The 72,089-nt window shown below is 46.5% G+C and overlaps 1 long non-coding RNA gene across 1 annotated transcript; it reads right to left on the bottom strand.

The window, feature by feature from the left end:
• Positions 1 to 41,885: 41,885 nt before the first annotated feature.
• LOC138245593 (uncharacterized) lies at positions 41,886 to 70,983 on the bottom strand. Its single transcript, XR_011194147.1, has 2 exons — positions 70,637 to 70,983; positions 41,886 to 44,882 (listed from the first exon to the last, which is right to left on the bottom strand). It is a non-coding gene; the product is annotated as an uncharacterized lncRNA (long non-coding RNA).
• Between the last annotated feature and the right edge of the window lie 1,106 nt (positions 70,984 to 72,089).

Below are 72,089 nucleotides of genomic sequence, written 5' to 3'. Positions count from 1 at the left end.
CTGCCACCTTCCAAAGGTTGGTGAATCAAGTCCTTGCTGGTTTGGAGTCCTTTAGCACAGCTTATCTTGATGATATTGCTGTCTTTAGCTCCACCTGGCAGGATCACCTGGTCCACCTGAAGAAGGTTTTGAAGGCTCTGCAATCTGCAGGCCTCTCTATCAAGGCATCCAAATGCCAGATAGGGCAGGGAACTGTGGTTTACTTGGGCCACCTGGTAGGTGGAGGCCAAGTTCAGCCACTCCAACCCAAGATCCAGACTATTCTGGACTGGGTAGCTCCAAAAACCCAGACTCAAGTCAGGGCATTCCTTGGCTTGACTGGGTACTACAGGAGGTTTGTGAAGGGATATGGATCCATTGTGACAGCCCTCACTGAACTCACCTCCAAGAAAATGCCCAAGAAAGTGAACTGGACTGTAGAATGCCAACAGGCCTTTGACACCCTGAAACAAGCAATGTGCTCAGCACCAGTTCTAAAAGCTCCAGATTATTCTAAGCAGTTCATTGTGCAGACAGATGCCTCTGAACATGGGATAGGGGCAGTTTTGTCCCAAACAAATGATGATGGCCTTGACCAGCCTGTTGCTTTGATTAGCAGGAGGTTACTCCCCAGGGAGCAGCGTTGGAGTGCCATTGAGAGGGAGGCCTTTGCTGTGGTTTGGTCCCTGAAGAAGCTGAGACCATACCTCTTTGGGACTCACTTCCTAGTTCAAACTGACCACAGACCTCTCAAATGGCTGATGCAAATGAAAGGTGAAAATCCTAAACTGTTGAGGTGGTCCATCTCCCTACAGGGAATGGACTTTATAGTGGAACACAGACCTGGGACTGCCCATGCCAATGCAGATGGCCTTTCCAGGTTCTTCCACTTAGAAAATGAAGACTCTCTTGGGAAAGGTTAGTCTCATCCTCTTTCGTTTGGGGGGGGGGTTGTGTAAGGAAATGCCTCCTTGGCATGGTTGCCCCCTGACTTTTTGCCTTTGCTGATGCTATGTTTACAATTGAAAGTGTGCTGAGGCCTGCTAACCAGGCCTCAGCACCAGTGTTCTTTCCCTAACCTGTACTTTTGTATCCACAATTGGCAGACCCTGGCATCTAGATAAGTCCCTTGTAACTGGTACTTCTAGTACCAAGGGCCCTGATGCCAAGGAAGGTCTCTAAGGGCTGCAGCATGTCTTATGCCACCCTGGAGACCTCTCACTCAGCACAGACACACTGCTTGCCAGCTTGTGTGTGCTAGTGAGGACAAAACGAGTAAGTCGACATGGCACTCCCCTCAGGGTGCCATGCCAGCGTCTCACTGCCTATGCAGTATAGGTAAGACACCCCTCTAGCAGGCCTTACAGCCCTAAGGCAGGGTGCACTATACCATAGGTGAGGGTACCAGTGCATGAGCACTGTACCCCTACAGTGTCTAAGCAAAACCTTAGACATTGTAAGTGCAGGGTAGCCATAAGAGTATATGGTCTGGGAGTCTGTTTTACACGAACTCCACAGCACCATAATGGCTACACTGAAAACTGGGAAGTTTGGTATCAAACTTCTCAGCACAATAAATGCACACTGATGCCAGTGTAAATTTTATTGCAAAATACACCCCAGAGGGCACCTTAGAGGTGCCCCCTGAAACTTAACCGACTGTCTGTGTAGGCTGACTAGTTCCAGCAGCCTGCCACACTAGAGACATGTTGCTGGCCCCATGGGGAGAGTGCCTTTGTCACTCTGAGGCCAGTAACAAAGCCTGCACTGGGTGGAGATGCTAACACCTCCCCCAGGCAGGAGCTGTGACACCTGGCGGTGAGCCTCAAAGGCTCACCCCTTTGTCACAGCCCAGCAGGGCACTCCAGCTTAGTGGAGTTGCCCGCCCCCTCCGGCCACGGCCCCCACTTTTGGCGGCAAGGTTGGAGGGAACAAAGAAAGCAACAAGGAGGAGTCACTGGCCAGTCAGGACAGCCCCTAAGGTGTCCTGAGCTGAGGTGACTCTAACTTTTAGAAATCCTCCATCTTGCAGATGGAGGATTCCCCCAATAGGGTTAGGATTGTGACCCCCTCCCCTTGGGAGGAGGCACAAAGAGGGTGTACCCACCCTCAGGGCTAGTAGCCATTGGCTACTAACCCCCCAGACCTAAACACGCCCTTAAATTTAGTATTTAAGGGCTACCCTGAACCCTAGAAAATTAGATTCCTGCAACAACAAGAAGAAGGACTGCCCAGCTGAAAACCCCTGCAGAGGAAGACCAGAAGACAACAACTGCCTTGGCTCCAGAAACTCACCGGCCTGTCTCCTGCCTTCCAAAGAACTCTGCTCCAGCGACGCCTTCCAAAGGGACCAGCGACCTCTGAATCCTCTGAGGACTGCCCTGCTTCGACGACGACAAGAAACTCCCGAGGACAGCGGACCTGCTCCAAAAAGACTGCAACTTTGTTTCAAGAAGCAGCTTTAAAGAACCCTGCAACTCCCCGCAAGAAGCGTGAGACTTGCAACACTGCACCCGGCGACCCCGACTCGGCTGGTGGAGAACCAACACCTCAGGGAGGACCCCCGGACTACTCTACGACTGTGAGTACCAAAACCTGTCCCCCCTGAGCCCCCACAGCACCGCCTGCAGAGGGAATCCCGAGGCTTCCCCTGACCGCGACTCTCTGAAACCTAAGTCCCGACACCTGGAAAAGACCCTGCACCCGCAGCCCCCAGGACCTGAAGGACCGGACTTTCACTGCAGAAGTGACCCCCAGGAGTCCCTCTCCCTTGCCCAAGTGGAGGTTTCCCCGAGGAAGCCCCCCCTTGCCTGCCTGCAGCGCTGAAGAGATCCCTTGATCTCTCATTGACTTACATTGCGAACCCGACGCTTGTTCTAACACTGCACCCGGCCGCCCCCGCGCCGCTGAGGGTGAAATTTCTGTGTGGGCTTGTGTCCCCCCCCGGTGCCCTACAAAACCCCCCTGGTCTGCCCTCCGAAGACGCGGGTACTTACCTGCAAGCAGACCGGAACCGGGGCACCCCCTTCTCTCCATTCTAGCCTATGCGTTTTGGGCACCACTTTGAACTCTGCACCTGACCGGCCCTGAGCTGCTGGTGTGGTAACTTTGGGGTTGCTCTGAACCCCCAACGGTGGGCTACCTTGGACCAAGAACTGAACCCTGTAAGTGTCTTACTTACCTGGTAAAACTAACAAAAACTTACCTCCCCCAGGAACTGTGAAAATTGCACTAAGTGTCCACTTTTGAAATAGCTATTTGTGAATAACTTGAAAAGTATACATGCAATTGAAATGATTCAAAGTTCCTAATGTACTTACCTGCAATACCTTTCAAACAAGATATTACATGTTAAATTTGAACCTGTGGTTCTTAAAATAAACTAAGAAAAGATATTTTTCTATACAAAACCTATTGGCTGGATTTGTCTCTGAGTGTGTGTACCTCATTTATTGTCTATGTGTATGTACAACAAATGCTTAACACTACTCCTTGGATAAGCCTACTGCTCGACCACACTACCACAAAATAGAGCATTAGTATTATCTATTTTTACCACTATTTTACCTCTAAGGGGAACCCTTGGACTCTGTGCATGCTATTCCTTACTTTGAAATAGCACATACAGAGCCAACTTCCTACACATACACCCCAGAGGGCACCTTAGAGGTGCCCCCTGAAACCTAAACCGACTATCCGTGTAGGCTGACTAGTTCTAGCAGCCTGCCACACACCAGACATGTTGCTGGCCACATGGGGAGAGTGCCTTTGTCACTCTGTGGCTAGTAACAAAGCCTGTACTGGGTGGAGATGCTTATCACCTCCCCCTGCAGGAACTGTAACACCTGGCGGTGAGCCTCAAAGGCTCACCCCCTTTGTTACAGCACCACAGGGCACTCCAGCTAGTGGAGTTGCCCACCCCCTCCGGCCACGGCCCCACTTTTGGAGGCAAGGCCGGAGGAGATAATGAGAATAACAAGGAGGAGTCACTGGCCAGTCAGGACAGCCCCTAAGGTGTCCTGAGCTGAGGTGACTCTAACTTTTAGAAATCCTCCATCTTGCAGATGGAGGATTCCCCCAATAGGATTAGGGATGTGCCCCCTCCCCTCAGGGAGGAGGCACAAAGAGGGTGTAGACACCCTCAGGGCTAGTAGCCATTGGCTACTAACCCCCCAGACTTAAACACAACCCCTAAATTCAGTATTTAGGGGCTCCCCAGAACCTAGGAACTCAGATTCCTGCAAACTAAGAAGAAGAGGACTGCTAAGCTGAAAAACCCTGCAGAGAAGACGGAGACACCAACTGCTTTGGCCCCAGCTCTACCGGCCTGTCTCCCCCTTCTAAAGACACTGCTCCAGCGACGCTCTCCCCAGGGACCAGCGACCAGCGACCTCTGAATCCTCAGAGGACTGCCCTGCTCTAGAAGGACCAAGAACTCCTGAGGACAGCGGCTGTGTTCACCCAAGGCTGCAACTTTGTAACAAAGGAGCAACTTTAAAACAACTTGCGTTTCCCGCCAGAAGCGTGAGACTTGCTACTCTACACCCGACGCACTCGGCTCGACTTGTGGAGAACAAACACTTCAGGGAGGACTCCCCGGCGACTGCAAGACCGTGAGTAGCCAGAGTTGCACCCCCTGAGCCCCCACAGCGACGCCTGCAGAGGGAATCCCGAGGCTCCCCCTGACCGCGACTGCCTGCTCCTCAGATCCCGACGCCTGGTAAAGACTCTGCACCCGCAGCCCCCAGGACCTGAAGGATCCGAACTCCAGTGCAGGAGTGACCCCGAGGAGGCCCTCTCACTTGCCCAGGTGGTGGCTTCCCCGAGGAGCCCCCCCCTTGCCTGCATGCATCACTGAAGAGACCCCTTGGTCTCCCATTGATTTTAGTTACCAACCCGACACTTGTTTGCACACTGCACCCGGCCGCCCCGCGCTGCTGAGGGTGTACTTTCTGTGAGGACTGGTGTCCCCCCGCCCCCGGTGCCCTACAAAACCCCCCTGGTCTGCCCTCCGAAGACGCAGTTACTTACCTGCTGGCATACTTGAACCGGGGCACCCCCTTCTCCATTGAAGCCTATGTGTTTTGGGCACCACTTTGACCTCTGCACCTGACCGGCCCTGAGCTGCTGGTGTGGTAACTTTGGGGTTGCTCTGAACCCCCAACGGTGGGCTACCTTGGATCAAACTTGAACCCCGTAGGTGGTTTACTTACCTGCAAAAACTAACAAACTCTTACTCCCCCCAGGAACTGTTGAAAATTGCACTGTCTAGTTTTAAAATAGCTATATGTGATTAATGTAAAGATTGTATATGCTATTTTGATTATTCAAAGTTCCTAAAGTACCTACCTGCAATACCTTTCATTTAAAGTATTACATGTAAGATTTGAACCTGTGGTTCTTAAAATAAACTAAGAAAATATATTTTTCTATACAAAAACCTATTGGCCTGGAATCGTCTGAGTGTGTGTTCCTCATGTATTGCTTGTGTATGAACAACAAATGCTTAACACTACTCCTTTGATAAGCCTACTGCTCGATCACACTACCACAAAATAGAGCATTAGTATTATCTCTTTTTGACACTATCTTACCTCTAAGGGGAACCCTTGGACTCTGTGCATACTATTCCTTACTTTGAAATAGTGCATACAGAGCCAACTTCCTACACACATCTTTCTTGTAAAGGGCTGGAGGGCAAGAGCCAGTGCTTTATTAACTGATTGCTGTATGGAGTTATGTGAGCCAAGGGACAGGAATACCCTCCAAAGAGCTAGACATCCTGTTTAATATAAGGGGTAGGAGGAAGGGGAGTACCAAGTACAACAGGATGAGAGACCCAATGAAATCAAGCAGACAAGCATTAGATGCTAACCAGAACCCCTTCCCAGCTCCTCAGGCAACCCTGTATTTTAAACATACGTGCTCTACCTGACTCTGCAGAGTACAGCGTATCTGGAGGTACACAGTCTCAGGAATATGGAAATAACCACAAAAAGCCCTGCTTCTTGGTAGGAAGAACTGGCTATGTACTTGCTGACTGACCCTAGGGCAGCTTCACTTTTAGCGAGCTATGAGCGAGTGGCGTCTTTCCAAGCCAGTGACTGCTTTGGTCAAGGAACCTTCATGAACACACAACCGCGTTTTAGCAATTGTGAGGAATTGTCATTGAAAGAGGACTGCAGAAATAAGTTCCCAACAGCCCAAGGGACGCGTATCATGCAACACTTAACAGAGCAGTAAGCGAGGTTACAGATTTTCAAACTGCTGGGAGGGAGAAACAAATTAAGTGAAGGATCGGCAATAAATCCCACCCTAAAAGGTCACAACATAGAAATATGATTTCTTATGGGAAATGTCAAAATTTCAGCAAAATTGAGAAGCATAATCTGAGCTTAGTCTGGTACTGACTGTGTTGACGATAGAGTATTAAATAAAAAGTCATCTTCAGTCAGTTCAGTGTGCAGCTGCTCTGGACACCACCTGTGTGTAAGCAGTACTGTCTTAAGGTGGTGAAGGTCTTGCAGGGTAACAGTCGGGACTATTATCTGATACAGGCACATCATAAAGATCCCATGCATCTGGGTCATCTTGGCTCATCCCTGTGTGCGTTGGAGACTGCATCATAGGTGGGGTTGTAATTGGTGATGGTTGCGGTGAGTGTTGTGGTGATGGTGGCGGAGTTACTTGTTTTGCCACCTTTGCCTGTGGTTGTTCTTTATCTTAAAAAGCAAGTTTCCTTTTCATCCTTATAGGAGGGAGAGTTCTAATTTTCCCTGTATCTTTTTGAATATGGAGCCTTCTCTGTGTATAATCTGGCTCCCCTGCTTCTAGCTCTTGGCCGAATTTATGGCCTTGCATTTGTGCTGAAAGGCCTTGTTACTCGGTGTAGGAGCTTGTTTTCGGCTCCGAAGCCGGATGTTTCGGTATTGAAACCTTTTCCGCAGTATTTTTCGGCTCCAACGCCACTTTTTTGAGTTTCGGTGTTCCGATCGCTTGGTGCCGACTCATCTCGGTGCTGGTATCTCGATGTCGAGATTGCTCGGAACTAGGGTCCCGGTGCTGAGTATGTTCTGTGCCGGTATCTCGACCGGAGCCGGATGACTTCGACACATGTGTGCCCTTTTTCGGTGCCGATGGACGGTCACCGACTTTACGGGTTAAGCCATGGCCTGCCGGCGGTGGCGTCCCCTGGGCCTTCATGATTTTTACGTGAGTTTTGGCTGGGGCTGTTTTACTCACGGTTTTCGGCATCTACTCTGTTTCGGACTCGTCCGAGTCAGAGTCAGCGATGGAGAAAGTTTCTTCTTCCTCGATGTCGTGGTGTCCTGACGGCGCCGACGCCAATTGAAGCCTTCGTGCTCTCCGGTCTCTTAGCGTTTTCTTCGCCCGAAACGCCAGACAGGCCTCCCAGGTATCCTCTTTGTGTTCGGGAGACAAACACAAATTACAGACCAAATGTTGATCTGTGTAAGGATACTTGTTGTTGTGGCATTTGGGGCAGAAGCGGAATGGGGTCCGTTCCATTAGCCTTGAAGACGCACGTGGTCGGGCCAACCAGGCCCCGCCGGGGAATCGAAGCCCCGAAGGGCCACCAGCACTTTTTCTTGATTCAGTGTCGATCTGTGTTAACTAACCCGATACTGAACGCAAACAATACCGTCGAATTTTCCGATATCTAACTAAGTTTCCGAACCGAAACACGGAGCAAAGAGGAACACGTCCGAACCCGATGGCGGAAAGAAAACAATCTAAGATGGAGTCGACGCCCATGCGCAATGGAGCCGAAAGGGGAGGAGTCCCTCGTTCTCGTGACTCGAAAAGACTTCTTCGAAGGAAAACAACTTGTAACACTCCGAGCCCAACACTAGATGGCGGGATATGCACAGCATGTGTATCTGCAGCTACACATGCCATCGAACACAGAAATACAAATGGAGGGACACTGCCCAGTCCATAATGTCCGTGCACCACCGGGCCATATCACATAGGCAAAGGCCCCACTTGACTCTACCTCAATACGGAAAGAACACTGCTGGGACATCAGATTGAAAATACACAGGCACCTCAGGGGGAAGGTGGGGCACTCAGACAGAAGATGGTACAACGCCACTGCTCCTCGAGGGGGCAACATGCCCTCTGCAATGTCAAGGCCACAGTCACAATTGGGTGATTTGCCCACTGCTTGGTCCTGGGGAGTGCAAAGCCACAGTCTCTCTAGTGGGTGGTTGGCCAACTGGTTCTGGAGGGGGCTTTGTGCCCAGTGTGCTTCATCCTGGCAAGGAGTGGATGCCTTCTTCCACTGGTTCTGGAGGGGGCTTTGTGCCTAGTGTGCTTTATCCTGGAAAGGAGGGGGTGAGTGGATGCCTTCTTCCACTGGTTGTGGAGGGGGCTTTGTGCCCAGTGATGCAGTACTTGGGGAGTGCAAGGTCACAGTCCCTCACCTGGGGGTCAGACCCACGAGATTTGCAGTGGGCAGGATGCATGACACTCCATGGAGGCAGGACTACAGTCCATCTGCCGGCAGCTGCACAATGATGGTTGTGCCGGTGGCGGTGCTGGCAGTGGTGGAGGAGGCTACAGCCCTTCCCCTGCAGCTTCGGATGGCTGCCCACTGGGGCTGCTGATGCTGGCAGTGGTGCAGGTGGCGGTGCTGGCAGTGGTGGGGGGAGGCTCCAGCCCTTCCCCTGGAACCTCGGACAACTGAAGAGCCATGGTTGGTGTTGTGTGCAGTCTTGGGTATTGACTATTTCAGTTCTACCTCAGCCCATGCTGAGGACTCCAGGTCATTTCCAAGCAAAGAGTCTACTGGGATATTTGAGGAGACCACCACCTGTTTCAGGCCATTGACCCCTCCCAACTCTACAGTTACCATAGCCATGGGATGTACTTTAGTCTGATTGTCAGCGTTGGTGACTGGATAAGTTTGTCCAGCCAGGTATTGACCAGGGGAAACCAGTTACTCTGTCACCATGGTGACACTGGCACCTGTATCCCTCAGGCCTTCTACACTTGTCCCGTTAATTAAGAGCTGCTGCCTGTATTTTTGCATGTTAGGAGGCCAGGCAGCCAGTGTGGCTAAATCCACCCCACCCTCAGAGACTAATGTAGCTTCCGTGTGACACCTGATTTGCTCTGTGCACACTGTTGATCCCACTTGGAGACTAGCCATTCCAGTGTTAGCTGGAGTGGAGTTAGAAGTGGTACTTTTCTTGGGACAGGCCTTGTCTCCAGTTTGGTGTCCAGGCTGATTACAGCTACGACACCAGGCCTTTTTGGGATCAAAGTTTTTACCCTTGTACCCAAAATTGGATTGTGAAGAGGCTCTGGGCCCACCCTCCTGTGCAGGTTTTTGGGGGCCTGTAGAAGACTCTACTATTTCTGTTTTTGGATGTCTCAACACTCTTCCCCTGGAGAGTCTTTGTGACCCCTTTCTTTTGGTCACCCCCTGTGGAAGTCTTGGTCACCCTAGTCTTGACCCAATGGTCCGCCTTCTTTCCCAATTCTTGGGGAGAAATTGGTCCTAGGTCTACCAGATGCTGATGCAGTTTATCATTTGAACAATTACTTAACAGGTGTTCTTTCACAAATAAATTGTACAGCCCATCATAATCATTTACACCACTGCCTTGAATCCAACCATCCAGTGTTTTCACTGAGTAGTCCACAAAATCAACCCAGGTCTGGCTCGAGGATTTTTGAGCCCCCCTGAATCTAATTCTATACTCCTCAGTGGAGAATCCAAAGCCCTCAATCAGGGTACCCTTCATGAGGTCATAAGATTCTGCATCTTTTCCATAGAGTGTGAGGAGTCTATCCCTACACTTTCCAGTGAACATTTCCCAAAGGAGAGCACCCCAGTGAGATCTGTTTACTTTTCTGGTTGCACAAGCCCTCTCAAAAGCTGTGAACCATTTGGTGATGTCATCACCATCTTCATATTTAGTTACAATCCCTTTAGGGATTTTCAACATGTCAGGAGAATCTCTGACCCTATTTATGTTGCTGCCACCATGGATGGGACCAAAACCCATCTCTTGTCTTTCCCTTTCTATGGCTAGGAGCTGTCTCTCTAAAGCCAATATTTTGGCCATCCTGGCTAGCAGGAGGTCATCTTCACTGAGGCTATCCTCAGTGAGTAGAGAGGTGCTGGACCCTCCTGTGAGGGAAGCAGCATCTCTGACTATCACAGTTGGAGTCAGGGTTTGAGGGACCCTGTTCTCCTTAAGTAGGACTGGAGGGGGGAATTCTCCTCCAAGTCACTAGCTTCATCCTCTGGGAGGTCATCCTCAGAGGGGTTGGCTTTCTCAAACTCTGGCAGCAGCTCCTGGAGCTGTATTTTGGAAGGTCTTAGGCCAACTGGTATTTTCTTTATTTTACAGAGAGACCTTAGCTCCCTCATCTTAAGATGGAGGTAAGGGGTGATGTCGAGTTCCATCACATTCTTTTCTGTATTAGACATTATGGGGGTCATTCCAACCCTGGCGGTCGGTGTTAAAGCGGCGGCTAACCCGCCAACAGGCTGGTGGTTAAAAAAAATGGAATTCTGACCCTGGCGGAAACCGCCAACATAGACCGCCACTTTAACACTCCGACCGCCACGGCGGGACCAACAGACAGGCGGGAGACAATGTACCGCCCACCCTATCACAACCCACCAATCCGCCACCTTTTCCGGGGCGGTAGCCCCGCCGATAAAACCACGGCGGAAACAGACATTTCAAACGGAAAACGCTCACCTCCATACACCCCACGAGGAATCTGGACAGCATGGAACCCGAATTACACATCCTACCAGCTATTGTATTCCTGCTCCTCTACCAGGAGCACGAACGTCGGCGCAGAAGACAACAGTGAGTACTGCACCTACGACACAGGGGAGGGGGGAGGAGAAAATATTACGGGGACACACATACGCGACACACCCACACCCACACCCACCCCCACCCCCACCCCCACCCACTACAACACACACATCAATGCATAGCAATACATCACTGTTACAACCCCCAAACCCCCCTGAAAGAATGCAAAGACAAAAGGAAATGATCATAAACAGTCGAAAATATTGTATTATTGGCTTATAAAAATATCACACATTTAAAACTAATATATACATAAATATTAAAAGTCCGATAATTTTAGCTGTCATTGTCCGTGGACCACTGGGCCCAAATCACATGGGCAAGACCCACACAAGATACCTGACACCAACGGAGAGAACACTGCAGGGGCATCAGATAGAAAAACTACAGGCACCTCAGGGGGAAGGGAAGGGGGGGGGCACCTCAGCCACATGAGTACACGACGCCAGATCCACGAGGGGCCTCCATGGCCACTGTCCCATCCTGGGGAGTGCAAAGCCACAGTATCTCAAGTCCAGACAGTGGGTGGGTTGCCCACTGTACCATCCTGGGGAGTGCAAAGCCACAGTCTCTCAAGTCTCTACAGTGGGTGGGTTGCCCACTGTACCATCCTGGGGAGTGCAAAGCCACAGTCTCTCAAGTCTCTACAGTGGGTGGGTTGCCCACTGTCATATCCTGGGGAGTGCAAAGCCACAGTCTCTCAAGTCTCTACAGTGGGTGGGTTGCCCACTGTACCATCCTGGGGAGTGCAAAGCCACAGTCTCTCAAGTCTCTACAGTGGGTGGGTTGCCCACTGTACCATCCTGGGGAGTGCAAAGCCACAGTCTCTCAAGTGGATGACAGTGTCCACTGGTTCTGGAGGGGGACTGGTGCCCAGAGTGCTTCGTGCAGCCCTGCCCGACACAGATGCGGCACTGCCCCTTCCGCCAATGGGCCAGCGGTGCTTGAGACGGCGGTGCCCAGTTCAGCGGTGCTTGGGTGAAAGGGCCCAGTTCAGCGGTGCTTGAGACGGCGGTGCCCAGTTCAGCGGTGCTTGAGACGGCGGTGGCCTGTTCAGCGGTGCTTGTTTGAAAGGGCCCAGTTCAGCGGTGCTTGAGACGGCGGTGCCCTGTTCAGCGGTGCTTGAGTGAAAGGCCCCTGTTCAGCGGTGCTTGAGTGAAAGGCCCCAGTTCAGCGGTGCTTGAGACGGCGGTGCCCAGTTCAGCGGTGCTTGAGATGGCGGTGCCCTGTTCAGCGGTGCTTGAGATGGCGGTGCCCTGTTCAGCGGTGCTTGAGATGGCGGTGCCCTGTTCAGCGGTGCTTGATTGAAAGGGCCCAGTTCAGCGGTGCTTGAGACGGCGGTGCCCAGTTCAGCGGTGCTTGAGACGGCGGTGCCCAGTTCAGCGGTGCTTGAGATGGCGGTGCCCTGTTCAGCTGTGCTTGTTTGAAAGGGCCCAGTTCAGCGGTGCTTGAGATGGCGGTGCCCTGTTCAGCGGTGCTTGTTTGAAAGGGCCCAGTTCAGTGGTGCTTGAGACGGCGGTGCCCTGTTCAGCGGTGCTTGAGTGAAAGGGCCCAGTTCAGCGGTGCTTGAGACGGCGGTGCCCAGTTCAGCGGTGCTTGAGACGGGGCTGCCCTGTTCAGCGGTGCTTGAGTGAAAGGGCCCAGTTCAGCGGTGCTTGAGACGGCGGTGCCCTGGTCATCGGTGCTTGATTGAAAGGGCCCAGTTCAGCGGTGCTTGAGTGAAAGGGCCCAGTTCAGCGGTGCTTGAGTGAAAGGGCCCAGTTCAGCGGTGCTTGAGATGAGTGTCCAGTGCAGCGGTTCCGGCCCAGGCATGGGTGTCACTCGCCACCTGACATGTGGCTGGCGGGGCCTTCCTGCCCATCTGTCCGTTGGCTTGCGGGGCCCTCCTGGGCTTCCGTACCGGTTCTCTGGGTGTCCTCTTGCACACCTGGGAGGGGGCTGGTGGGGCACTCCTGGGCAGCTGGCCTGCTGCCGGACTTGTCGGGCGTGCTGTCCTTCCCACCCTTCCCTGGTCATCTGTGGCCCTTTCCCACCTTTGGCGGTGTGCCAGGTGGCACCCCACTTCCAGACGGAGCCAGGGTAGGGATTTTGGTCCCTGGTGTCTGTGGCCTCTCGCGCCGGGCACTGCTAATTTTTGGGTGCTTTTCCGGGGGTGGGCTGGCCGTGCCTTGGCTCCTAGCCGGAGTAGTTGCCCTTGAGGGTGGGGGACTCCACAGTCCTTGGACAACAGTCCTGATAGGTCCTGGTTTGGTGGTGGCTGAGGTTCTGATTGCAGTCTTATGAGATGGACGGGGTGGGGGAGTTGTAGGAAAGAGGTCAATTTTGGAAAAGAAAAGCAATTTGGAAAGAGAGGGACGGGTTGGTGTAGTGGGTATGGGAGTGGAGGAAGAGGATGTGGTTGTAGGAGTGTGAAGTCTGGTGTCTTTGGGTGCAGGTGCTTGCGCTCGAGGCTGTCGTGAGGTGGATGGCTGTTGGGTAGGTGGCTGCTTGCGTTTGTGTGATTTGGAAGAGGGGGTGACAGACACACTGGGAGAGGACACAGGGGACGTGTAAATGGTAGTGGGGGTGGTGACTGCACGTGTGCGGAGTGTTCAGGTGGGTGTGCTGGTGATGGACGTAGTGGCTGAAGATGTTGTGCATGCAAGTGTGAGTGGAGACGTCACAGGGAGGGAGGAGGGAGACACAGTGGAGGCAGTGGCTGTTGGTGTGTCTGCATGTGGATGTTGCTTGTGTGATGTGTGGTGCTTATGTCTGGATGAGCTTCCCTTGGGTGTTGAGGTGTGTGCAGGCTGGTCTGATGGTGTGTCTGGGATAGGCAGAGGTACTGGGGATTGGGTCTGGGTGGAGGAAGTTGGAGGGGGGAGGCTAGAGATAGGGACAATTGCTGCCGTCAGTGCTGAGGCCAGAGCATTGAACGATCGCTGATGGGCAGCCTGACCCGAATGAATGCCCTCCAGGTATGCATTACTCCGGTGCACCTCCCTTTCTACACCCTGGATGGCATTCAAAAGGGTAGACTGCCCAATAATGATGGTCCTCAGGAGGTCAATGACCTCCTCACTGAGGGCAGCAGGGGTGACCGGGGCAGGGCCTGAGGTGCCTGGGGCGAAGGAGATGCCCACCTTCCTGGGTGAGTGGGCACGGGGCAAACGCTGAGGGGCTGCTGGGAGGGCGGTGCTGGTGCGCTGGGTGGCGGCTGTACTTGTTGTTGCGGGGGGCACGGATGTTGCCGCCACCACAAGGGAGCTCCCTTCAGAGGACGAGTCGATGCCACTGACATCAGCACGGATCCCCGCGTTGGAGCTCCCCTCACCCTCTGTCCCACTGGTGTACTCAGAGTCCGTTGCATGGCCCTCCAGGGCCATGTGGGATGCAGCTCCCTCGTGCTCCGATGCCACTTTTCCTCCGCCTGATGATGCTGATGCACACATGAACAGGAAGACCACAAAAAAGGGTGGGGGGGGAGAAATAAAGACATGTTGAGTGCATGGATTACCGCTACCGTTGGTGGACAAGACAGACACAGAAGCCCCCTGCACTACGCCGCACACTTGGGGTCCACTACTCAATCAGTGGGACATGGCCTACAAGCCTATGGACGACAACTGCACACATAGATGACACAGGGCCATGGATACCTGAACTTGGCACCCTACAGAGGTCGGGGGTGGGGGCACAGGGCCATGCCTTACGGAGGGCCCTAGCCTACAGAAATCGCCCTGGCCTAGGGAGACCCACAGCCCTCCTCCCCCACCCAGACATCTCCACTCCGCGCAAAGTCACCAGAATGAGAGTGTACTCATCCCCTTGTGTCTGCTGTGATGTCCTCACGCGCCCATCCACATCGGGGTAGGCCACCGCCAGGATCCGGGACATCAGGGGGGTCAATTGACGACTGGCACCCCTCCTACGTTGGGAGGCCATCCCCAGCAGAGCCTCTGCCGTCTTCCTGCTCCCGCGGCGGATGTCCTCCCACCTCTTCCGGCAGTGGGTGCCTTGTCTGTTGTGGACCCCCAGGGTCCGGACGTCCTTGGCGATGGCACGCCAAATCGCGATTTTCTGGTGGGCGCTGACCTATGTGACATGTACAGGGAGAGAAAAATTGTTATCACCTTCTGCATGCTCGATGTGAGTGGCCCCCCATCCCCACCCTTGCCATGTGGCACATGCTCTCATCTGTCGTCTGATGCATGCTTCAGTCGCTCCCCTCCCCACCATCTTTCATCCACCGACTCAACCCAGGCATTGCCCACAAAGCATGCTCCCAGTGTACTTACCTGTTGGTCTGGAGGACCGTAGAGTAGCGCATACTGGAGGAGGACCCCATCCACGAGTTTCTCCAATTCTTCAGAAGTGAAGGCAGGGGCCCTTTCCCCAGTCGCAGCAGCCATTGTCTCTTCCAGACCGAGGTCACAGCAGCACTTGCAGTGTAGGTCCTCTCCTGTGGAAGATCAGGTATCGAGTGATTGAGTTGATAGAAAATGGCGGTCACGCCCGCGGCGGTGCGTACCGCGACCGCCGGCGCACATCATCATTGGCTCCTGAAACCCATAGGTTTCAATGTTAACCAATGCGGCTTTGCGCCGCGGTCTTCAACCGCCTACCGCCACGGTGTGCCACGCCAGCGCATTGACCTCACATCCCATTGTCACACTTCACCCGTCAGGCAGCCGCCATTTCAAGGGCCCACATGGCTTAATTTCTACTGCATCACACATACCTAGGCCTTTCCTCAACACTCATACAAACCATTCAATGCATAGTGAATCATGTTGTGTGCAAGCTGTGGGAACGTACCTGTTGGTTGATTGACTCTGTGCTCGCTGTTGTCCTTCCTAGGCACCGTCCGCTGGGCAATGCGAGGAGATGGAGGAATCTTCCCGTGTACAGACCGCTGGTGGACCTGTCGACAATGGAGGAACGACATGTCATTCTGACATACAGGCTTGACCGAGCCACTATACATGAACTGTGTGCCCAGCTGGAGGCAGACCTGATGTCACCCATCCGCCAACCCACAGGGATCCCCCCTCTAGTCCAGGTGCTGTCAGTACTCCATTTCTTAGCAAGTGGGTCATTTCAAACAACAGTGGCCATATCATCAGGGATGTCTCAACCTATGTTTTCCAAGGTGTTGTCCAGAGTGTTGTCTGCCCTGATCAAACACATGCAGAGTTACATCGTTTTCCCTGAGGTGGGGGATTTTCCTACAGTGAAGGGTGATTTCTATGCCTTTGGACATATCCCCAACATCATAGGTGCCATTGATGGGACCCATGTGGCTTTGGTACCCCCCAGCAGGAGTGAACAGGTGTACAGGAACAGGAAAAGTTATCATTCGATGAATGTACAGATGGTCTGTTTGGCAGACCAGTACATCTCCCATGTTAATGCCAAGTTCCCTGGCTCTGTGCATGACGCCTACATCCTGCGGACTAGCAGCATCCCGTATGTGATGGGTCAACTCCAGAGGCACCGGGTGTGGCTATTAGGGGACTCTGGTTACCCCAACCTGTCCTGGCTACTGACCCCAGTGAGGAATCCCAGGACCAGGGCAGAGGAACGCTACAATGAGGCCCATGGGCGGACTAGGAGGGTGATCGAACGCACCTTTGGCCTCCTGAAGGCCAGGTTCAGGTGCCTCCATATGACAGGTGGATCCCTAATGTACTCACCAAAGAAGGTGTGCCAGACCATCGTGGCCTGCTCTATGCTTCACAACCTGGCTTTGTGCCGCCAGGTGCCTTTTCTGCAGGAGGATGGTCCAGATGGTGGTGTTGTAGCAGCTGTGGAGCCTGTGGAGAGTGAAGAAGAGGAAGCCGAAGAGGACGACATAGACAACAGGAACACAGTAATAGAGCAATACTTTCAGTGACACACAGGTAAGAGTACACACCGGCATATTACATTTACTTAAAGACTCCTACCTCTCTACTGTCTGACTTTTTCCCCCCGTGTATGGTAACTGTGTTGTGACTTTCCCTTCCGTTTTCAGAGCTGTGGGCCCCACTGCGTGACATCTGCTTAGTTTCCCCATGGACTACAGCTGTGTGACAGCGGTTTGTTGGCATCACAATGTGAATATACATTTTGGCACTGTCATGTCTAATACATTTGTTAAAATCACAGACAGACTCCAGATTGTTTATGTACAATAAGTGTGTTTATTCAAGTGCTCTAATTTGGATGGGTGGTTGCAAATCGGTGAGGGGTGATGGTGGAGGATTGTCCATGGCAGAGTCCAGACTATCAGGTTCACAGGTGCATTGTCCAAATGCCTGTGGGAAGTGGAGCAGGGGCAGTTTAAGGTTGGACAGGGTGACAATGTGGGACAGTGGGATGACAATCAGGGCGGTATCCTTTGCTGGCGGGGGTCTTGACATGTTACTCTGTCTTCTTCCTGGATCTCAGGGCCCGCTTGCGGGGTGGTTTTCCTTCTGCAGGGGGTGGGGTTCTGGTGGCCTGTTGGTCTTGTGTCGGGGCCTCCTGTCCACTAGCGCCGGCGGAGGTAGTAGCCAGTTCTTGGTCCATGCTAGTGACAGGGGCCCTTTGAGGTGCCACAGTGTTCCGCAATGTGGTGATTAACTCATTCAGGGCCACTACGATGGTACCCATGGCGGAACTGATGTTTCTGAGTTCCTCCCTGAACCCCATATACTGTTGCTCCTGCAGAAGCTGGATTTCCTGAAACCTGGCCAGGACCGTCGCCATCGTCTCCTGGGAGCGGTGGTATGCTCCCATGATGGAGGAGAGGGCCTCGTGGAGAGTGGGTTCCCTTGGCCTGTCCCCCCCCCGTCGCACAGCAGCCCTCCCAGTTCCCCTGTTTCCCTGGGCCTCCGTCCCCTGGACCGTGTGCCCACTACCACTGCCCCCAGGTCCCTGTTGTTGTTGGGGTGGTGGGTGAACCTGGGTTCCCTGTAGTGGTGGACACACCGCTGATTGACGTGTCCTGGGGACAGAGGTATGGGCCCACTGGGTGGGTGCTGTGCTGGTGTTCCCAGAGGGGGGAAGGTCTGCTGTGGCCTGTGACTGTCTGAGGGGAACCGACTGTCCCGAGGTCCCTGATGGACCGGGCTGGTCATCAAGATCCAGGGAGACAGAGCTGCTGTCATCACTGTGGGCCTCTTCTGGGGGTGGAGTGGACATTTGTGGACCCTCCTGCGCGGTGACCTGGCGTTCGGGTCCTGCAGGGGTATAAAAGTATTGTTATTGCTTCTGTGTGTGCCAATGGTGTGCAATGGGTGGGTGCCCGTGTACCCCAGTGCTGGCATTCCTTTGTGGGGGCTGTGGTGACGGTGTTTTGGGGGGGGGGGTGATGGGTATGTGCATTGGGCATGCTTTGGTGATGGGTGTCCATGCTTTGGGGCCGCATGCAGGGCTAAGTTTTGGGATGGGTGGGTTGTGATGGTGAGATATTTGCAAGGGGTAGTTGTGATGGGGGTGAGGGTGGGGGTATGAGTTGGCATGCAGGTGGGGTGGGGGGATGAAGTAGTGAAGATGAGACTTACCAGAGTCCATTCCTCCACCGACTCCTGCGAGGCCCTCAGGATGTAGGATGTTCAAGACTTGCTCCTCCCATGTTGTAAATTCGGGGGGAGGAGGTGGGGGTCCGCCGCCAGTCCGCTGTACCGCGATGTTGTGCCTTGATACCATGGAACGCACCTTCCCCCGTAGGTCGTTCCACCTCTTCCTGATGTCGTCCCGATTTCTTGGGTGCTGTCCCACAGCGTTGACCCTGTCGACTATTCTGCTCCATAGCTCCATCTTCCTGGCAATGGTGGTGTGCTGCACCTGTGTCCCGAACAGCTGGGGCTCTACTCGTACGATTTCCTCCACCATGACCCTGAGTTCATCATCTGAGAACCTGGGGTGTCTTTGAGGTGCCATGGGGTGGTGTGGATGATGTGTGGGGTGTAGTGTGTAGTGATAGGTGGGGTGCTATTTAGTGGTGTGTTGTGTGAGGTGCGTGGAAGTTCTGTGGGTATTGGTATTGTGTGCCTGTGGATGCTTGGTACTTGACTGTGGTGTCTCTCTCTGGCCTTCGTTCGGAATTTTTGGTCGTAGGGGTTTGTGGGTGATGTGGGTGTGTGTTTTATATTGTATTGGGTGTGTGGGAGTGGTGTGTGTGTATGTGTATCAGGTGTGTGTATTTCGATTTGTCCAATGTGGTAGTGTTTTGTACGAGTATGTGTATTTCGACCGCGGCGGTGTGTACCGCCAATAGAATACCACGGTTGAAAGACCGCCGCGTGGATTCGTGGGTCGTAATGGCATGGGCGTATTTCTGTTGGCGTGACGGTGGAGGTTTGGTCATCGCCAGTTTATCGCTGACCTTTGGTGTGGCGGACTTTTGTGGATGGCGGTATTTTGGTGGTTTGCCTAGTGTGGGTCAGAATGACCGTGGCAGTTTTCCGCGACCGCGGCGGTGTTATGGCGGTCTTCTGTCTGGCGGTAAGCCAATGACCCCCTATGTTTCTAAAAGTTGGAATACTTTTTAAGAATCTAAATCTATCTCTAGAACTTAATTCAAACTTTCACAAAACTTTTAAACTCTAAAAGAAATGCTAACAGGGACTAACACAAGGCCCTAGCAGGACTTTTAAAAATTTAGAAAAATAGCTCAAATTGCAAAAATCAGTTTCTAATGACAATTTTTGGAATTTAGTTGTGTGATCAGGTATTGGCTGAGTAGTCCAGCAAATACAAAGTCTTGTACCCCACCGCTGATCCACCAATGTAGGAAGTTGGCTCTGTATGCACTATTTCAAAGTAAGGAATAGTATGCACAGAGTCCAAGGGTTCCCCTTAGAGGTAAGATAGTGGCAAAAAGAGATAATACTAATGCTCTATTTTGTGGTAGTGTGGTCGAGCAGTAGGCTTATCAAAGGAGTAGTGTTAAGCATTTGTTGTACATACACAAGCAATACATGAGGAACACACACTCAAAGAGAATTCCAGGCCAATAGGTTTTTGTATAGAAAAATATATTTTCTTAGTTTATTTTAAGAACCACAGGTTCAAATTTTACATGTAATACTTTAAATGAAAGGTATTGCAGGTAGGTACTTTAGGAACTTTGAATAATCAAAATAGCATATACACTCTTTACATAAATCACATATAGCTATTTTAAATCTAGACAGTGCAATTTTCAACAGATCCTGGGGGGAGTAAGAGTTTGTTGCAGGTAAGTAAACCACCTACGGGGTTCAAGTTTGGGTCCAAGGTAGCCCACCGTTGGGGGTTCAGAGCAACCCCAAAGTTACCACACCAGCAGCTCAGGGCCAGTCAGGTGCAGAGGTCAAAGTGGTGCCCAAAACACATAGGCTTCAATGGAGAAGGGGGTGCCCCGGTTCCAGTCTGCCAGCAGGTAAGTACCCGCGTCTTCGGAGGGCAGACTAGGGGGGTTTTGTAGGGCACCGAGGGGGACACCAGTCCACACAGAAAGTACACCCTCAGCAGCGCGGGCGGTCGGGTGCAGTGTGCAAACAAGCGTCGGGTTGGTAATTGAAATCAATGGGAGACCAAGGGGTCTCTTCAGCGATGCAGGCAGGCAAGGGGGGGGCTCCTCGGGGTAGCCACCACCTGGGCAAGGGAGAGGGCCTCCTGGGGGTCACTCCTGCACTGGAGTTCGGATCCTTCAGGTCCTGGGGGCTGCGGGTGCAGAGTCTTCATCAGGCGCCTGGATCTGAGGGGCAGGCAGTCGCAGTCAGGGGGAGCCTCGGGATTCCCTCTGCAGGCGTCGCTGTGGGGGCTCAGCGGGGGCAACTCTGGCTATTCACGGTCTCGCAGTCGCCGGGGAGTCCTCCCTGAAGTGTTTGTTCTCCACAAGTCGAGCCGGGGGCGTCGGGTGCAGAGTAGCAAGTCTCACGCTTCCGGCGGGAAACGCAAGTTGTTTTAAAGTTGCTCCTTTGTTACAAAGTTGCAGCCTTGGGTGAACAGAGCCGCTGTCCTCAGGAGTTCTTGGTCCTTCTAGAGCAGGGCAGTCCTCTAAGGATTCATAGGTCGCTGGTCCCTGGGGAGAGCGTCGCTGGAGCAGTGTCTTTAGAAGGGGGGAGACAGGCCGGTAGAGCTGGGGCCAAAGCAGTTGGTGTCTCCGTCTTCTCTGCAGGGTTTTTCAGCTTAGCAGTCCTCTTCTTCTTAGGTTGCAGGAATCTGAGTTCCTAGGTTCTGGGGAGCCCCTAAATACTGAATTTAGGGGTGTGTTTAGGTCTGGGGGGTTAGTAGCCAATGGCTACTAGCCCTGAGGGTGGCTACACCCTCTTTGTGCCTCCTCCCTGAGGGGAGGGGGCACATCCCTAATCCTATTGGGGGAATCCTCCATCTGCAAGATGGAGGATTTCTAAAAGTTAGAGTCACCTCAGCTCAGGACACCTTAGGGGCTGTCCTGACTGGCCAGTGACTCCTCCTTGTTATTCTCATTATCTCCTCCGGCCTTGCCGCCAAAAGTGGGGCCGTGGCCAGAGGGGGTGGGCAACTCCACTAGCTGGAGTGCCCTGTGGTGCTGTAACAAAGGGGGTGAGCCTTTGAGGCTCACCGCCAGGTGTTACAGTTCCTGCAGGGGGAGGTGATAAGCATATCCACCCAGTACAGGCTTTGTTACTAGCCACAGAGTGACAAAGGCACTCTCCCCAGGTGGCCAGCAACATGTCTGGTGTGTGGCAGGCTGCTAGAACTAGTCAGCCTACACGGATAGTCGGTTTAGGTTTCAGGGGGCACCGCTAAGGTGCCCTCTGGGGTGTATGTTACAATAAAATGTACACTGGCATCAGTGTGCATTTATTGTGCTGAGAAGTTTGATACCAAACTTCACAGTTTTCAGTGTAGCCATTATGGTGCTGTGGAGTTTGTGCATGACAGACTCCCAGACCATATACTCTTATGGCTACCCTGCACTTACAATGTGTAAGGTTTTGCTTAGACACTGCAGGGGCACAGTGCTCATGCACTGGTGCCCTCACATATGGTATAGTGAACCCTGCCTTAGGGCTGTAAGGCCTGCTAGAGGGGTGACCTATCTATACTGCATAGGCAGTGTGAGGCTGACATGGCACCCTGAGGGGAGTGCCATGCCGACTTACTCGTTTTGTCCTCACCAGCACACAAGCTGGCAAGCAGTGTGTCTGTGCTGAGTGAGGGGTCCCCAGGGTGGCATAAGACATGCTGCATCCCTTAGAGACCTTCCCTGGAATCAGGGCCCTTGGTACCAGGGGTACCAGTTACAAGGGACTTACCAGGATGCCAGGGTGTGCCAATTGTGGAACCAAAAGTACAGGTTAGGGAAAGAACACTGGTGCTGGGGGCTGGTTAGCAGGCCTCAGCACACTTTCAAATCAAAACTTAGCATCAGCAAAGGCAAAAAGACAGGGGGTAACCATGCCAAGGAGGCATTTCCTTACAGTGTGTTCCTGTTGTGGCACCACCATGTCTCCCACAGAGCGCTTGCACAAGGGCTTTGACAAAGACGCTGATTATGTGTGGAGTGCCCATGCCCTTCCCTTTATAGTAAGGTGGCGGAGACCCCAGAGGTCGACCTGAATACGAACACCTTTTTGAAGAGGTTCTCAAAGGACCTGAAGAAGGGTATCAACAGGCCCTGGAGGTCTTGCCAAGCCTGATGACTGGATATCTCTGGATCTCTGTTGAAGAGCCTCGAAATGAATATAGATGAAAAAGAATTAGGTATCCCAGTTGACCCCGACACCTTTGCGGGCTGGGTCCAGGGGGCTATATGCCAGTTGGGTAACACCATTTGTGTGGTTTACACCAAACAGAGAAAATACATCTTGATGTGCATTGACCTGCAATTAATTGAGCTGCCCTCTTCTAAGGTGTGTCCTCTAGCCTGTTTGGCGACACATTCGGTAAAGATCTAGTGAAATTAGTCAGTAAGCTCACAGCTGTTGATAATGCCCTATCATCAATGAAAATCATGTTTCAGACTACACGGGCTAGGCACTATTAGGGACAATTGCTTTGCATATCCTTCTTTCACGGTCCCCCATGAGTCTTTGGCAGTTGCCGGCAAGGAGACTAGGAAGATGTAGGCAGAGGCTTCTCCTTCCAGGCAAGGTCAATCTACCACAGAGGCACATTTGGCAGGGGAAGCTCCCATGCTGTAAGCCAGTTTGGATCTCACGCTTCCATTACAGTAGAGGAATTCTTAGTTTAGAGGTTGTTTTGGGGGTCAGGTTGCGTTCTTTCTACATAACTGGTCACAGATAACTCAGGATGCTTGGGTCCTGCAGACAATAAAGGGATGCAAAATAGAATTTTACGGTTCTCCTGCCTAACAGTTTTTTTTCCAGACAACTATATTTTTCCCTTGCAGAAAGGACCTTTATATAGAGATTCAAGGCCTGCTGCACAAAGTGGCGATCCTTCCAGCGTTCCACCACCGGAGGGGGTTCTGCAACGCCATTTTCCTTGTACCCAAGCAAGGCAGCATCACAGATTAGAAGGGAGTTCAATGGTAGGGCACATTATCATCATTTAAAGATGGAGGGTATCCATCTTCTCAGAGACATCTTCAGAGAAAAATATTGGCTGTCTCGTCTGGATCTAAAAGATGCCTACTTGACTTTCCCTATCTCCCTCCCCACAGGTGTTTACTTCAGTTCCAGTGGCCTGACCAGTGGTGTGAGTATTTAGTTCAGCCTTGGGCCTATCCTCTACCATTTGATGTTTCACCAAGCTGATGAAACTGGTAGAAGAGACTTTGAAGGCTCGGGCACACGTCTCATTATCTATTTATACAATGTCATCATCATGGCTCAGGGCAAGTCTCTCCTTCTGACCCATTTGTCCTGGACTCTCCAACTCCTTCAACAATTGTGGGTCTCTCCTCAACAACAAAACATCCATGTTGACCCCATTTCAGTCTTTGGAGTTCCAGGCCTTCAGCATTGGTTCAGTGACAGTGTAGCTATTGTTGCCGACCCAGTAAATCTGAGAGGTGAAGCGAGCGATGAGGAGGATTTTGACCAATTACCCGGTATCCTTGATGGAAGTGGCCAGAGTGGTGGGCCTTCTGACTTTGTCCATTTAGCAATTTTCACAGGCTCACTCCATTACAGAGAGCTTTAATGATTCAGGATCAGGTACTTTCCAAAAGGGGTCTCCTATACAGACAAGGTGTCTTATCCAGGTGACTGACTGACACCTGATCTGTTCGATGTAAGCCAATAAGGACGCTCAATGAAGGACCGCACGCCAATTATGAACACAATTTAGCTTTACTAGAATTTCAGGTAAATGTATGCATTTGGCACATCAACGAAGTAGGATTAAAATAGCAATAAAGAGCATCTATTTAAATATGAGCACACTACTAAGAGCAGCTATTTATATATGAGAAAAGAGTTCATTGACAGATATAAGCTTTGATTAACTGTATACGAAATGCGTATTTCAATTACTGTAGCAAGCTCACACTACGATGTTGAGGAAGCAAAATATAAACAAACTGAATACTTCAGATTATAAACACAGTGCAAGCATAATAATCAATCATAATAGTAGAGCAGAGAAACAAAGGCCTTTCATCCCTGGGTGGAACTTAGCTTAGTCCACGAAATGCTGGGAAGCCCTCTACCACCCGCTTGGACCTCTCTCCCCCTCGAGCGTCACGGTCTCTGAACAGCAAAACAGGGAGCCAGCGCTGTGGGCGTGGCGATGGCAGCTTTCACAACCCCATCTGCGAGCTTCAATCCCCTCACCCGCACTTCAGTGCTTAAATAACCTGAAGCTTGGATTCTATCCCTTTCTAGCTATGTTATCAGGACATGTCTCTTGGCTGCTCTGCCATTCCCTAGCCATTGTTTTCATTCCATCTTTTTCCTGTACTCTCATTCTTAAGGTTGAGACGACCTCCGTCTTTCTCTCCTACACATCCTGTTTCTTACACATGCAGCTGCAAATAATTTTATCTATGGAACGTTGGAAAACAAGCTTGAAAACAACATCGTGGATTTTTCCACGTTGTTCAGGTTTCAGCAGGCATCACGCTCATCTACACTGTTCAAGCTAATTAACCCTTCGCATCACAATGTCTTCCGCACCTTTCCCTATACTGATCACAAGGTTATTTTGTTCCAGAAGACCAAGGATGAAATGTCCTTGTGGTTACAACATATTAAGGCATGGAACGGCAGGGCAATATTTGGTTCCCAGCCAGAGATGATTACACAGTCGGATGCCAGCTGGTGGGATTGGTGAGTGAGGATTGGCCTGATCACCACAGGAGGCTCTTGTTTTGTAGAGGAATTGACTCTTCATAGCAACTGCATAGTTATTAGTGGGCTCTTTCTCCACCAAAACCTTGTCCCTCAAAGAATTTGAGTTGCTGCATTCTTCTTTAGATGGACAATGTTTTGGCAGTCTGTTACATCACCAAGTTTGGTGGAATAAAGTTGAGGTTGTTGGTAGATATTGCTAAGGATAGTTGGCATTACTGCCTCCAGCACAAGATTTCTGTGGCTGCAGAATATCTGCAGTCGGTTCAATATAATAATGGAATGAATCTCAAGATTTTTTAGCAATGTCAGCGATTGGAGTTACATCCTTATCTCTTTCAGTATCTGCATGATCTTTGGGGCCCATGTCAGATAGATCTCTTTGCCTCTTGATTCAATCAATCAATCAGTTAATCAATCAATAGATTTGTAGAGCTCTACACTCGTGAGAGTATCCTGGAGCTGGTAGGGTCCTTTTTGATTAGCTAAATAGCCGGGTCTTCTGGGACTTTCAGAATTCTAGAAGAGATGGGGAGGTCTGTAGATGAAAGAGTAGCTCATTCCATGTCTTCTCTGCTAGGTAGGAGAAGGAGCAGCCTCTACATCTGCTACATCGGATGCAGGGTTCAGGGTTAGAGAAAGACACTCAAAGCGGACGTGTCTGGTGGACTGATGGACGTTCAGGTGGTGGTCAGAGAGGACGGGTCCACATTTGTGTAGGGCCTTATTTACATTGGCCAGGTGCTTTGAACTGGCATATTTTCTGTACAGGTAGCCAGTGGAGTTCCGTTAAGTAGGGGGATGATGTGGGTTCATCTAGGGAGATCCAGGATGAGTCCGGCCTCAGCGTTCTGTATCGTCTATAGTTATCAGAAGAGGTGAGCTACGATCCTTGCGTAAAAAGCGGCACTGTAGTCCAGTCAGCTGGAGCTGAGGGCCTGGGTGATGGTGCTTCCGGAGCTTCGGGATAGCCATTTGAATATTTTGCAAAGTATGCAGTGGATGAAGAAGCAGGAGTATGAGACGGAGTTGACCAGAGTCATCATGGTTAGCTTGTTGTCCAGAATGATGCCTATGTTCTTAGCGTGGTCAGTGGGGGTGGGGTAAGACTAGGTCTGAGTTCTGGAGGCCACCATGATGCGTCCCATGGGGAGCTGTCATGCAGTTATGATAGTTGCTTTTGGTGTGTTCAGAGAGAGAGAGGATGAGGTGCGTGTCATCGACATAGGATATGACGTTGAGTCCGAAGATTTTGCCGATGCTACCTAGAGGTGTCATATAAGTGTTGAAGAGGGTGGGGCTGAGCAAGGATCCTAGGGGTACTCTTCAGATGACTTCCTTGGGTTCAGAGGTGAAGGGGGGAAAGTGGACTTTTTGCGTTCTTCTGGTGAGGCAATCCATCTGAGGGTGGCTCCACGGATGCCTATGTTGTGCAGCCTTGTGATGAGTGTTTGTTGGGAGGCCACAGTGAAAGCTGCACAGAGGTCTAGGAGGATCAGAGCAGCAGTCTCTTCTTGGTCGACTAGGGCTCGGATGATGTCTGTAGCTGCGATGAGTGTGTCTTGGCGCTGTGGTTGCTGCAGAATCTTGATTGGAAGGAGTCAAGTAGGAGGCTCCGTTCCAAATGTGAGGAGAGTTGTTGGTTGATGGCTTTTTCTAATACTTTGTCTGGGAATGGGAGCAGGAGATCGGTCAGTAGTTGTTGAGTTTGCTGGGGTCTGCCAATGGTTTCTTTAGTAGGGCGTTGACTACTGCATGTTTCCAGTCCTCGCGGAAGGTGACTATGGCAACTGAGGTGTTGAACAAGGTGGCGAGTGAGTGGCTGATTCTGGCTTCACCTAGGTTGAAGATGAGGCAAAGGCATGGGTCGGTTGGGACTCCTGAGTGAACGATGGAGGCAGTGCCCTGTGGGATGAGCTGTTGCTGATCTTGTAGAAGAAGTTTGCAAGGTAGTTGCAGAGTTCCTGTGAGGGGGTAATGTTGTTTGTTGCAGCCAAGGGGTTGGAGAATTCTTTGACGATGTTGAAGAGTTCTTTGCTGCTGTTGGAGCTTGATTTGATACTTGAGGCTAAGGCCTTTTTCTTAGCTTCTCTCAACTGTCTGTGGTAAAGGTTGAGGGCTGTCTTATAGGCGGTCTTGTCATTCATGTCCTTGCTAGTGCGCCATCTCCTTTCCAGTTTTTATAGTGTAGTTTAGCGGTTCTGAAGTCTTCATTGTACCAGCTAGTGTGCTTGGTGGACCTTCTGTGGGTGTTGGTTCTGATAGGAGTGACGCTGTCAGCACAGTTGGTGATCCAATTGTTGAAGTTTCTGAAGATCTGGTCTATGTTGTTGGAGGAGATGGGGTGGGTGGTGTTGAGGGTGTTCATCTATGTGTTCTTTGAGACTTTGCTCCAGCTGCAGTGAAGGGGGGGGCAGACTGGGGACAGAGGTTTGTGAGCTGATGATGTTGAAGTGGACTATGGAAGGGTCAGTCCAGGTGAGTTCCATGGGGTCGTGGATGAGTTGGGTGAGTCTGATGTTCATTCTGTCAAGGAGATTGGTAGTGTTTATGTCATTGTGGTCGTCAAGATGGAAGTTGAGGTCGCAGAGGAAAATGTATGGAGTCTATGGTGAGGGGGGCAATGAAGTTGGAAAAGAAGTTGCAGACGGCAGGACGTGGTCCTGGAGGACAGTAGACGAGGTTGCCCTGATGGTGGTTTTGCTGTCTATTTGGAGTTGGAAGTTGAAGTATTACATGGTTGGGGTGATGTCATAATTTGTGGTGGTGCATTGGATGGATTCCTTGTGCAAGATGGTGATCCCTCTGCCAGGCTTGTTGCGGTGGGTAATCGTGTTTCCTTCGGGTATTATAATGGTGACGTCGGGTGCGGAAGTAGGGTGGAGCCAGGTCTCAGTGAGGAAGAGGATGTCAGGTGTGAGGGTGGAGACGAAGTCCCAAATTTCAGTGGTGTGTTTGCATAGTGATCATGTAAGTGGTTGGGTGCATGCAAGTTGGTTGTTTTGTTCAGGTGGTGGTTGTGGTATGTTCGGGGTGGGAATGGTTGGTGGGCTTGTGTGAGTGCTGTGGCAGGTGAAGTAACAAGGGGTGCAGGTGAAAGGTTCCAATGTGGAGCCTGGGTCTGTGCAGTGGCAGTATTTATTGTGGCATTCGGGGTCGAGGGTGTAGAGCTCGGTGATGGTGTATCTTCAAGGTGCAGTAGGGTGAGGAGTCATGGTGTTGGGTGCAATCCGGGTGCAGAAGGGCTTGCCTTTGGTGCACCTTCAGCACGCCGGCAGTGCATCTACTGCGCAGTTGCTTGGTGACCTGCATTAAGTTGGTCATGGAGTGGGTGGGGGGTCAGTTTGTGGGAAGAACAGTGAGTGGGAAAACCTGGCCGGGAATACGTGGGCAGTGGCTGTGTCACTGGATCAGGCTGAAATAAGTAGGACCTAGTGGCCATAGGCAAGTAGCAGGCTAGGTGTTCAGGTCCCTACTGAACTCAACAAACTCAACAGACTCAACAAACAGTAGATTCACTTCACCTGTGGCCCAGATATGTTGGCACTAGCGACAGATGCGTTCCTTCTAGACTGGAGAGAGGGCCTCCTGTATGCCTTTTTACCATTCATGATGATACAGAGGTTAGCCGCTCAGGGCAGAAAGCAAATCTGGTTCTTATGACTCCGGTTTGAAGGGCACAACCTTGGTTTCTTAATCTGATGGAGTTGGCCTGCAGTCCACCTGATTTATCTTCCATTTTTTCCAGAGGTTCTGAAGGACCCAGTGGGGGAACCTTTATCCTCTAGTTCTGGAAGGGTCTCTGCACCTCATGGCGTGATGAGTTTTAGGGGCCTTTGGCACCTGTCTGGCCTACTGCAACAAACTGAATTCTTCATTCATCACTCATGGTCCTCTACAGCCCTTAATCTATAAGCTTTGGCCTGGACAGATGTGTATGTTCATATGACAATGTATGGATCCCTTGGGGGCTGACTTGCACCTTGTAATTCATTTTCTGTCTTCTCTGGCCTATCAGTCGGTGAACAACTTCTGATCTGCTATTTTGCCAGGCCACTTACCAGTGGATGGTAAATCTGTGGGTGAGCACCCGAAGGTAAGTGAGCTTATGAGAGAAAGTTGGTTGGCCTACCCACCTCAATCTCATTATTCCTGTTCGTGAGATGGGGACACAGTGGTGAAATATCTTCAGAGTTGGCTAGATAATTATGATCTTCACAGAAACAGCTTTTGACAAAGCTCACCATGCTCTTATGTTTGGTTTCATGTGGGCTAGTTTTGGATGTGAGGGCACTGGACTTTATGGGTAGGTTTTCACTGAAGGGGTTTCTTTTCTGACTATTATACATACAAGGACCTTTTTTTTTTTTAATGTATTGCTTATCCAAGTTTTCCTGATAAGTCAAACTGATGTGGTGTACAATGTTTGAAACCTTATAAGGAGTGCACAAGGCAGTTTAGGCAGGATTCTTAAGGTCAGTTATTGATTGCTCTGCAAAAGTCCTTTGCCCCGGTCACATTGGCTACTCTAGCATGATAGGTCAGGTGGCATATGGCGGAATCTGGAATTAATGTCAGTGTATTTGGGGTGCATTCAGTCAAGGGTGCCATGCTGTCCAAGATGTTTGTACTCAGCTCTTAATTGGAGGATACTATGAAGGCTGCTGATGAGTCCTCTAATTCTACTTTCATGAAGTTTTCCTATAAACTAGGTGTGGGTGATGAGCTCAGCTCCGCTGGCGGAGCTAATGGAGTATTTGGCAAAGTGGAGCGTGGAGCGTGGAGCGTGGAGCGCGGAGCTCAGCCAAAAACTCTGCTAGCTCTGCCAGCGGACCAGAGCTCACAGCGTACACACTGCAGCCCAGTTATGGGCCACACAGTGCAAGTGCAGACAGCCTGCGCTTGCGCTGTGTGGCCCATAACTGGGCTGCAGTGCGCTGTCTCGTTCCCAGCCGGCGATGGAGCTGGTGCCAGCAGGAGGATCAATCAGGCTTCCCTTCGCCAACAGCCAGGAGCAGGGGGCAGAGAGAGACAGAGAGCCAGGCCGCTGGGAACGAGGACCCAGATAAGTCCTTGTTTTTATTTTTTATTTTTTCTGCTGTGCAAACTGGTGCACAAGAGGCCTGAAACGGCAGTTCAATTGCCCAGGGCTATTTAAGTTCAACTGGTGGCTGCATGGCGACATACTGACTGCTTTGTGTTTGCCCCAGTCACTCCCTGACCTTCGTTTACTGGACATACAATCTCCGGGGCCCCCTGTGTGCACTGACTGGCGGACGGCCTGGCTCAGTGGAGGTCTGTTATGTCATTGTGTCCCCACTAACCAACTGAGGGGGCTGATCCTCTGTTCCTCATGGACTATCTGGTCCCTACTTGCAGTGCTCATTCTCCTGGTGCCACAATCTGAGCTATTGTGCTTCAGGACCCCCCCCCCCCCCCCCAGAGGCACAGGACTGGTGTGTCACATCCCCACCCCCCAGGAATACTCATCATAGAGAATTACTACTGTTAAACCATGGATGTGGCCATAGTGGTCTTTCGCAGCACCAATCATTTATGTACTTTAGGGCATGAGGAAGGACAAACAGGCCGAAATCATCCTCCTTCCAAACCCACATAGATAAATTCACAACTTCAACTGGACCCCAAAGGGGAGACACGATGGAGACCTCAGCTCCCGCTGGGGGAGACACTGATAAGATCTTATGGGCCATCCAGTCCTCTCAGGCGGCGGTTGATAATAAGATCGGTGAGGTGAGAGTAGATATGGCCCTACTACAGTTGGATCTCAAGAACACTGCGCATTTCACTGAGGCGTGGGGGGGGGGGGGGCGCGCATATCATTGGTGGAAGACTAAGTTGAGGATCCTAAAATCAAGGTGTACCACCTCCTAAATCATACTCCTGAGTTACAACAGCATGCGGAAGGGGCTGAAAATCTATCAAGACCCAGCAACGTACGCTTCATGGGACTCCTGGAGGAAGCCGAGGGCTCTAGACTTGTTGACTTTGTGAAAACATGGCTTGAATCGTGGATGCCCCTCAGTGGTCTATCCACCTGGTTCACCATTGAGCAAGCCCATTGAGCGCTCTCTACCAAACCTCCACCTGGTGCACATTTCAGGGCATTGATTCCTTAACTTTCGAGACTGTTATAACATTTCGTGAGAGGCCCGTGACCAAGTTGAGATTCCATTTTCAAGATTTGAAGATTCTGATCATCCCAGTCTACTCTCAAAAAGTTCAAGCCAAGCGGCACTCCCATGAACAAGTGAAACAAAAACTGAGTGCACTGCATTTAAAATACATAATTATTTTTCCCCGGCGTAACTCAAGGTTCTACATGCCGGCAAAGCCCACTTCTTTCACATGCCGGAAGTAGCATGGGAGTGGGTGATGGAGGAGCGACTACTATGAGGATGTGCCACTGCGCCGCCCTCCTCCCATTGGGCCCTGGCCTGTTAATCTGGGGCAGTTGCGGCCGGCCTGGGCGCTCCAGTGACAGCTCTTGCCGCAGGCGGCGCAAGATTCGACCCGCCTCACGATCCCTCTTCGTGGGGTGTCCTTCCTCACCACCTGGCAGTGGGAAGATGCCTGTCACGAACCGCCGCACCAGAGTCAGACGCCCCAAACAGGGGGAGCGAGATTGAGTCAAACTCCGCCAATTTAACTGATCCCATGGGTCTGAGGCGGAGTCTGGACGGGTCCACCATCACAGAATGTATGAGATCCGACTTCCTACAGGGGCCCACCACTCCATCCACATTGTTTTCTTTTCCTTTCCTTTGGGTTTAGTTGGAATTTGCTCAGGGAAGACAGATGCTTCTTTAATTGGGGGGGAGTGTTGGGAGGGGGATTTGGTGGGTATAAGGAAATGCCTCCTTGGCATGGTTACCCCCTGACTTTTTGCCTTTGCTGATGCTAAGTTTTGATTTGAAAGTGTGCTGAGGCCTGCTAACCAGGCCCCAGCACCAGTGTTCTTTCCCTAACCTGTACTTTTGTTTCCACAATTGGCACACCCTGGCATCCAGGTAAGTCCCTTGTAACTGGTACCCCTGGTACCAAGGGCTCTGATGCCAGGGAAGGTCTCTAAGGGATGCAGCATGTCTTATGCCACCCTGGGGACCCCTCACTCAGCACAGACACACTGCTTGCCAGCTTGTGTGTGCTAGTGAGGACAAAACGACTAAGTCGACATGGCACTCCCCTCAGGGTGCCATGCCAACCTCACACTGCCTATGCAGTATAGATAAGTCACCCCTCTAGCAGGCCTTACAGCCCTAAGGCATATACCATAGGTGAGGGCACCAGTGCATGAGCACTGTGCCCCTTCAGTGTCTAAGCAAAACCTTAGACATTGTAAGTGCAGGGTAGCCATAAGAGTATATGGTCTGGGAGTCTGTCATGCACGAACTCCACAGCACCATAATGGCTACACTGAATACTGTGAAGTTTGGTATCAAACTTCTCAGCACAATAAATGCACACTGATGCCAGTGTACATTTTATTGTAACATACACCCCAGAGGGCACCTTAGAGGTGCCCCCTGAAACCTTAACTGACTATCCGTGTAGGCTGACTAGTTTTAGCAGCCTGCCACACACCAGACATGTTGCTGGCCACATGGGTAGAGTGCCTTTGTCACTCTGTGGCTAGTAACAAAGCCTGTACTGGGTGGAGGTGCTTCACACCTCCCCCTGCAGGAACTGTAACACCTGGCGGTGAGCCTCAAAGGCTCACCCCCTTTGTTACAGCACCACAGGGCACTCCAGCTAGTGGAGTTGCCCACCCCCTCCGGCCACGGCCCCACTTTTGGCGGCAAGGCCGGAGGAGATAATGAGAATAACAAGGAGGAGTCACTGGCCAGTCAGGACAGCCCCTAAGGTGTCCTGAGCTGAGGTGACTCTAACTTTTAGAAATCCTCCATCTTGCAGATGGAGGATTCCCCCAATAGGATTAGGGATGTGCCCCCTCCCCTCAGGGAGGAGGCACAAAGAGGGTGTAGCCACCCTCAGGGCTAGTAGCCATTGGCTACTAACCCCCCAGACTTAAACACACCCCTAAATTCAGTATTTAGGGGCTCCCCAGAACCTAGGAACTCAGATTCCTGCAACCTAAGAAGAAGAGGACTGCTAAGCTGAAAAACCCTGCAGAGAAGACGGAAACACCAACTGCTTTGGCCCCAGCTCTACTGGCCTGTCTCCCCCCTTCTAAAGCACAAACATTAGTACACTGTTCCAAACATACAGAGGGTCCTCGCAGGCGAACCAAATTTTTCAGGAGCAAAACCCTCATGCATCACAATGGATGACTGGCATCATCATTGGGAAGCTCCTCGTCAGGCTGGTGCTGCAATGCCTGGCGGGCTCCCCAAAAGGGGTGCTCTTAACCACTTTGCTGAAATGGCAGCCGGATCCAGCGACGCTTCATCAGGACAAAAAAGTCCTCCAAAGACCCTCTTTGGAGGACTCCCGCCGGTGGGTAGGTGCATTGACCTACTTTTGAAGAAACAGATAATTTCAGTTTCTGATACTGGCGAGTGATCCTTTCGAGCTCTATCCTGACATTAGGATGGGTGACCTTGTTGAGTTAAGACATAGGACTAAGTAAGTGACTTTTGTTCCTTCCATATTTTGTTGATTAGAAAACATTGGAGAAGGCTTTTTTGTCCTGATGAAGCGTCGCTGGATCCGGCTGGACCTTTTAGACGCGAAACATGTAGACTTTTGTTCGTGAGGAACTATAATTAGTGTTTACCTCTCTATTTTTTAAAGGGAGTAGGTGAACATAATTAATCATGTTACTCCCTATTTTTGTTTTTAATCTTGGTTGCCATCACATTTATTACTGATTAAAACTATGATATTTTCCTTGTTGATGGTAAACTAATTTTAACATTTCATTCTCTCCAATTTTTGCTCAGTAACCCAAAATTGGGTACTCTATTGACTATTATTTGAATTGTTGCAGCTACCATTTGAGCAAAGTGGTTAAGAGCACCCCTTTTGGGGAGCCCGCCAGGCATTGCAGCACCAGCCTGACGAGGAGCTTCCCAATGATGATGCCAGTCATCCATTGTGATGCATGAGGGTTTTGCTCCTGAAAAATTTGGTTCGCCTGCGAGGACCCTCTGTATGTTTGGAACAGTGTACTAATTTTTGTGCTATGGTTCTATTGGGAGGCTGTACACTGGACCATTAATCTCCCGGTCCCTTCTCGATTATTTGTGTTCCCCCCTTCTAAAGACACTGCTCCAGCAACGCTCTCCCCAGGGACCAGCGACCTCTGAATCCTCAGAGGACTGCCCTGCTCTAGAAGGACCAAGAACTCCTGAGGACAGCGGCTCTGTTCACCCAAGGCTGCAACTTTGTAACAAAGGAGCAACTTTAAAACAACTTGCGTTTCCCGCCGGAAGCGTGAGACTTGCTACTCTGCACCCGACGCGCCGGCTCGACTTGTGGAGAACAAACACTACAGGGAGGACTCCCCGGCGACTGCGAGACCGTGAATAGCCAGAGTTGCCCCCCCTGAGCCCCCACAGCGACGCCTGCAGAGGGAATCCCGAGGCTCCCCCTGACCGCGACTGCCTGCTCCTCAGATCCCGACGCCTGGTAAAGACTCTGCACCCGCAGCCCCCAGGACCTGAAGGATCCGAACTCCAGTGCAGGAGTGACCCCCAGGAGGCCCTCTCCCTTGCCCAGGTGGTGGCTACCCCGAGGAGCCCCCCCCCCCTTGCCTGCCTGCATCGCTGAAGACACCCCTTGGTCTCCCATAGATTTCAATTACCAACCCGACGCTTGTTTGCACACTGCACCCGGCCGCCCCGCGCTGCTGAGGGTGTACTTTCTGTGTGTACTGGTGTCCCCCCCGGTGCCCTACAAAACCCCCCTGGTCTGCCCTCCGAAGACGCGGTTACTTACCTGCTGGCAGACTGGAACCGGGGCACCCCCGTCTCCATTGAAGCCTGTGTTTTGGGCACCACTTTGACCTCTGCACCTGACCGGCCCTGAGCTGCTGGTGTGGTAACTTTGGGGTTGCTCTGAACCCCCAACGGTGGGCTACCTTGGACCTAAACTTGAACCCCGTAGGTGGTTTACTTACCTGCAAAAACTAACAAACTCTTACTCCCCCCAGGAACTGTTGAAAATTGCAGTGTCTAGTTTTAAAATAGCTATATGTGATTTATGTAAAGAGTGTATATGCTATTTTGATTATTCAAAGTTCCTAAAGTACCTACCTGCAATACCTTTCATTTAAAGTATTACATGTAAAATTTGAACCTGTGGTTCTTAAAATAAACTAAGAAAATATATTTTTCTATACAAAAACCTATTGGCCTGGAATTGTCTTTGAGTGTGTTTTTCTCATGTATTGCTTGTGTATGAACAACAAATGCTTAACACTACTCCTTTGATAAGCCTACTGCTCGATCACACTACCACAAAATAGAGCATTAGTATTATCTCTTTTTGCCACTATCTTACCTCTAAGGGGAACCCTTGGACTCTGTGCATACTATTCCTTACTTTGAAATATTGCATACAGAGCCAACTTCCTAGACACATCTTTCTTGTAAAGGGCTGGAGAGCAAGAGCCAGTGCTTTATTAACTGATTGCTGTATGGAGTTATGTAAGCCAAGGGACAGGAATACCCTCCAAAGAGCTAGACATCCTGTTTAATATAAGGGGTAGGAGGAAGGGGAGTACCAAGTACAACAGGATGAGAGACCCAATGAAATCAAGCAGACTAGCATTAGATGCTAACCAGAACCCCTTCCCAGCTCCTCAGGAAACCCAGTATTCCAAACATACGTGCTCTACCTGACTCTGCAGAGTACAGCATATCTGAAGGTACACAGTCTCAGGAATATGGAAATAACCACAAAAAGCCCTGTTTCTTGGTAGGAAGAACTGGCTATGTACTTGCTGACTGACCCTAGGGCAGCTTCACTTTTAGCGAGCTATGAGCGAGTGGCGTCTTTCCAAGCCAGTGACTGCTTTGGTCAAGGAAGCTTCATGAACACACAGCTGTGTTTTAGCAATTGCGAGGAATTGTCATTGAAAGAGGACTGCAGAAATAAGTTCCCAACAGCCCAAGGGACGCGTATCATGCAACACTTAACAGAGCAGTAAGCGAGGTTACAGATTTTCAAACTGCTGGGAGGGAGAAACAAATTAAGTGAAGGATCAGCAATAAATCCCGCCCTAAAAGGTCACAACATAGAAATATGATTTCTTATGGGTGAAACCTGTGTAGAATCCCATATGAAATAACTAAAGGCACAACAGAAGAGCACAACAGTCAATGCATCATATGAGAACCCTCAAAGTATAAATAAGTCAAAACCATAACATATCAAGAGACAGAGAAAGTGACTTAACTTGGCTGCTGAAGCAAAGAAGGAGGAGTTCAGGAACCTCAAGTTAATAAAATGAGATGTGTACTCTGATTGGTGGTTGTTTTTATGGGAAATGTCAAAATTTCAGAAAAATTGAGAAGCATAATCTGAGTTTACGGTGCTGACATAGAATCTGAATCCTAGAATTCACAGAAATGTAGATTTGCAAGGAGATACTTGACAGTGCCTTTATCCCATTTGCTGACAAAAGACCAGGAGGATACAATGTATTCTAAGTAGAAACATGAATTATACATCACATATGTGGTCATTGATAGAACCAGGATCCTAAAAGTCACCACCTTGCAGCAGGATGGCTATAAACTTGACTTGTAAGTGATCTGTGTAATTCACCTTGATTGCTTAGTTGTATGTTGACTGGTCTTGGTTCCTCACTGCACCCTTTCGATGGGAAAAAAGAGAAATACCAATATAGCTATACAGATTGCAAAACCAATGATTGTTAATGCAATCCAAACAATATTCTAAGGGTTTCTAGTGGGTATTTATGTTTGGAAAGGAATGTCCTCCGCATGGAGAATGGGTATGAGCCTGATGGCACATAAAACTGGTTTCTGCTCTATTTGTTATGCCCTTGTGTCTTCTCACCAGAGATAGCCATGAATCTACTAGCATAGTGAAAATGTAACTAACGTCACTTCCTGTGACTCAGCAGCCACAGCAGATTCTAGGTCTCCATAAATATTTCTGCACAGAATGTTGACAATATAACTCCTCTACCTCCCTTAAAACACTTAAATTCCAATCACCCAAAATCCAAGTAGTTTGATATTAAATGAATTTGATAAGAGCAATGAGAAAACCAGGATTATCCATCTCCAATACACCACCTCCAGGCCTGAAGGAATACATGGACTGAGCCCTCAGCCTCAAACTCTGGCTACTCCAGGTTCTCAGGATACTTCTGTACATGTTTATGACCAGTTAGCCCCAATTAAAGATAGCTAGTCATTAATCTACACAAGTCGTCCAAAACCACCAGCTGTCCACCAAGAATTTCATTGGCTTACCTTCCACACAAGGGAGGATCTACTCAATTATGTGTGTGCCAAAATCTCCCGCTGCCATTGTCCTCAGCCAGCATCTACCTCTCCCACCAACAAGTGGAAAACAGTTCAAATAACTTGTGAATACCAAGAGTTCTAGCCATCTCGTTAAAGGCCAGAGACAAGAACAACATATAGCATATAAATCCTCCAAACAATCTTAACTTAGGTTCTCAAATACCATATATTTCAAATCTACTACAGTTGCCCTACAACAACTAATGAGATCCAGCATAAATTGTTGTCAGGTACTAGATCCATCTGTCAGTCACTTAATTGGTGATGGCTCTCTGATGTAAAACACTTCCTCTTATCCCATTAAGAACTCTTAGTCTCAACCTTCCTCATATACCAAAGACTCAGATGACCAAAGTACCCTAATATTCAGCCTCCATGACATCTACAGCTATGTTTAAAACAATTCTGAAGAAAGCCAGAGACATAAAGAAGAAACAAGTGCAGAAAGTAGTCAGTGGATCCTAAATAAGGAACGCATCTGCTTTTCTGTAGTTCCTGATCTAATCTAGGAACCAGCTATGCACCAGCAAGAGATGAGGGTACCCTTTATGAAATGTCTCTCTGTTCTCACCTTGTTCGTTGCCAGTTCTTCACTCAAAGTAAACTGACATGACTCTTTCCAGATTTCACCAACATCTTAGCAGCAAGACTTTTCCTCTCTCAGCACTGCTAATAATGCCCTCTTATACACCTATGTTGATGAATCTCAAAACACGGTCCTATAGAGGGGTTAGGACTGAATAGATGATCGAGCAGCACTAGGCTCTAGATCAAACTATCAGGATTTGTACAGAAATATCCAAGTCGAGTAATGAAGATGCTGCTCATCGGCTGAGTAGCACAGGGAGAGTGGGAGGATCAAAACTGGGGATGGGAGGGATATTGGTGGGAACCAGGGGGAGGGCTAGACCAAGTGCCCAAGGAAGGGAGGCTGAAAGCAAACACTAATAAAAAAGAGCAGTAGCCAGAGTTCAAAATAGGTCTTTAAACTCCACAAGCCACTATTGGTTCACATGCTACCAATTTTACATCTAATATTATAAAAATACTTACTCTCAATGTAAAAAGCATCAACCCTAGTGTTAGAGCATCTGAACTTCTTTGGTTTCTTATCTCTAATTTATAAGGGGACGCGTTAGAGGTTCGATGGACCTTTTGTCTATGCTTAGAGTAAATCCCACTACAAGTTACTGATTCAATACCAACCATCAAACAATATCAACCAGCCACATTAATAATCTTTGGAGTCAGTAATCTTACACACCTTGATCCCTTTGGCCAAGAATAAACACACCTTTATGTAAAAGTTAGAATGCTTATTTCCCTATATTAACAATGCTAATATCACGTAACTTAGTCTCAAAATCAAATGGTATACATGCAAAAACAACACTGGTTGACCAAACCTAAAGATTCTCAGTTTTACCAAAGCATGAATTACTACACACACCAGAATTACTGTACAAATCAATAGCAAGAACAACTGCGCAATAGAAATCACATACATTTAGGTTCAGCAGCTGAGTAACATCAATTATTTATTAATAGCAACTTAATAGCATTTTAGGATTTCCTCTACTAACCTTCTGATTAGAATAGCATGTTTGGGCTTCATGAAAAACAATTTTGTCAACATAAATTTGGAAAAACATCTAGCTATGGCTCAATCAAAATAGTGGTTGATACTTAGAAACAAAAGACAAAACACAACAAGAACAAGAACGTTTTGTTATACCTTTCCTCAGTATGGATCGGCAAGCTGTGATTATCTTCGGCAATTGGACACCGGTTCGGTCAGCATCAGCTACGGGCCATGAAAGGGAATGGTTCAGAACCAGGGGCTCTAAGCTATTTGAACCATTCACAAAGCAATGTCTAAATGATCAGCATCAGAAGTTTAAGTAATAAAGTTAAAGATAGAAATAAAGTCCTCAGGAACTGTTCAGCTCCTCAGACAGAATAAATAAGCTCTTCTCAGGAGGATGTCAAAGTGGGAAAAAACCTGTCTCTCCTCCGTGCTGTTGGGCTAACTTAAAATCCTCTAAAACTCTTCCCACGTCGCCATTGGTCAAAGAATCGTACGTTCACTTTTAGCCTAATGGAATTAGAACTTAAAATCTAAGATTTAACTGAACTCTTTCACATGTCGATGATTGGCTCCTGTCGTCAGGTTTGTCATTTTACAATTTTGTATCACTCCGTTCTCCAGTCAGTGCATCCATTGTTAGCTCCTGGGAACATCGCTTTCTCACACACTAAACTTTACAAAGTAACAATAACTAATTCAGCATATTCTAGCAAGCAGTTTCTCAAGAGAACGTTAAACATCTATTAGCGTTTGGTCAACACAGTGAAACAATACAAGAATTAATTTCTCTAAACAGCCATTTTATGTGAATTAATTTAAACAGTGCAACTTAACATGAGGCTGTGCAACTAGGCCCAAGCCCGCGCTAATTTAAGACCTACAATTAATAAAGCAAATACCTAATACATGATCATTAATATAACACACTACTACAGTAATCTAAACGTGAGCACGTCGCTTCATATTAATAAGGACTTCGTGAGTACTGCTGGTCACTCAAGTAGGCATATTTTCCAAGTCGTATATTATTTTCTACATTAAGTCAAAATGCTATGCAGAGTCATAATTTATAAATACATTCATATTTTTTAGTAAGAATTCAGCGTTCGCAATCCCTCCTCTGATGACTAAAAATTTCATCACACTTACATCTTCCCACACAAATTTTTATTCAATTAAAATTTGCTCTCCTTAAAGTTTTTATTATTTCTTTCCCTTTCGCATTTTCCCTATTTTTCATCTTTTTCATTTTAATTACAAGCTACAATTTACATGTTCCCCATGCTCCAATTAAGCAAAGTACAATAATCAATATCCCTTGTATTATTTTCAATATTATCCCTTTCCCTAGATTGCCAAGCCAATTTCCCACGGAAGCAAATCCTTTGCCAACCTTTTCCCAAACTCCTGGTTCTTTCAATTCTTTCATATCAGCACTTTCATTAGTCAGATTGTTAATCAATCTTTTAATGTCTTTACTATTATCAGGAATATATAAACAACAATGTTTTGAGTTCAGCGTATTGTAAACTCCGCCATCCTTCGCTAAAAGAATGTTTAATGCAAGGCCCTTCTGAAGAGTCACAGATCTTAACACAGCCATTTCTGTATCCATCAGGATCATGGCGCCTGAAAAATGTGTCAACGTGTTATCCACACTAGTAGACAACTTTTTAATCTTTATAGAATTTACGATAACTCCTACTGAAGGAATTATTGCTCCAAATATATCTCCAACTATACTAAAGGAGACTCTCTCTTTTGTCTAACGTCATGTAATTCAGTCATTTTCGTTAACATATTAAAGTCCTTAAGTTGAAATATCTTTGGGAAAACTATCCCGAATTAACGTGCCATACCATCCTCTTGGAAGACGGTAATATGCATTTGGTCCAAAGATGTAGTAAACTCCTGGAATTGCAGGATCCTGTCCATTCAACATGAACGTCCATTTACTCTGAAACAAAAACACATGTCTACATTCACTCGTTCCCACAAACAATGTATCAGTCCTAGATTTAGGCCTATATACACTAAGCTTTCCTACGTGTTGTGCATCTAACGCTAACCTTCCTTGTGTCTTTATTTCACTAAATGCATAATCATTTCAAATGTGTCAGAGTTACCAGATCCTCGGGGTCTGCGCACGTTCCCAACATGTCCACCACAAGACAGCTCCAATACTCTGATTAGAATGTCACAGAGTCTAAGAGAGTCCAAGAGTTGAAAAGGGGATTAGGTAGGGAACAGCTGGGAAGGAGACCTGTAGGAAGCAAAAGGTTAAAACACACAATATCAAGGTTATATCATATTAATCTTTACTAGACTATGATTCTAAGCATTGTCATACTGTAACCATGGATAACTGAAGCATGACTAAATAACTAGGCCTCAAGATGTCTGGTTACCTGGGAAGGAATCAAGAATGATTAATACAACTTCTCAATGAACTTATTAATGAAATGTTACACATTGACTAGGAATCTAAGAACCCTCTAGAATTATGTTTTCAAAATCAAACATGGTCTTTTTGCATGAGGACAAGAAAATAATCTGAACGTTTTTTTTCTGGAACACAATAGGAGTTGTATTAAGGGACCTAGAATGCACATATAATGTAACATCTAGAATTTTAACATTTAGTTTTAAACGCAGAAACCTGAATCGCGCACATTACTGATTTCAACCAGAGTATGCAAATACTATGAAATAATCACGCACACTGCAAACGATCTGAAACATCAAGTTTTAATTGCAGGAGTGAATTGCGCGTCTTGCCAATTCGAATGTCACCTTGTAAATGCCAAGAAATGGTTGCGCACAATGAGTATCAAGAGTGAAAACTCAAGGAATGAATTGTGCGTCTTGCCGATTCAAATGTCACCATGTAAATGCCAAGAAATGCTTGCGCACAATGCGTATCATGAGTTAAAGGCAAGGAAAATGAATCGCACATCTTGCGTATTCGAACACCACCATGTAAATGCCAAGAAATGCTTGCGCACAATGCGTATCAAGAATTAAATGCAAGGAAAATGAATTGCGCGTCTTGCCTCTTCGAGCGCCACCATGTAAATGCCAAGAAATGGTTGCGCACAATGAGTATCAAGGGTTGAATACGAGGAATGAATTGCGCGTCTTGCCGATTCGAATGCCACCATGTAACTGCCAAGAAATGGTAGTGCATAATGAATATCAAGAGTTAAACACGAGGAATGAATCGCGCATCTTGCCGATTCAAATGCCACCATGTAACTGCCAAGAAATGGTAGCGCACAATGAATATCAAGAGTTAAACATGAGGAATGAATCGCACGTCTTGCCGATTCGAATGCCACCATGTAACTGCCAAGAAATGGCAGCGCACAATGAATATCAAGAGTTAAACACGAGGAATGAATCGCGCTTCTTGCCGATTCGAATATCAACATGTAAAGGCCAGAAAAACCAAGAGCACATTCACACGCACAAGGTAAAATCTCTCAGCATGAAAATTAGGCCCAAGAACTCGAAAGCCTTCGAAAACGGGATCGGGGTCCCAGCCTGACATCCGTCTTACCACCCTGATCAAGGAACACCAATGTAATGAAGGGCAAAGGCCTAGAAGATCAAAGTAGGCCTCCGGAACAGGAGCTCAGGAAGTTGCTGCTGCTCTGCACCGGGACCTCTGAATAGTGAGCACGTGGAGCTGAGCTGGCTCCTTTATATATAGTCTGGCCCAGCCCACAAACCACACCCAGTCATGCTGCAGAGAAAGCTTCTAGAAAGCCCTGGAAAAGGACCACACCCTGACACACTGAAAGCCTGCAGCAGTACATTGTAAATGAACAGTATTTATAAGCACCTTGAATATAAGTCTTCAGGATTAAACTCTGCAATGCAAAAGGTTAAACAACAGCATATCAGCATAATGCATGAATTACATTATCTCATTAGTGCTGAGTTTTTGCATTCCAGTCGCCCTTAGAGCTCGCACTACCCTGATGTTGACAACATGTCCTTTTCTCTAAGCCCTTTTCTAATTTCTCCTTTAATACTTTTCTCCTATCATCTGTCTGAGCGAAGAAGCTCTTTTCTATAGGTGCAGGCAAGTATGTCAAGTTGTTGGGGTGCACGTATGTGGTGTCAAATGTCAATGTCGGCTCGAAGAATCCTTTCACTAATTCTATGGCATTTTCCTTAGCTACTCTACTCAAATACTTAATTATAGGGACAAATGAAAATACAACATCATAAATGGAATAGAAATACTGAATATACTCCTGGTTATAGAATCTTGTAGTAACATACTACAACTTATTCCATAAGTAAGGGGCAAAATATGATAAGTAACTCCTTTCTAGACTGATGAAGGAATCTGCGTGCAGACATAACAATCTCTCGCATCCATCGTCTCAACATACTCACTCAATAAGCGATAGAAAACGTTCGAAGAAAGTTCTCCTTTGGTGCTATCTTCACACAAATATTTATCATCTAGTCTAAACGTCTCTACTTCTATGAGTGTAGTAGTTGTCTCTAAAGCTGAGGTATGGTTGGCTTTATTCTTATCAAGAACCGTCATACCCACAATCAACACCAGGCATAATATCATGCATACTATCGCCAAACCAGTACTCATGTATTTACAGCACCTATTCTTCCTACCCTACTGGCTAAGGTTCCCAGGTTACATTATCTGTAAAGAATCAGAAAGTAGAAGAGAGAATTATAACTATGCAGCAAAAATCAAAAACAAAAATCTTCAATTTTCTATAGCAATTATTTACAGCTTTCAGTCTTTCTTCCAGGATCCTTTTTCAAAATCGGTAATTTGTCAAAATTGGTTTAGCAGCACGTCAAACCAGGTTATCAAAAAGTATTTTCAGGTTATTTTCACAAGTCTCTGGACCTTGGCAGTTTACAATTCTCAACTGTTCAGTTCATTGATTTCCTTCAAGTGCCAAAATATTGACTTGGAATATCTTGATCAAAACAAAAAGACAAAAATTCACTCTGCCAATCGTTTGTTGCATACACCATTCAGGACCAGCGTACCTCTGATTCGTAATTCTCTTCCTTTTCAATTTGAGATATCCATTTAATTCTCCATTGCTCAAATCTTCTCTCCTTGTCGTGTCTACTTCTTCCTCAATTGTTGTCACTGTAATTGCTTCTTTTCTCTTTGCTTGAGACTTCGGCCTCATCTCCTTTCAGTGGACCTTTCATTAATGCTCTCTTCAGTTTTGGGCTTGTAATTTCTCTTTGTTTTGCAGGATTTTCTCTTGATGTACCTGCAACTGGTTCAGAAGGAGTCAGATCACATCAGCTTCGATCTGCCTCAACTCTTTTACCCTCAGGATCTGTTGTTTGCTCTGTTTGTCTTTCAAGGCTGTCTGCTTCTGGGAGAGCCCTCCTCTGACTAGACCCTCTAGCTGCCTCAGTTGAGGTTGGTTCTCTTTCAGTTTCCTGTGGGTCTTCTCCTTCGTCTCTCACAGGAGTGGCTGAACCACTTTCAGTTTGCTCAGATTCAGTTTCAGACTCTCCTTCCACCCTCTCCAGTTCTGGAGTTGGTCTGGACGTTGTTGGTACTCTCAACATTGTCCAACAGACACACCACTTTCCTTATATTGCTTGCGTTGATCCAGTTCGGAACTCCTGCTCTTCCAATGTGGCTCAAACTGAACATAGTCTTCTTACCCAAGTTCATCTGCTGACAGATGACACAGCAGTGGCAAATTTCTTTGGCAACCTGTCAAAATTTTGGATTGAAATAATATTGTTTAAAAATTCGAATCATTGCATCCCTCCCAACATGTACTTGACAATGATAATATCTAGCTATTTGAGTCAACAAGCTATTTGGCAAAACCAACTGTCCCTCTTCTGAAACCCACAGTTCATCCTCACGTTGAACACATTTCAATTTTCCCCAATTTCGTTTCTCTTCCCTATGGGCATTGACCAGCAACGCTCTCAATTCTTCCAAGGTATCTATAACATGTAATGCATACCTTGGACACATCTCGTCTTCATCAGATAGCAATTCCCCTTTATCTTGGAATGATATGCAGTTCAATGGGCAAAACCTTGCAACTTGATCAGCATATCCATTTCCCATAGACACAAAATCTTGTAATTTCAGGTGTCACTGCATTTCACCTTGGCAATCTTTTCAGGCATTTGAATAGCTTGCAACAATTCATGAATTCTCTCACCATTTCTGACTGGTGAACCAGGAGAGGTCAGGAAACCTCTCTTTGACCACGACTGGCCAAAATCATGGACTGTTCCAAATCCATACTGGATGTCTGTATAGATGGTAACTTTAAGCTGTTCAGAAACATGGCATGCTCAAGTAAGGGCTACCAGTTCCGCCACCTGTGCAGAATATACTCCTCGAAGCCAAGACGCTTCAAGTTTACCAGAAGTTGTGCACACTGCATATCCTGCTCTCAGTGTTCCCATAGTGTCTCTTAAACAGGAACCATCTACAAAAATAACAGTCATTTTCCTCCAATTGGGTATCTCTAATATCAGGTATCAGTTTTGTGCACAGATCAGTTACTTTGAAATAATCATGTTCAACTTCTTACAATTTGTCAATTTCAACATTCTCTTTCAGGAGTAAGGTTGCTGGGTTAAGTACTGTACACATTTCAATGACACATTTGGGGACCCCAGGATGCTCGTCTCGTAGCGAGTCAGCCTGGCATCAGTAAGGTACTGCGTTTTGGTTTGTGTGAGTAAAACTTCAGTGGAGTGAAAGACCATTACTGTTAAAAGGTGTCCCATCACAATGTCCTCACTCTGAGTGAGTCTCAGTCCAACCGCAGCCTGGTGAAGCTGCTGCAACTGTGTTCAAGGTAGCTGAAATATATGCTACTGGGCGGTTAACTCCACCATAGACCTTAGTCAGGACACACAATGAACATGCAATCACACTCATGACAAAACAACGTAAAGGGTTTTGTGTAGTCAGGGATTCCCAAAGCTGGGGCTTTGCACAGACTTTCTCTCAACTCAGAAAATGCTTTCTTACAGGCTTGGTCTAACACTAAGGGGTCAGTAACTTCTTTGTGAGTCAGATTCTGCAATGGCTTTGAAATGAGTGAAAAGTTGTGAATCCACTGGCGACAATAGCTTACCGTTCCCAAAAACATCCTGACATCTCTCTGTGTGGCTGGGTGACTCATCTGTAATATGACTATGACCCGTTCTCTGGATATTTTCCTAGATCCTTTCTCAATTAGGTGACCTAAATAATTTACCTCTTTTTGACAGTACTGTAATGTTGCTGGGGACACTTCATGACCATTCCTCTCTAAATGATTCAGTAAGGCAATCGTATCATACTTGCATTCTTCTTTTGTTTTGGATGCAATCAACAAATCGTCAATGTATTGCACCAATGTCAACTGGAAAGGCATTTCCAATGACTCCAAGTTCTTCTTCAAGATCTGATTGAAAATGGAAGGTGACTTTGAAAACCCTTGAGGAATTCTATACCAACCCTAGACTCGATCCCAAAATTTGAAACAAAAAAGAAATTGACTATTCTCATGAAGAGGTACAGAAAAGAATGCTTGTGACAGGTCTATTACAGTGAACCATTCAGCATCGCATCGGATTTGGAACAAACTCACTGCTGGATTTGGCACTACGGGACAAAATTTAATCACAATGTCATTCACCTTCCTCAAATCCTGAACAATTCACAATTTCGCAATCCCATTGTCAGTGAATTACATGGACTGCTCAACACTTCTTTCAGAACTCCTTGGTTTACAAACTCTGCAATCGTGGGTGCAATCCCTTCAATTGTGTTCTGTGTCATGTGATATTGAGGAATCTGGGGAAAAAATGCATTTGGCTTGACTGGGACCCTAACTGGCTCAACGCTTTTTTTTAGACCATTGTCTTTTCCCGTAAAATCCCACACTTTCATTTTAACTGTTTCCTGTAAGTCAGAAGGAAGATCTCCCACTGTGAAAACTGTAAAGAAGTTAATCAAAGGGTACTCCTCATTCACTGTGTCACAATCTGTTTAGGGAGTTGGGTCATCTTCGTCATCACTGTTTGTTTGAATCTCGATTCCGTCATTTGAGCAAGTAATCGCACATCTTGTTTTACACAAGTCCCTTCTTAGTAAGGATACTGGACTCGAGTCACAAACTACGAATTTGTATAATCCTTTAAAGTTGGCAATTTTTACCTGAACTGGTTCTGTAATCGAGTTTGTCAAATATTGATTCACGACTACTACAGTCTGGACTGTTTTCCCTGAAAGGGGCAAGTTTGGAACTTCTGCAGTTCTTACCATAGAGCGTGTAGCTCCTGTGTCAACCAAAAATGAAACCTTGTGACCCATTACCTTTCCCTTCACGCACGGACCTTTCTGATCTACTTCTAGCGAAGCTGCTAAAACACATTCCTCTTCATCCGAACTCTTGCTCACCTGATCATCCGAACTCTCGCTCACCTGATCATCGTTTATTCCATCCTCACTGTGTAACGGGAATTGGTGCACTGTGTTATTACTTTAATTAAATCTTTGACATGTGACCTGCTGAGGAAGCACCAGGAATGCTGCTGCTCCATTGTGGTTTGAGGTATTTGAATTTGCTGTCTTACCATTTGAACATCAGGTTGCAGTTGCTGTGACTGGGGCATCTGCAAACGTGCCATTTGCATCTGTTGCATGGGCTGAAAACCTTGCATTTGATTCACATTACTTTGGAAATTTTTATTGTGACCTCTCATTCTCAGTCCTCTCATATTTTGAAAGGAATTGATATCACTCGTTTGCTGAACAACAGCTTCCTGTACTAACGTCAGACACTCCCATTTCCAATGTCTGAGCCCTCTGCAAGCGTGACATTGCAGCACATTCTTCATTTCTTGCACATCTTTCTGAACCACCACAGTATTCAGATCAGGACTAAGATTCACATTTCCAGTTTCTCCACAACCTCTATCTCTTGCTTGATTCTAAAACACCACGTTTTCCTAATGCTGCTGTTGTGGAAAACTTCCCTGCATTCCTGCTTGTGCTGCTTTAATCTGCATCACCATTGCATTTTCTTTCAACTTTCTCTGCTTCCACCCGATCTTGTCCCTACAGTATTTTGCATTCTGCAACACCTCATCAATCGGCTTTGCTTGCCAGAAAATCTAATATCTCTTAATCTTCTGGTTAATTTTAGGTCTCAATCATTCAACAAATCTGAACGCAAAATGAATCATGTCTTTCGGCTCAATTGTCTCTATACCGCTGTAATGTTTAAACGCCTGCAACAATCTCCCGTAATATGCATGTATTGACTCTTTCGCTTCCTGGGCTGTCCTGTCTATTCTCTGCCAGTCGATATTCTTGGGCGAAATTCTAATTTTCAAAAATTCAGTCACCTTATAGTAGTATTTCTTTTACGTCAGGGATGATGCACCTGTTTCTAGATCTCTCTGAGATTCTCTTGTCGGCCAATCTACGCTCCTCTTGCACTCAACCCAGAAATCTGCTGGAACTACTATCTCTAACAGGGTCTTCAAATCCTCCCACAGGCATTTTGCGAGTTTCACAAACCTGTCTGTCTGCTGATACCATTCTACTGGCTTCTATCTCAACCTGGGATAATCATTTGTGGATGACAGAATGTCACTTCTGCTCCAAGGGACATGGACAAAATTCCCTTGTGGAATCTCTCTCATTGGTAGTATTTTCACTGGGTCCTCGACCTGCTGCACATTTGAAGTAAGATTTGCAGAATCCCTTTTCTTCTTATCTCTTTTCTTCACCCATCTGCCGTCCCACTTGTCTAATGCTCCCAATGTATGAATGCTCTGAATTAATTCCCTAGGGTGGATTTTCAATCCTGGGATTCTCATGTTTTCAAAGTCCTTTGAATCAAAATCTAATCTGTAACTCCTCTTTAAGTGCTTTGTTTTCTCAATCTCTATGTCATATTTCTCTGCTAGGTCTGCACATTTCTGATGTACAATTCCTGCTTTGTTAGAAATCAGTTTGCACAAGTAAAGCAACTCATCTTCTTTGAACGTGTCAATTCTGTCTAACCCCATTGTTCCCTCAATAAGGTCTTCTGCCTCTATCCTAAGCCTGGTCAAATTCATGGCACTACCTCTGCTAGGATCCCCTTGTGTGCTACTCAACTTCTGTAACCATTCAGTTAAGTGCTGACCTGTCAAACCTTGTAATGTAGCATTGCTGTGACTTACACCTAGCACTTGCTGTAATGTTAGGTTTGGAGTTTCTGGTGTCACCATGCTTGGATTTGGACCTATTTATGATCTCACCTCATTATTTGAAGGAGTCCTAAAAGGACTTAAATCAATTAACTGACCTGTTCCATCAAATGTTGGTCTCAGGGGAGTTGTCATTCTGCATTTGCATTGTATCTCCCCCTTTCTACTCCCAGATTCAGAGATTTCTGCTCACTGTTCTCGTTATTTCCCTGGACAAACAATGGTATGACCGGACCTAGGGTAACTGGTACTGACACTGCATCTGGACTTGGTCTGACGTTTGGCTCTCGTGGGTGCACTATTCCTGTACTTTAATTTGTCAAGGTAAACATTTCTGTCTGTGATCTTGTCATGGAGGTGTATCGTGAAATTGTCTGTGACTTAATCGGGGACATCAAGTTCAGGGTGGACTCTATCAGGACCTATGTAGACTTCTGGTAGACTTGTTCTTTCAATACTATCAAGTTCATTGCAGTATCTACAATGGGTACATCTGGGTAAATTCTGGGAACATTCATCTGTGTCATAGGCGTTTGAATTTCCAAGTAACTGGAACACTATGACTAACCTGTATCTGGTTCTGGGTCGATTCAACTGATATCAGGACTGTTATATCTATACTGGTGTTTGAGCTTTTCTCATGTGTTGTATATGGCAGGGACAATTTCTCAATAACTGTAAAATGAATTCATCATCATCTGATTCTTCGTGGGTCAATGACTTTCCAGATCCTGCAGATTTCTGCTCTTTGTCCTTAGAAGGATATGAATCCCTCTTTTTAGTGCTCTTTCTAGCTTCGGTCTCACCTCTTGTATAATTGCAGGAAACAACTTAATTCCCTGTAAAGTCTCAGTTCTCCAAAATTTCTGATCACGATCCCATCTAGCCTCTGCTAGTGTCTTTTCAGCTTTTCTCATTCTCCTCTCAAATTTCAATTGCTGTTGCTGTCTAGACACTAGCTCCTAAATTGCTAAAGCTTCGAACTGTGCTGGTCTCAGAGGAGGTTTCAAATCATACAGTACTCTCCTCAAATTCTCTAGCTCCTCAAATTAAATGTTCCATAGGCAAAAAACGCTAAGCTCCCATCTTTCTCCGTCACTTTGCACCACTGTTTCAGCCAAAGACATGGAGCAGAACCCTGCTCTTTGAATACAACATAGGCGGATGTACCTTCTAGTGGTGTAATTTCTCCTATACTCATTGGAACATATGTATCTCCCCTTAGAGAACTCTTTAAAGCTTTGAAAAATTTAATCTCTCTGACTTTTATGCTACTTTCAATCAAATCAGGAAGTGACTTTCAATCCCGAAATCCTTTTCGACAAACTTCTCAACCGATTGCGCTTCATGGTAGTCCGCCAATCCGTGCGCGACCCTTCTCGCTAACCGACCTATCCCAGCACGGTTTTCATGAAGTCACACTCACATGTACAGTGGCTGACAAAGTCTTACAGCTTGTCCTCCTCAGCTCGGACTCATACAACTAATGCTAAATTATTGCGAGCACTAAACAAAATCAAAATCCAATTTGTCCCTTTACTGCAGGTAAGGTAGCACAATCACTTCAGAAACCAGAGATTCTTTACTGATGACCTTTTCACGTTAGAGGTTCGATGGACTTTTTGACTGCGCTTAGAGTAAATCCCACTATAGGACTAAATTTCAATATCAATCAATACAGTTTGGAGTCAGCATTTCCACGCACCATGACCCCTTTGGCCTTGAATAACCACAACTTTATGTAAAAATGAAAATCTTTATTTTCATTTATTAACAATGCTAATATCAACAAACTTAGCCTCAAAATCAAATGGTATACAAACAGAAACAACACTGGTTGAAAAAATCTTCGAAAGAATCTCAATTTAACTAGTACATGTATTGTTACGCACTCTAGAATTACAGTACATATCACTAACAAGCATAACTTCGCAACAGAAATCGCACCCATCTAGATTCAGCAACTAAGTATCATCAATCATTTATTTATAGCAACTTATTAGCATTTTAGGATTTCCTTTACTAACCTTCTCATTAGAATAGCATGTTTGGGCTTCATGCAAAACAATTTAGCCAACACAAATTTGGAAAAACATCCAGCTATGGCTCTATCAAAATTAGCGGTTGGTACCTAGAACAAAAGACAAATTACGTCAAACACAATAACATTTGATTAATACCTCTCCCCGGTATCGATCAGCAATCTGTGATTATCTTCATCAATTGGACATTGGTTCGGTCAGCATCAGCATTGGGCCATGAAAGTGAATGACTCAGAACTAGGGAGGTATCTGAATCATAGGGAAAGCAATGTCTAAGGGATCAGCTTTCAGTATCAGAAGTTTAAGCAAAAAAGTCAAAGAAAGAAATAAAGTCCTCAGGAACTGTTCAGCTCCTCAGACAGAAAAAACAAGCTCCTCTCAGGAGGATGTCAAAGTGGGGAAAAGCCTGTCTCTCCTCCATGCAGTCGGACTAAGTTACAATCCTCTAAAACTCTTCCAACGTCGCTATTGGTCAAAGAATCGTACGTTCACTTTTAGCCCAATGAAAGTAGAACTTCAAATCTAAGATATAACTAAACTGTCTTTCACATGTCGATAATTGGCTTCTGTTCTCCTGTTCCCGGCGTCAGGTTTGTCATTTTACAATTTTGTATCACTTCGTTCTCCAGTCAGTGCATCCATTGTTAGCTCCTGGGAACATCGCTTTCTCACACACTAAACTTTACAAAGTAACAATAACTAATACAGAATATTCTAGCAAGCAGTTTCTCATGAGAACGTTAAACATCTGTTAGCGTTTTTTCAACGCAGTGAAACAATACAAGTATTAATTTGTCTAAACATCCATTTTATGTGAATTATTTACAGTGCAGCTTAACATGAGGCTGTGCAACTAGGCCCAAGACCTCAGTAATTTAAGGCCTACAATTAATAAAGCAAATACATAATACATGATCATTAATATAACATATTACTTCATTAATCTAAACATGAGCACGTCATTTCATATTAATAAGCAATTAATAGGGACACTTCATGTTTACTGTCGGCCACTCCAGTAGGCACTCCAGTAGGCACATTTTCCAAGTTGTGCATTATTTTCTATAATAAGTCAAAATTCTATGCAGATTCATAATTCAGAATACTTGAATATTTTTTAGTAAGAATTCAGCTTCCACACTTGAAGGGAAAGTACCAGATCATCAGTCACGCCCTTGAGCATATGAATGCATTGTAAATGTTCAAGACTGATTAACGTTCATTAGCCTTTTGAAGCTTCCTGGCCTATGGGGGAATCATCTGTTCTACCATGTGTGACCTAGTGTGTGTATAACCCAGTTGTCTCCAATGAGTAGCTCGTGATCTACCAGTAGCTCTCCAGGTCCCTGTGAGTAGCTCTCCTGTGTGCAGCTCAGCCTACTACATAAGCATTTGCTTTGTTGAATTACCATATAAATGGCAAAATTTAAATTCATATATTCAAAAACAGATGTGCGTATTTTCAGTACTCATAATGTGTTGTTTGGAGAAAAATTGTTAAATTTTCAATTTGAGTTGGAGAGATGTGTCATTCACATTACTACCTTGGTGCCAGGAGTATTGCAGCTATGGTTGTTATGTATTACCTAATTAGAGGTATTCCAATTGTTAACTTTTTTTTTATTTTACTGCTGACAACCCTTCCTAATGAACTGATGTGATCACTGCTGACAATCTTGGATGGGGTGGTCACTACATCATCACTAATATTAGTAGCTCAGGATGATTTTCATTGACATAAGTAGGTCTTCTTACTGAAAAGGTTGGAGACCCCTGGTATAACCTAAGATTTTGCATAATTTGCCTAGAAGCCCTTTCACCTCTTTGCCCTTACTTTGTGACTCCACTTGGCATTAGATCTACAATATATTGAATAGTAACACATAGCAGAGATCTTTGGGGGATGTTTCAGAATGATAATGAAAGTAACACCTTGCGACATCTGCCATCTCAGCAAAACTCCAGGCTTAGTGGGATATTTTAGGTGGCATTGCCTTACCAAACACAAAGCATGGTAAAGACGTTTGTCCAGCTCCAAAGACCATTCTTAAGGTCCAAATCCTACCTATTTTACTAAGTAATACAGTTTCCTTCTGATCTTTTTTAGAATGTGGGGCTTATTTCACCTTGTACTCCAGTTTACCTTCCTCTGTTCTAAAAGTTGGAGGAGTTGTCAGTTGAGCCTCAGTGTGGCACCATTTTAGCAGAAAAACATGAAACACTGGGTGAATTTGCATGCTGGTGGGCAGCTTCACAGCCACTGAGTTTATCACATCTGTGAGAGGGAAAGCTTAGAGAAATCTTTGTTTCAATTTCCTATCCACCAGAATTCACAAATACTTATTTTAGGTTTGCAAACCTTATCTCCAGTTTTGTATACTGGTTGTTTTGAGCAACTGTTATTGGCAAACCACTTGGCTCATTCATATGTATGTTGGTTTCCTTTTGGGTGTTACTAAGGTTGTTATAGTGTTCCTGAATGGATGGTAGGGATTAGGCTTTGATCCATTCAAATGGGAGAATGTTGAGTTGATAATCATTTAAACATGAGAAGGGGGAGAAACCAAGAGTCGAGTGTTACGTGTTATTGTACACTGATTCTGCCATCCAGAGATACTCGCGCCAATTATCCCCTTGCTGGCTCCTTATTACTCTGGGATTTGCGTGTAATCTTACTATATGCTGAGTGAATGGTCGAGCTAATTTAGGACCTGATGATGGCATCTCTGTGGGGATAAAGTGCCCCTTCTTTGTGAAGTGGTCTTACCATCACTTGGTGGCAACTCTACTACAATACCCATTGAATTTGTATGCTATGGGTTTGAGGGAACAGGAATAGAATGAATTAGAACAAGAGCTTTTTTGTAGTCTTTTTTTACTTGAGCACATGGTGCAGGCGCTGAAATACTTCTCTAAATCTGCTTTCACCCCAGCCACCAAAAGAGCAGCTGGATTTTAGCTAAGAATTTTTGAATTCCAACAATGTCTGTTAGACTTGAGTCATGTGACCACTGTATTACTTGCAATTGTAGGTCCTTAGACAAAATATACAGGGCATCCTGGGCTGGCCTTAGCACTGGTGGCGCCCTGTGTGACAATGTTTGCATGCACCTTCACAAAGAGCACCTCTGCCGCAGATTCCCTCACTGTCACCATTTAACAGTGCTTCTCAAGTCTCCATAGTTTTATAGCACCACTCATACCACTGAAGGGTGTTGGAGCACTATAAATTGCACCCACATTACACAGAGACAATCAATCATAGGGTTGTAAATCAGCATATAAGAAATGTTACATAAGACAGAGGACTACAAGGTGTAGGAGTGACATGTCATCCATACTGGTTGGCTGTATAGTTTAAGATTACTTAGTCTGGAGAAGATCAAACTCAGAATTTAAAATGTGATGCCACGGTTGGGGGTTCTATTTAATAATAAGAATTGATTTATAATCAAATCAACCCTTTTTGGTTCAGGTTCTTTGCAGCAGGCACATTAACCCTCTGCGCTACATTAAAATGTCCACTAGAGAAAACTCTGATCTCTCTCCAGGCAGAACATTATTCACCAGAGTTATCTTGGCATATTTATTGTTGCATGAAACTTGTTGGGGGAAAGGAACACCACAGCAGATCCTCTTAAAACCATAATATACCTGCAAACGCAGCACCCCCACCCGGACAACACCCGGTGCGGTGGCACTGGCCACACCACCCTAGAGCAGGCCCTGAGGGCATCTCTTTGAAAAAGAGGCCCTCCTTTTTCAGACTGAGTTAGATCCTTATTTAACCAATCTTGGGCATATATATTTTGAATTTGTAGGAAAGTGCCCTCTTTCTTGGCATGGTTATCCCCATTGTCTGCCTGTTGTCAGTGTGTTTAACTGTGTCCACTGGGATACTGCTAACCAGGACCACACTGGTTATGCTCTCTCCTGTAAATTATGTTAACTGTACTTTCTTATTCTCACATTTGGCAAACTGGCCACCCCATGTAAGTCCCTAGTATATGGTACCCAGGGCATTGGGGGACCAGGAGATCCCTATGGGCTGCAGTAGTTATTCTGCCATCCATATGGAGCCCATGCAAAAGGTTCTGCAGGCCTGCCATTGCAGTCTGCGTGAAACAGGTGCATTCATCCGTTTTCACTACAGGTCACTGCACCAGGTCACTGTAAGTCACCCCTATGGTAGGCCCTCTCAGCTCAGAGGGCAGGGTGCAGGTACTTATGTGTGAGGACACCCCTGCACTAGCAGAGGTGCCCCCACTATCTCCAGTTCCATTTTTCTAGACTCTGTCACGACCTATGTCCAGCAACAAAATGGTAACTCTGAATCGGGCATGTTTGGTACCAAACATGTCAGAATCATACCCCAATACTGTTGCAAGTATTGGAAGTATGAGTCCATGCACTCTGGGGGCTCCTTAGAGGACCCCTAGCATTATTACCACCTGTCTTACAGGGTTTTCCAGCCAGGCCAAGCTGCTGCCACCCTTCGGACAGGTTTCTGCCCTCCTGTTGCTTGATGTAATCAAACCCAGGAAGGCAGAACAAAGGATTTACTATGGGAGAGGGAGGTAACACTGCCTCCCTTTGGAAATAGGTGTGACTGGCTTGGAAAGGGTAGCCTCCCCAAGCAACTGGTATGCTTTGAAGGGCACATTTGATGCCCTCTGTGCATAAACCAGTCCACACTGGTTCAGTGACCACTCCCTGGTCCATTACCACCCCAAGGGTGGTGCTCAGAGGTCCTCCAGAGGGTCTCTGCCATCTTGTTTCCAAGGTTGGCAGGGAACTCTGGGAGCATCTGAGTGGCCAGACCAGGCAGGTGAAGCCAGAGACCCCTCCTGATAGGTTCTTACCTGGCTAGGTGACCAATCCCCCTTTCAGGGCTTTTTTGTTTTGGGTCTCTCTAGTGGGTGATTCGGCTTGCAAGATTCCAGCAGGATTTCTCTGCAACCTTCGGTCGCTGGCGGGGTTCTGTGTTATTTACCTCTTCAGTTTTCCAGTACTCCCAGCTCTCCTGTACACAGTCCACTTACCTAGGCGGGGGTCCTGTGTTTGCATTCCATTTTTTTAGTATATGGTTTGGGCTCCCCCTAGGGTTACTATTGCTTATTGGTATTTGGAATGTTTTCTAACCTTTATATGCCCATAACTGCGTACTAGTGTACATAATTAGTGTACTACTTTCCTCCTATTGGAAGGTTGCCCTTCTAGGGCCAGATGTAGCAAAGTGTTTGCGCCTCGCAAACGGCGAAAATCGCCGTTTGCGAGGCGCAAAAGCCACTTTGCTATTCAGAAATGCATTTTGCGAGTCGGCTCCGACTCGCAAAATGCATTTCCGACTCGCAAATAGGAAGGGGTATTCCCTTCCTATTTGCGACTTGCAGTGGGATGCAATTCCATTTGCGACCGCGTACGCGGTCGCAATTGGACTCGCAGTTACCATCCACTTCAAGTGGATGGTAACCCACTCGCAAATTGGAAGGGGTCCTCATGGGACCCCTTCCACTTTGTGAATGGACCCAAAAATATTTTTTCAGGGCAGGAAGTGGTCCTTTAAGGAAAACGGGCTACACTTAAAAAAAAAAAAACTGCTTTATTTAAAGCAGTCACGAACACGGAGGTCTGCTGACTACAGCGGGCCTCCATGTTTGCGAGTGCCTATACTCGCAATGGGGCCGCAATTTGCGACCCACCTCATGAATATTGATGAGGTGGGTCATTGCGACCCCATTGCGAGTCGCAGTCGGTGTCTGAGACACCGTACTGCATAGCAAATTGCGACTTGCGAGTCGCCGGGACTCGCAATTTGCAAGTCCCAATTTGCCGATTTGCTACATCTGGCCCCTAGTGTTTTGTGGTATTGTGTAACCAAAAATAAAGTTGCAGTTTCTCGACTTGGGCTCATTATCCATACCGATCATCACCACAGCCTGACTTTTCCCTCACATTTTATTTTCTAAATTCTCTGGTATTTTACATTTGGCTTGACAGCCTTAATGAAGTGACCACTTTGCCCACAATACATACAAAGCTTGGGCGTCCTTCTCTTTTCTAGCTCCTTGGACGAAAGGGCCCCAACACCATTTACTTACGTTGGTTCAACCCCATTTCTCCCTTTTTAGACATCATCAATGGTTGAACCACTAGGGTGAACAAGGATTACCTTTGGGTCACCTTTGGACCTACCTCCATGTGTCGCTGAAACTCTGTGATCCAACTGTACCGTAAACTCAATTTCTCACAAGTCTTTGGTAAGATGGCTAATTGAGCGAGGTCATCCTTTAACTCCCTTCTCAAACCTTGACAAAAGAGGTACCCTTTTTTCTTCTGCCCTTTCAGTTTCTATCATTAACCTGTTAAATGTGGGTATGTAAGAGAGCCGATCCTGACAGCCTTGTTTCAAGGTCAATGACTCCTTATCTAAGGATAATACATAGGCCTTCCTATAAAAAATGCTTACTTTGTCCTGCAAAAGCTGCTAACATTTTACAGAATGGCATTGTTTCTTTACATTATCAGGATCAACTAACTGGCTGTGTGTAAGGAAACAGGGTTTTTGCAGGTTTTCTCCCCACCTTGTCCCCGCACTTGAACTATTAGCTGCTGGGGTTTTGACTCAGTGGTCTGCTAACCAGAACTTAGTGCCAGTGTTCTAACCCCTTACAAAATGTATGCTGAATTGGCTATCCTCAGTTGACAAGTACTGACTTATTTATAATTCCCTAGTATGTGGTACCCAGGGTACCAACGGCATGCAAGGCAGTGTCCTACCATGGCTGCAGCACAGATTATGCCACCCTGTGTGTGTTAAAGCACAAAATGGCTTCCAGCCTACCACTGCAGAGTGGGAGGACATTTATCAAACTGCCAGTTCAACTTTGCGATTAGAACTAATGGCAAAGACACTACTTCCCTTAATAATCAGGGGTGTCTAATGTTTTAAAATAATCTACTTGTCCAGTGGAAAAATGGGATGTAAATCTACTTGCCCTGCAAAAAGGTCCCATTGTCCCCCCAATCCCTATATCAGTTAAAAAGGCCGACTGAAACATAATAGTTATTTGTTGTACTAAAACAGACCACCAACTATAGCAATGCAAAAAAAAATTGAAGAAACACTTGATTTTATTACTAAAAAAGTGATATCCTTGTTCACTAAAAATGCACTGAGACACAACAGTAAATGCTCCTGAACAACTGACTTCAGGTATTGCTGTTTGGACATCCTTGTCTACAAGGCAAGTTGCGTCCATTTTGCATGTCCATCCACTTTGAAGTCAAAACAAAAAAAGAGATTAGATATTGTATGAAGTTGGAGAGGTGCTGACTGTCATCAGATGCCTGCAGTATTGCTTAAATATTGGTGCATGAATGTTAGATGTTGTACACTATTCATGGCTCAGTGTATTATCCTGCCAGACACACTGCTCCAGTATAGCAACAGGCGTGCTACCCAGAAGTAGTGTAGCAGCCTCAGTAGTGGTTCCCAGGCGTATGATACAGTGGTACATATACAAGCTCAATTATTTGGGGATGGTGAATAATTGACATGGCAGTGTGTCTTTGAACAGTGGCAAACATGAAATTTGCACTATATGATATTCATTCTAGGCAGTGTGTTAACTGGAATGTGCCATTCACATTTTGAGTAGCAAATAAATAGCTCCAGCAGGTCTAGCCTCCAGGAATCCTAATAGTAAAGGCTGCTGCCTGCAATGGGGGATGATGAAGAGGTTCCTAAAACTGTTGTTATGAGGGTGGATTTGCCTGCCTGAATGTAGATGAAGATATGGGAAAGAGATGAAGGATCACACAAAGACCCTCTCTGGCAGGCGAGGACTGACCATCAGCTCAATCCAGCAAACACCAGAGAGCCTACCGTGCACCAAAGGTTTAGGGGTCCATCATCTGCTGATAGATGGTTGGCACCTTGTTGATAGAGAGTTACTGTACTTTGTGTTCACTTTCATCCTTATCAGCATCTCTAAATGTAAAAATAGGCTTTAAAGTAGTACTGAGCAGTAAACTTTAACTCGTCCCTCCTATATACCATGTAAACAAACACAGCAGCTTCACGGATACCTCTGCAGAGTGTGCACCCAGAATATCGATAGGTAAGTAGCTCTAGATTTCTATACCTAAATCCACATATATGTACCTATGTGGTATATACATCTTCAAGGTATGTAGATGTGGATTTAGGAAAAGGAAACCTATACTACCCTATATGTGCTTCCTTTTCAATATTTACCTTACAATGTTCTGTCCTTGATAATCTTGTATCACAATATTATTTGAGGTGGGGGGCAGATATTCAGTAGTAAATCCCTCTGCAGGTCTTTTCCTTCCATGGAGTTTAGTGTTGTGTGGGACATCTCACCCTGCCCACTTGAGGCTTTACAGTCTGCCATGGCCAATTCCTGATCCTATTTTAAACAGGAGCAGTCAATGCTCATTTGCATTGAGAAATTGTGAGTCTTCCTGATAGTCTGGAACTCAAATGTAGAACCTAAGATGCACTGAATGACTCTGAAATGTCTGCATAACATGTCTACATAAGGAATAACTGGAGCTTAGGCAGTGGTCAGCAAGAAATCAGCAGATTACTAAAAAGATGCATATGAAGCCACACATTTTCCAGTCCAAGGAGAGGCCGTTCTACAACGTATGTTAGGAAAACTGCCATATCCTTCCCCTCCGCTTTCGGACTTGATCCGCGGATGCCACCCGGGGGGCTCTAGAGTGGTGCCATTGGATGACACTCACCCCTTACAACGGGGGGCCCTCCTCCTCATTGTGGAAATCCCCAGATGGAAGAGTCACAATGGGCAAAAACAAACCTGCTCTGTTGGCATCGGCGCAAATATGCATGGATCAATTCACCACCAGCTCAACCTTGACCCCAGCTGGGGAATCAGGACCAAGTGAAAAGATTTTGCTCCCAGAAGACATGACCACCATTCTACAAGCAATACAATCCTATCAGGTGGTAGTGGAGACAAAACTTGGGGAGGTCAGAGTTGACATTGCGTTGTTACACCAACAACTCCACAATACGACAGAAAGAATTACCGAAGCCGAAACCAGGATATCCACAATGGAAGATGACATGAAACCTTTTACATCCCAAGTTTCTAAATTCCTGGTGCAAACGTCAGAGCTACATCGCAGAGCCGAAGAGGCCGAAAATCGTTCCCGGCGCACCAACTTCAGAATGAAAGGGTCCCCAAAACTGCCGAGTTCCAACCCATGGCCTCATTTCTGGAAGATTGTTTCAAGACCTGGATGCCACCTAGTTATCTTTTGCCATGGTTTGCAATTGAAAGGGCTTATCACGCTCTGGCGGCCAGGCCTCCTCCTGGATCACCACAATGGCCAGTGCTTTTTTAATTACAGAGAGAGAAATACAGTCTTGCAAGAGGCCCACTCTCAGCAAACGTTGCTGCAGAGGAGCTAAAGTTCTTTTATTCCCAGATTATACCAGGGAAGTCCAGCAACAGCGCAGATCCTACTCAGAAATAAACAGAAACTGAGGGCGATGGAGGTGCCAAACCGTCTTCTCTTTCCAGCCCAGCTCAGAGTGGTTCGATGATATTGAAACATACTTTTCTGACACCTCCATGGCAGCGGTGGACCTGGCTCATGGAGGAGCACCCTCTGGCTTACCCCAGTCATGGCTCCAGGCAGAGGAATCTAGTGGAGGAGCTTAAAAATTACAGCTGAGACTCAAGACCCAATGGAAACTTACCCAATCTTGGCGGCAGAGACCACACTGGGGTTAGTGTCCTCCTCACTCCATCCCCAAGGAGGGACCCTATGCACTGAGCCAACCAGAGAGACTGCAGTGACTGATACTCATGGTCTTGCAGGATTCTCCGCCTGTCGTAGTGGAGCCACCCCAGCGATACAGACTTGTCCCTAAGTCTAACACTGCGACTTTGTCTTCACTAAATTATCTGAGGAGTTGTCAAGTAAAAGCTAGATAATGTTTGCCTAATACAATTTTCTTCATATCCCTTCATGGCTAATTTTAATCCTACTTAATGGAGAGGTCCACTACTGCTCAGCAGTTTGGGGTTATGAGTTATGGGAGATAGGTGCTATATAAGGGCGACAGATGATTCTGGGGGAAGTATGGGGGTGAGGTGGGAGTTTGGGGGGGCAATGGCATGTTGTATGGTATGCTCCAGTTGTTGCTTTTCTTTAGGATTGTTTTTGTTTCTTATCTTTTCTCACAGGTCCTCCACGTACCTAAGCACACACCTCTACAAGCAAGGCACAGACACAAACCCCTTACTCCCAAATCCCCAATACGGCTTTGCTGAGCAGGCGGGTAGGAAGGGGGGTCGTATGTAATAACATCCATGTTTTCCATACTCATAGATGGTAGGCCCTATCCAGGCTCTTTCATTGAATGTTAATGGTCTCCTGGTTAAGGTAAAGCACACAGCTGTACTGGCATATGCCCAAAGTCACTACCCCGATGCGCTCTTGCTCCAAGAGACCCATCTTCTGGGAGACCAATGTCCCTTTTTGGCTCGGTGAGGATATGACAAGGTCTACCACATTGGGTTTGTCTGTGGGTCAAGAGGAGTAGCCATACTCCTGTGCTGCTCCTTTCCCATGGTTGTTACACAAGGGCACTGAGATAAACAAGGGTGCTTCCTGGCCTTATCTGGGTCTGTTGAGAGACTTGCAATTAACTTGGTAAGTGTAAATGCCCCTCTGGCGTCCCTCCGCAGATTTTAAATGGCCGCTCCAAATTACTAGTAGACCTAATTCAGAGGATCACTCTCCTGGCTGGGGACTTTAAGGCGGGCCCTGACCCTATACAGGACACATCAAGCCCTCCCTCGGCTCATAGACACACTGCTGCCTACAACCTGTTGAACTGGATGACATCCTTGGGGCTTTGTGATTCATGAAGAACATGGCATACAATGTGCCGCCAATTTACTCACACATCAGCAGCACACCACACACAATCCAGGATTAACCTTATCCTCTCGCCTGTGGTGGATTGCTGCCACCTCACTTATGTTGAAATCCTTCCTAGGGGCATTTCAGATTATGCTCCTCTTTGTTTTGCTATTGGTTCCACAGAAGCACTGATTCGCCCTATGTGACGACTGAAAGCTTGGTACCTACAACACAAATCCTGCACGCAATACCTGCGGAAAGCAATCCAGGAGTACTTTGACCTTAATGAAGGCTCAGTCTCATTGGTGGGCACCCTTTGGGAAGCTGGCAAAGCGGTCATACAGGGTACGGCCAAGGGATTCATAAAGACCCAAAAGTGCAAACGTTCATTCATTCAGCTTGAGGCCCAGGTTCCCCCAGCTAGAATCCACTCAGGCAACGTACCAGATGGAGGACGCAACCCGTCAGCTCTTGCTTATATGAGAAGAAATCCGCGATCAGTCACTAGAGGCTGCTAAACATCTTTGGGGAGCATTCACATCCCGGGTATATGGGTGGGGCGATAAAAATGGGAAACTACTTTACTGGCTGGTCTCTCATCAACAGTAATCCAGAATCGTCTCTGAGATTACAAATGTGAAAGGTTAAATGGTTACCAAATGGCAGGATGTTGCAGGAGCATTTGCTAATTATTATAATGCGCTGTACGAGGCCTCCCCGGTTGTTGATCCAGAGTATGCCCATCAGTTTCTTACAGATATTCCCCTTCCTGTTCTACCGAAGGTGGATACAGACATTCTAGATGAACCTAAGGTAATTTCCTCACTGGCAGCTGGGAAGACATCCGGCCAAGAGCTCCCTGTCGGAATACTATACATTCCCAAGTCAAAAAGGAAGATCTTCCTAGAGTCATTCTGAAGTCATCTGATGACTCTAACTGGGCTATTCCTGTAATTATCTGCTGGAGTCATCCGAAACCATCCTGAAGTATGTGTATAGGGCGAAATATTTAAATGAGATGACTCTAGAGTCATCAGAGAAACTACTCTAGGATGATGATCTGATTATTTCAATTGAAAGTGTGTGATGATCTTTAACTACACAAGGAATACTAATTGACAACTTCAGGATGACAGTAAATTACTCCAGGATGATCACATGACAACTTCATGATGAGTATAGATTACTCCAGGATGATTTCGTGACAACTTCAGAATGAATGGGAAATACTCTAGGATGATTCCATGACAACTGCACGATGATAGTGGATTACTCTATGCGGATTTTCTGATAAATTCAGGATGGGCCTGGATTACTCCGGAATTAGTTGCAAATCCACTTCACCACAATTTCTTCATGAACTCATATTTCTAAAGTGACATTTTAGTTGTGTATTTAGTCTCGGAAAATTAACACACTAAGGGGGTTATTACAACTTTGGAGGAGGTGTTAATCCGTCCCAAAAGTGACGGTAAAGTGACGGATATACCACCAGCCGTATTACGAGTTCCATAGGATATAATGGACTCGTAATACGGCTGGTGGTATATCCGTCACTTTACCATCACTTTTGGGACGGATTAACACCTCCTCCAAAGTTGTAATAACCCCCTAAATATATTCTAAATTACAATAGTGGAACAGAGCCTTTAAAAGCCTATCACACAACACACTGCATAGGCTTAAAGTGTTTGTGAGACCAACATGATTTAGGTATTCAAAAAAAACTTTTTTATGGTTCAAAAAAGTGTCATGGTACTCATGAATAATATGATAGGGGTACAGTCTAGATGCCATGCAATACTTTGTTTAATACACTTATTTATCCTCATCTTACCTTAGGATTGCCACACTCACTGTCTGCAAACACATCTGGGAGATGATGGTCTGCATTCAATTTAATTGTAGATGTAGATGTTCATTGTAGGGTAGGCCACAGGGTTGAATAGTGATTGGTGGTGGCAAACTATACCAAAGAAGTGAGGGTGTTGAAGCATCGCACACGGAGATTCAAGCAGACGAGCAATGATAGCACCTGCCCAATTCATTAGCTTCGAGTGGTGACTGGTACAGTGAAGCATTCCTGTGCACCAATTAAGAACACGCTGGGGCTTTATTACTTAGCTCAGTCACATAGACCTAGTTGCATATTTTTAGATGGTGAAACAAAAGTCAAACTCAGCCAACTGAAGTATGTTTCCAAATCCTGAAACTTTCCTGAGCATGCCAGGACTTTCAAAATAACATCTGCTAGTTAATGCATATTGGCTCCTTATGTTTGAAAGGGCAACTTCTCAGAAAGTATGGGCAGATTTAGGAGCCCTTAGCACCTCCTTGCACCACCACAGCGTCATTTTTTAATGCTAACGTGGCCCACTGAGGCCAAAATAGACGTGCCAAATTTACAAAGTGATGCAATGCATGCATTGCGCCACTTTGTGACCCTTTGCGCTACATTATGCCTGCACCAGGCATAATGTATGCAAAGGGGGCATTCCCCCATTAGTGGGGCTGAAAAAATGGCGCAAAGAAATATAAGATTTCTTTCCGTCACTTTTTCTCAGCACTTTTAACACCGACTCAGAGCAGACGTTAAAAGGAGGCCCACCTTTATTTACAATGGGCCTCTGGGAGCTTCGCAGGATTAGCTTCAACATTTTTTAGGCTAATCCTGCAAAGTTCCAAACTAGCGTCAAAAATGTTGACACTAGTTCCCTAACTACTGCCATGGTGTGCCGTATCTTAGATACGGCGCACACATAGTGGCACTGGGGGGGAGGGGGCTGCACTGGGTGCAGCATCACTTTCCTTAAATCAGGCCCTATGTTTTTTTTCTTGAATTAAACAATGACACATTTGGAGGAAGCATATATTAGATCGGGATTCTTGGTATGAAGAGGTACCTAGGTGAAAGATAGTTGATGTTTGCTTTCCTACAAGTATAATGGTAAAAGCAAACATACAAATTCCAGAATGGTAAGTTACCAAAAGAGAACTATAAAATCTACTTGCATTGTGACAGCATCTGGCAACTTATGAGTTTGGTGTGAATCAAACAGTTAAGCATGATTCCATTTTATGTCTGGCTTGACAGCAGAGCCGGCTGCAGACCTTATGTGACCAACAGATAGTAGAGTGTTAAATTGGGCAGACAATATGTGGTTCCTCAACAAAAAAAAGAAATTTTGCAGTCTGACTGGCTTTTGAGGGGCTTTCCCTCACCTAACAAGACTGCAGCGTTCATTAATAATCACATAGCAGCTTGCTCCATCTTGTGCCTGCAAACATGTAGACACGGTTTGAGGTTGCAGCCAACCAGACAGCTGCTGTCTGGTCTGCTGAATACATCTTGGGACATTCAGAAAGTTGACCTTGAATGCATTCTGCCCATTGCTTGCCACTGGTTCTGTGGTTTGTATCTCACATTTGCTTGTTTTCCATTAGTTGGCTGTATTTGTTTTAGGCCGGCCAGCTTGAGTTCAGCCATTCCCTTGCCAAAATCTTATTCACAGAATCCTCCACTCTATTACGCTGCATTGTAAGCCACTGAATTCAATCTCATTGCAGTCTACACCACTATGCTCTACAACACTCTACGCCAAAGCACTCTACACCAGTCCACTCTACTCAATGCCAGTCCATGCGACTCCACACAATGCCAATCCAATGAACTGCACTCTCTGCCACTCCACAACACTCTACTCTTCGCTATTTCACTCTCTGCCACTCTTCTCCATGCCACTAACTTTTAGCCATGATGAACCGCAGCCACGCTGGTGCACAACATGGTTAAAACACATTCATAAAGCCAATACCTCTTGCAAAGGCGAGACCTACTGGCTTTGCCAATACTTGTGTTTTAGTACTGCTATTATAGTAAACTAGTAAACGTTGTTGAATAGTCGTTTTTTACTTTCTTGCAGATCTAGTATAGGCTTCAGAAAGAGAAGGGTCTCAAGAGTAGCAGGCCTTGAAAAATCATAAAAATGTTAACACACATGAAGGACTGATGACTTAAATAAACCACTCTACCTAAATGTAATGCTTGTGACCCATAAACTGGTTTCATATTATGTAATCCTCTGCAAATATTTTAATTCACTAAACTGCCATTTTGTTCATTATCACATATGATAGTACCTCTAAATGTTAGTGCAGCATGTCTGCTGTACAAAAAAAACCTTGATTGATAGACTAAATGTTTGCTCCATGCATAATACAAACCTAGCCGCATATAAGATACACATTTCCCTGATCACGGTTCAAAACTATCACTTATAATGAATATGTAACTAAAGCATGAAGTGGTAGCGTACTGTCATTTTCAATCAGCACAGTTTACATTAAAATAGCCACAACATTTCCAAGTGACATGCTGTTTTACTGATAAAACTATGCAGTGTTCAAACAGTAATGTTTGGAGATCAAGTTTCTGCAAACATTTGTCATTTGGACATCACCAAGTAAAGTGTTCTGATTAGTTTTGCTCCTATTTAAATCTCTGCATCACACTTCTGAATCACAAAAACGTGCATTTGCAATTCCTGGTATATTTTGCAATATTTGTACTATTTAAATGTTGTGTGTTAGGAAAAAAAACTGACATCCTATAGCCTTTATTTCACAATGATTGTCAGACAGCTCAATTTAGAAAATCCTCTAACTGCAGCAAGAGAAAACAAGTAAACACCAATTTTGAGGATGAGAGAAGCAGCCCTTAGTAAAAAGATAAAGTGACATTTGATCTCTGTCCTCGAATAAATAGGAAATGTGTCAAGATAAAACAAGATTTAAAAGGCATCTTTATTGCTCATTTATTTTTTGAATCAACATACTACCTGTTCCTTCCAGCTCAGTTCACTCGCCAAAACGGATCAGTAGGTTAAAAAAATAGCTCGGACTGATAAAATCTCACTCACCATAGCGAGTAGATTTTTCAAGGCCTGAGTAGAGAGCAGATAACACATTTTAACAATGGGAGACACCTTATGGAAACCCTACTGCAGGGCCTAAACTCTGCCCACTGACTTCCCATTTAACCTCAAAGTCGTCAAAGGCGCAGTATCTATTGACTCCATGCTGCAGAGTGCAGTACTGACATCTTCCGTATGCAGAGGGGGCATGTATTTAACAGTATAACCTGAGAGCTGCACCTCATTGCAGAGACTTTCCCAGAAGCATCACCATGGCCAGGATCTGCCAAATAATCACTGCACCTGGTCATGGAGGGCTCTCTGAACCAAAATCAGGACTGTCCCTGTTGTCCGTGGCCTGGAAGCCTTGTACTTTTGGGTCCTGTGCCCAGCACTACATCCACAACCCTGGGTAACTTCTGGAGATGTGAGTGTCCCAGCAAAAGCAGAACCTTTCTCCCAAATCCTGTAGACAGTTGTTCTGGCATGGGGCATGGTCTTGCACCAGGATGCCCAGCATAACCATGCATCCTAATAATCAGGCAATACTTTGAAAAGGTTCTTCTTTAAAGTGAGAGTGTGGGGTGACTGATGTACCTATGGGGGGGGGGGGGGTGCAGGGTGAGTGATGTACCTATGTGTGGTACAGGGAGTGTTCATATGAGGGCAGGAATTAGAGTTCAGGGGTTAGGTGGGGTGGTCAGGGGGAGGGGTTACAGGAAAGGTTTATGTTATGTGGGAGAAATGTGGAGAGAGTGTGTGTGTGTGTCTGTCTAAGGGGGTTCCTGTGTGAATGCAGGGTGTGAATGCACTGGTGCTTGTAAAGGGTGCATGTAGAAGATGGCTGATGAAAGTTTGTTCAGGGGCTGCCTGTAAAGAGTCATTGCAGGTGGTGCCAGAGTTCAGGGACTGTGCAGTTGAAGTCTTGTGAGTGTGTGTGGGGGGGGGGAGGGTTGAGTGCAGGGAAGGTTCACTTGTTGAGTGAGCGATAAGCCTGTTTGTCTGCAAGGATAGTGATATCTGTTTATGCAGGGTAGGAGTGCAAGAGGGTTCCTGTGGGGGTGCAGGGGATGAATGAGACAATGACTATAGGGGGGATGCACTTAAATGCCTGATCTGGATGTCTGTAGTTGGCCAGTGTACATGGTCAGCTTTGCGACGCCTGTAGGATGTTAGTGCAGGGTGTGTGTATGTGAGTGCAGGGGGTTACTTGAGCAAGTGCATTGGACTAAGTGCAAGGGTGGCTGCAAAGGGATGAGTGCAAGGGGTGCTTGAATGTGTACCTGTGTGTCTAAGTGCAGTGGGTGCCTGGGGGAAGGCAGAGGGAGCTTGTGTGAGTGTGCAGCAGGAAGGATGTGATTTCAGGGAGTATCATATTAAAGCAATGCTTGTTAACTTGATGAGCTGCAGGACATGCAGCTTGGTGTTGCTTATGCTAACTGAGCTTCTAAAATCCCCCCAAAACTGTGGAAAATATTCAGGCAGTTAAAAACATTTTTGGGCATCTTCTTTACGAACCACAGTCCAGGAGTGGAACCCCTGTGTGGTTGCCAATTTTTCCTCTAAAGCCAGTCTAAATCTGGGTACCCTGCAAAGTAGCCTTGCTGTTGCGACCTGGAGAAAAAAAAAGGAAGAACTTACCAACCTGTCACGGTACTGTCAAGTAGTGGGATTGTGTCTCACACAAGAAGTTACCAGTTCTCCAAGGAAAGTCTTCAGCTGACTGAAAGGACCTGTGGGAGGAAAAGTTGCAGGACAGAGTCTGTTCAGGAGCCTCAACGTCCGCTCAACTGCTGAGGAGAAAGCAAGAACACCACCTGTTTTGAGAAGCTGCTCTATTGCCTTCATAGAGAAAGGTTAGCATGTATCACCTCTGACCCATCGCATGCCTGCATGTTACCTGTTTCCACCATGCTTCAGGCCCAGGGGTCAAAGAGGCGGTCAGCCTTCACAACCATGGCAAAGAATCAAGGTCAACTGGTTGGAGGATGTCGACCTGATTCTGAACTATTCTTTGATCCCTTCCAGTTGAAGAAATACTGTAGGTTGAAGCCACAATCATGTCTAATTCTGATCTGGCCAAACGCCAGTGGCAAATGGTGTTAAGATTTCTTGCTGAGGGTTCCCCTGTCATGAAAACTATGTTTCCAAGACCAGTAGATCCTAATATACCAACAAAAGTACATTTTAAGGGAACAGACCCATTCTCTTCTAACCATCCCCATGCAAAGTCTAAACACCAGACAAAATGAAAATCCATTCATCCCTGGCATCACGTCGCACACTCAAGAAAACCTAAAGACTTTTAGGTGGTTGGATACTGCTTGTTGGGGGACTTCTGTTTTGAATCACACATTTTACTCAACTTGGAACTGCATCCAGAGTGTGTTCTAGCAAGATTGCTACATCTCTGTTTCGCTTAATAGATCTCAATACAGGAACTCTCATGAAGGTCCTCGAGTCAACTCAAACTAAGCCCCATTGGATAAAACAGGCCTTAGTACTATGTAGGTAGGAAGATATATGGGGTTATAACTCATCCATAGAAGGTGCTATCACCTTCTGGCATTTGTGTGTCTTCACTTTAAATTAACTATTTACATATCTGTTACTTATAGTTATTGTACTTTTAAAAAAAGCTCTGATTGAGATTTGCTATCCTATTTAGAGTACATCAGTATTGATCATAGGATATCAGTTGTGAACAATACCAATTGGATGCTTATACTGAGTTGACACTGCGTTTCCTTCTCCTCACATTATTAACATCGATCTGCAAGTGATGGATCGTAAAGACAATGGAAGGCCCGATGGGCCATATACAATTGGGACAAACCGTGGTCTGATATTGGAACTTTTTCCCCCTAATAACAGCGTTTTTAAAGTGTTTTTATGCTTTCAATGTAGAGTGCAACCCGTGTATTTCACCATGGTATTAGCAAATGCTCACCTTTGCAGTTTCAACTGTAGAACTTTAGACAAACAAACACATAATTAAATCGATGCACCTACACCACTTATAAAATCCCCCAGAACTGTGGATAAATCAGTTTTAAATAGGCCTCGGAGAGTGTTTATTTATTTTATGGTAAGCCATTTAAAATACTAAAACCTACCACTCGACACATATTTTTACAATCACAGAAAACGTGTTATATTAAAATGAATTTTATTCAATTACAAATGAACTCCTAAAGCTCTATAACAGTATTGCGGCAAAATGCTGGCATGTACATCGTGGCAAGCACATTATGTGATCGAGGTATACCACAATAAAGTAATTCTCTGTTAAAAAGAAAATCGAATTTTGAAAAACAGCCTTTGCTTAAAAATAAAACACACACACACAATGGTCTACTAACCAGATCTGTGCCATGTACACAAGCGCACGTTCCTGAGCTCCTGATCACGCTCCACTGCAAACGTTTTTAAATTACAGGCTGCTGGAACCCAATGCTGAAAGTAGACAGGCGGCGAGGTGCACCTTAAAGCCTGCGTTTCAGCCCAGCATGTACAGCCATAGGTATGCAACTTCATCGGATCTCTAGAAAAGGAATAAACTATTTCCAAGGCGGCTGCAAAAATAGAGCAATCGAAACACATTGTTTGAACTGCCTGGAAAGAACAGCAAATACATAGGAAGCGCCATGCATGCCTCTTTTCAGATGATTTCGCTCTCCAACACCGTAGCTTAGACGTGCATGCTGCATGGTGCTACGGATGATACGACTTCCGGCGCGTCCGGAAGTGCGTATATGATGCTTCCAACGCAACATTTGCGTTTCTTCACTGTGATAGGATGTATACGGGAAATAGAGGTGGCCACGGCGTGCACTCAACTGTGTTTTCGTAAAACAGAAGCTTTCAGTCTGGTGCAGGAAAAAGGGAAAACTCAAAACTGGGGAAAGCAGAATACAAAGTTTGGTTGGACGTATATAAAGTCGATCCATATCAAGTTCCACCCGTCCCCTGGCTGTTAGCCAAGAGTATGTTGCATTCTGGGACATGTAGTTTCACATATGGACTAAAATTCGGAGCAATCTCAGAAATCACTTCACAAAACCCATAAGCAAGAGGCATTAGTCATGGTGCAATATGAGGTCTGGTATTGTGTGCACATCGTGACACTGAGTCTCTCAAGCTCATAGTGTTGTATCAGGTCACTAAAAGATTTCGGAACATATCGTTTTACTACATTAGTGTACTCTTTTCTCTCTCATCTGCTTATCTGCCAGGCCCTAAATGGTGGTCTTGAAAACACTTGTCAAGTCCATTCATCAAGAACTACCTTAATTTGAATCTAGGATACATTAATTCAGTTGTTTGGTTGGCTTCAGTGTCTGTTTAATAGACCACCCGTGCATGCTGGAAATGAAAACGTGCTGCAGTGAGAGCAGTCACGACCTAAGCAACAATTTCAGATGAGACATCGAAAGTCCATCAAAAATAAATGTAACAATTTCTTACAATTTACTTTATATCTTAAAAATGATTCAAAGGGAGAGAGAAGCGCTCTCTTTTAGATTTTGTTTGTGGGTTTGATCATAATCGGTTTAGAAGTATAGAACTGCAGCATTGATCATGTATGCTCTTTTTTTTTTTAATAACAATGATGTTTAATCTTTGTTTTTGAATAATAGAAATAGCATATGTATAACAAAGAGCTTGTGAAAATAATCTACAAATAATCCAGAAATCCACTATAGCTTTGCATTCCTGACAAAAACTGTGGTGTATACATGTGACAGAATTAGCAAATCATTGTAAAACCATCACAAATCATTTAACTTGAATTAAAAAAATGGTACTGCTCAG

The sequence above is a fragment of the Pleurodeles waltl genome, chromosome 7 (assembly GCF_031143425.1).
Source record: "Pleurodeles waltl isolate 20211129_DDA chromosome 7, aPleWal1.hap1.20221129, whole genome shotgun sequence".
NCBI lineage: Eukaryota > Metazoa > Chordata > Amphibia > Caudata > Salamandridae > Pleurodeles > Pleurodeles waltl.
This window is presented reverse-complemented; position numbering and strand designations above follow the sequence as displayed.